Source organism: Nycticebus coucang, chromosome 11 (assembly GCF_027406575.1).
Source record: "Nycticebus coucang isolate mNycCou1 chromosome 11, mNycCou1.pri, whole genome shotgun sequence".
In the NCBI taxonomy this organism is placed as follows: domain Eukaryota; kingdom Metazoa; phylum Chordata; class Mammalia; order Primates; family Lorisidae; genus Nycticebus; species Nycticebus coucang.
This window is the reverse complement of record NC_069790.1, coordinates 71,072,397-71,144,485: the sequence shown is the minus strand read 5'-3', so window position 1 is coordinate 71,144,485 and position 72,089 is coordinate 71,072,397. Positions and strand designations below refer to the sequence as shown.

The following is a 72,089-nucleotide window of genomic DNA, read 5'->3' as shown; positions in this document are numbered from 1 at the left end:
TATAACATTTTTTCTAGGTTCAGTGATGTGGGTTAAATTGCCTGGAAAATAGCTAGGTTGAGGAAGCCATGTTAAGATTATTACAAAAGTATTTTAATGAAAAATTAGAGCATTGAGGAAGAATTTTGCTCAGATGAATAATCTCATATTGATCTTATACAAAGGGGAAATTAATTTGCTCAAGAAGAGAGAATCTTGTCTTCTGTTTGACATTTTATGATGTCAATAAATCAGAACAATAACATTGTAATGATTCTGATTTTAGAATTAAGATTTCTGCTAGTGTGGAATTTGGGTTTAAACCATACGATTTATCATATCTTAAATATAGCCATCTTTATGTTTTGTAACTTAAACATAGCCATCTTTACCTTATGCTCATTTCACCATATAGAGTCAGGGTGAAAGTCAAGTCCCTAGAGAACTCCAAGGGTCCCTCTTTACCCAGTGATTTTTTTTTTTCCTTAAAGAAAATTGTTGCACAAAATCTCTTCATACAGCGCATATCTTCCATTCAGAAAAGAACATTGCTGGCTGCTGGCACAGCCCCATTATACATAAGGTAGTCAGTCTCTCCAGGTCTAGGACAATACACATTCTTCTGGGAACAGGGCTTTGTTTATCATCAAAGCTTCCCTTTACTGTGAGAAAGTCTGTTTCCCATGTGTGTGGTCTATCGAAAGGAATACAAGTAGTGCTCATATTTCAGCGAAATGTAGTTTATGACCAAACTGCTTTATACCAAACAGAGGTGACAACCAGGAAGAAAGTAGAAAAACTCTTTGCTCAAAGGAGCAAAGTCCATGCAATGATGTTATTGCTGTTAACTTATCTGCACCCACCATTAATAGCTATTAATCTCTAACATGTACCAGACATTCTTCTAGGAGCTTCACACATGTTGCACCATTTATTTCTGTACTCTAGCTGCAGCTGTCAATATTTTCCTTGTTCTATACATGCAGACTGACTTCAGGCTACTAAGCTATGAAGTAAGCTGAGATATTGGCCTAGGTGTCTACTGAAGGACGCTTACTTGGCACTATTCTATTTATATTCTCTCCACACTAGTGAGGATCAATCTCTTGAGGATAAGTTTACTCACACTAACTCCTCACATGTATGAGTTCCTATAACAATGAATAAAATGAAACTCACGTAAATCAAAACTTGAGTGTCATTGTATTGCAATATATTAATTATTATTCATCATGATTATGAGACACTGAGAAAATGATACATTATGTTGGAAATATTTTACCTTAGAAGACATAATGGTCTATAATATAGCTGAACTATTCAGTTTGAGATACTGGGTTTGAAAAAGGAGCATATCCTTTCTAGGAGCATATTACCCTGGTTCCCGGAAAATAAGACAGTGTCTTATTTTAAGGTGTGCTCCCAAAGATGCGGTAGGTCTTATTTTCAGGGGACATCTTATCTTTCCTGTAAGTAGGTCTCATTTTCGGAGGATGTCTTATTTTTGGGGAAACAGGGTATTATGCATATTATCCTTTCTGAGAATGTATTATTTAGTAAAAATGCCTCATGTAGCCAGATGGTCAAAGATAAATAATATCCTTTGATTCGCAGATAGCACAGTTTCATCCTATTCAGCTTATATAACATGCATATCTAAACAGAGCTTTTTCCTATCAAACTTTATACTCAACTATGCTTTCCTTGCTTCATGACATCTCTTGTTCAAATCTTGAGTTATTTGATGAAGTAATGTAAAACTATGTTTTCCATGCAACTGTCCTTCATCAGCTGACATTTAGAGATTAATATCCACTTAGTATGTGGATTTCTAGTATGCCAACTTCCTTGTTTGAAGTACTCAGAAAATGTTCTGGGCTCAGCGGGGCATTTTGTTGTCACAGAACACAAAGGCAATATAAACAGACATCTGCTGGGCCTCAGCTGAGGTGGAGTTTGAAGATTGGTCTCTCGTGGAATAAGATTCTATTTAGGCTAAAAATTTAGCAGGAAAATATCACAGTGCATTTTTTAGACTATTATATGTTATCATCAGAAAGTCAAATTGTATACACTCACCACTGTATGAGTTTAGTAAATTGCAAGCTGGTTGTAATTTGATCTGCTCATGAAGCATGGAGAACATTTTGCCTCTTCAAATTTCTTTAAACATAGAAAACGATACTGTGTATATTTTTAGAATAGAAAACACAACCAAGAGATAGCACAAACTGAGTCTATGAATGTAGAAATTCATTGTATTTGCCACATGTTTTAGATTCAATTTTTTATTAAAGAAATCCCATGAATGGTGTATAAAACATTGCAACTTTCAACTGGCTACACTAAAATTTGTGAACTTAAAAAGGACTAAATAAATGGTAGGTTTCAATAGTTAATTAAAAAACACTTCTATAGCTATATTTAGATAATGTTAGAGGTTCATGAAGCATAAGCTAATATACTTTATTATATTTACTGGCTTGTCTTGATGATAGACCAAAACCCTTGAACATTGCTAGAAGTGATGAGTTTATAAGTTTAGGAATTGATAGTGGAAACAATTGGAACATTTGAAGATGATTTCCCTAAATTATATACATTCACATGTGCCTGCACATACACAGAGACACGTCTACATATATAATTTTATGATTAATAAAAATGATAATTCTCAGACATATAAATCTAAACAATAGGAGCACAATAAATTCGTATTGAACTCTTTTTTTATTTCTCTTAGCCTGAAGGCATGAATATTCATTCAGAATTTTAGTATTAAAGATCAAAATTACTAAACTTCCTTAAAAGTCTATTGATTTTTCAACTGAACTCTCTCAAAATTAGCTAAATAATCTTCTACATATCAATGAAGGAAACTTCTTTATATAAAGATATTTTAAAATGTGAAAAATTTAAAGGGAAACAAAATATGTCCATATGATAAGATACTAAAATAAGAGTTCCTCTAATATCTACTCATGTCTGTAGATGTTAAAGGTCATTCATCGGCTCATTAATTATCCAAGGTATATTGCACGTTTTGAAGTGTAAGCATTTTCTAAAACTCTATGACAGAACATTAATGAGATATATGGTTTGTAATCTCTTGGAATGTTATAGAGAGTGATTATTTATAGTTGAGGTTGCTACTAGATTTAAAAGGTGATATTTTGGGTGAAACCCTGTTTTAGGTATGTCAATTACCTGGACATGCAGTTCAGAATCTGCATTGTTACTAAAGAGACAAAAGCTGCTTTTTTTTTTTTTTTTTTTTTTTACAGTTTTTGACCAGGGCTGGGTTTGAACTTGCCACCTCCAGCGTATGGGGCTGGCACCATTTGAGCCGCAGGCACTACCCAAGCTGCTTTTGAAAGGTTCAGATAGTAGGAGGAAAATAGTATTAACAGTATAGTGGGGCATTTAAATAGGTTGTCCCTTAATTATTGTAAAATCAGTTAAAAGTTATGAAACAATGTTTAAGAATTTTAACGTTTCTCTCCTTCGTTATTGTGTTTTGTTTCTCTGTGGACAATGCTTCCTATGGCATAATTCTGCTTTTAAAAGCAGTTAGGCTAAAAAAATGCTCCTAAATGCATTTTAAGGTTCATGTTTCTTATGTAATAGACTGATGAATTGTTATAGGCCTTTCCAATGTGCTGTAGTTTGTTATCCAAAGCCTTAAAATCCATTTGACTTGCGTGTCTGTTTTGAGTTCAGCAATCTTACCTCAAGCCTCAGTCAGGTGGCAAAGGCAAGAGTTGTGTTGCTTTCTTGAACACGGCTTCCGGATTCTACTGTTATTTTGTTGAACAGTAAAGCGTTCGGTTTTCTTTCTACAAGCACGCATCTTACTGACACTAATGGAATGGGGTGAATGGGTATGGGAAAACAGACATTGCTGGCCTGTTTATGTAGCTTTATTTGAAATGTAAAGTAAGTATATAAGGATTACCAGTTGGAAATTTTACCAAATGATTCAAGATTTTTTTCAAGTCTGAATTGGGTAGAAACAACTGATGTCCTTTTACTCATGATACATTTTCTTTAAACAATTTTATGATTCCTCCCTTCCTCACCAAGAAGATCAAGAGAACTGGAAACATGCACACATATGCATACCTGCATGCACACGGAATAACAGAGCACACATGTAACTACATTTAGCCGTAAGACCATCTTCTAATTTTTTGTACTATTCACAAGAGCTAAAAAGGATTTGCTTGACTTTGCTATCATGATAAGGTTTATGTGAAGAAGGAACATAAGGTGGCTGGGGAGCTGGTGGGGTCGATAGGCAGACAATCCCTGGCAGGTAAGGGAGCATTACTGAAAAAACTAAAAACTTAAAGCATGAGCAAATTATTAAATGACAGGGAGAAGTCAGAAGAGCGATCTGAGACAGAGAGTGCCAGCAAATTTACATGTCAGAATGGAAAAGATTGGGTAAAAGAGGCAAAAAGGTAGGGGATCATGGAGAACATTTAAACATGGTGGCAGCTGAACCTTGTTCCGTAGCCACTGAAGAACCATGGATGCGTTGGGTCATGTAGTGTCATTGTTCTGTATTTTAGAGAGATCATCCTGGCTGTTGAGTGAAAACAGATTGAATGTGCCAAGACTGAAGGCAGTATGGACAGACTGAAAAGCTGTTTCAGGAATCTCTGTGTCTAGACAAGGAAGGGGCAGAGATGACAGAGAAAAGCAGATAATTAAATCAAGTTTTAGAATGAGACTGTAGAATCAACAGAATGTATTGAATGATTTGAATTGGATAACAGCTGAAAGAGAAGAAGGGTAGAACCTAATCCATCTAGAACAATGGAGGAAGAGCACAGGAGAAGGAATAGACTTGGTAGAACTCTAAAATAATGATTTTGATTTTGAAAATGTTGAGGATTATTTGCTATATATGATCCAAGAGGCAGCTATGATATGCATCTGGGGCTCAAGGTGATCTTGCCTAGAAAAAAAGAAGCTGTGGAAAATGTAATATTTCTAAGAATATGTAGAATAAAAAGATAATCTGGTAAATAGTTTTAATAATACTAACATTTACTGGATGATCAAGGAATTTTGAGACGGAAAAGCCTGAGAAATAGGAAAAAACAAAACAAAACAGAGAATTATGGCATTCTAGAAATCAAGAAAAGAGAAGCTTTCAAGGAGAACTTGCTAAACAATCATCACTTCATTGGTTTATGAATTCACAGGTCTTCAATAAGACCAATTGTGGAAAAGCTCAGGAAAAATAGTAAGATGGAGAAATAGATGATAAACAATTGTATGCATAAATATTTCTTTGGATACTTTAATAAGTTATAAAGAGTAAAATTATGAAGACCTATAAAAGTATATAGAGGTGACCTTCTGTTCTGTGACATTTGAGAGTGTATCGTGAGAGGTGGACTCTGACCTAGCACTTGAAGAATAGTAAGGAGCCACTGAGGCTTGGTGTGGCAGAGAGCAGTCGGCCAGATGAACTTGAAAGAGCAAAGGATGAAGCCTGTGAAACTCAGGCCTGAGTTTAGCCCTGAGTATTAGCACTCCTGAAACTTCATTGTACCATCAGACTGATCTCAGCTTTGGGGAATTTTAAAAAAGAAAACTAAATTGTTACTTTCAGGCAACCAACAATCCAGGGAGAGCGGACCCAGATAGACAGGGTATTGGAGTTTGGAACATTTGCTTTTCAGGCTGTGAAGTCACTATGGACCCACCATTTTTAAATTTATAATATTTTTAATAGATTTAAATATTTTTAATCTATCACACATGTGAGACACTATGGAGCAGAGTGTGTACAATATTACTTTTTAAAAACCACCTTTATTATTATTGTTGTTGTTTTTGAGGGCTTACTTACATATTAACCCATTTTATTTAAGCATGTAATTCAATGATTTCTGCCAACTTTACCAAGTTGTGACATTATTCTTTAACAAAATTGTTATACATTAATAAATACATTTTCCCTCCCTTACATGGGAAGGGATGATCTACCTGGCTAACAAGACAATGTTTGGCCCTCTCCCCTACTATCTTCTCTCTTTCCTTACTATCTTCCTTTCTCTCACTCCCTTTCCCTTTTCCTAAAATATAAAATAAACTTACAGTTTTACATAAAAAAGTACCATGTTTGCCTGGTAAAATCTTTACGAGGGGCAATGTTAGTTGCCTTGTCCTTTTTTTCCAGGAATAAATAAGTCTTTTAAGCCCTCAATTTGTACCTTTTAAAAAAAAAAAGAAAGAAATCGTGTTTTTTAAACCTTAAGTCACAATTTTAATATTCATTCAAAACCCTTTGCATTTCATTTCTCTTCATGTTTTTGCTTTCTTTTAATAACAATTTACACAAGGATTGGTGGTGCTCATGCCTGTAATCCTAGCACTTTGGGAGGCCTTGGTATAAGGATCACTTGTGGCCAGACCAGTCTGAGCAATACAGCAAGACTCCTGTCTCTACAAAAAAAAAAAATTGCCACAGACACAGTGGTGTGAGCCTCTGGTCCAAGCTTTATAAGGCTGAAGCAGAAGGATCACTTGAGACCAGGAATTTGAAGTTGCAATGAGCTACGATGATGACACTGCCATCCAGCTTCAGCAATAGAATAAGATCCTGTCCCTAAACAAAGAAGAAAATTTACTCAGGTATTATTTCAAAAGAAATTGCTGACTCAGAAGCTTAGTCTACATTGCTCTATGGTGGTTGTTTAATGTACTCTGGTCTGTTCATTGATGCATAAGAAAAATGACCACCTACTTGAAATAACAACTGATCTGGGTCCCACAGGGGATTGGTATTTAAACCAGGATTTAAAATCAAGTCCTCAAGCACTGTCCAGAGTTTCCTACAGTGACTATGTCACTTGTACCAGGAGAGAAAACATAGTTTAATAGAACTTTTTGCCACAGAGTTACAATGATATACCTTATTAGTAATTTTCTGTTGAAACGTGAGAGTTTAATGAAGACTTCTATGAGCACAGAGTTCACAGTGTAACTGCCCAGGTGCTTCCACTACTGTTGTAAGGTAAAAATCATCCTAGGGAGAGCACAGCAAAATAGCATGGCTATTGCTCATGAAACAGTTATAGGAGACAAAAGTATTATTTTTTTCCTCACCTATCACTGGGTTCATGGCTGAGACCACTATAACAATAGATAGGTTAATAAGAAAGAGGCTTGCAAATTCCAAACAAATTGTATGTGACACAATAGACCTAAGAGTGGAGATTGAAAGAAGCAGAGAAAACAGGTATGTTTATGCGTAGGTTTAATGAAGACTGGACAGCCTTGTGGAAGTATGGATGATGGTAATAAATTAGGGAAACTTTAGCAAAGCTCATTTGTTCATCTTCTTGGCATCGCTGTGTCTTCATTTCTTTCCTTGTGGTGTAGGAAGGACCCTTCTGGAATGAGGTCTAATGGTCTACCTTACAGGAAGGTCACAGTATTCTTTTATGGCTTGCTTTAGGGGATTGTGGGGAGAGGAGGTCAGAGAGGCCTTCCTATTTCTGCCGTGTTCTCAAATGCCAAGGTGCCGCATTTTGGAGTACATGTCCTGAACCCTATCACAGAATTGCTTTTTGTATTTACAAAATAACAGAATCATAAAAAAGAATAAACATGTGTGTCCATTTTTAGGTAACATAGTTTATATACATTTTTGGAATAAAAGTCTCTACATTTTTCTTCAAACAGAAATGCTAATATGATACTCTGCTATAGGAATTGTTGGCGTGCATGCCGTGTATAGGAATAGAAATGTTGAATGATCACTTCTTGAATCGGGTTCAGACGAGGCATCTGTGGACTTGTTGTGGACTGACAGACTCACTGCAGGGACTCTAACTCCTGAGGAAATCAAATGGCTTATTTTGCTGGTAAATTATCTCACATACCTTCTGCTTTATATAATTGTGCTCTTGTACACCAGAATAAGATAGTTGTAGCATGGATCATCTTCATCTTTGGTATTAGGATAAGGTGCTTTTTATGATGACCTTTCTTATGGCAACTCTACAATAATTTATTTCTTTTCTCCATTATGAGGTTTCTGATGTATTAGTGAGAAATATTCTCCATCGGTTTTAATATTGTGATAACATTTAATATTTGATCGTTTTTATTTTTGGAGGCGAAAACTCACAGCAACATATATGAAAAAATGATTTTCAATCCCACACAGGTGCTTGCTTTGCTCCAGTCGGACCACTTTAGAAAAGAGGAACATCACGTAATTATTTCCTTTAGATAAGAAATTATATATGAGACACAGAAGCCACATTTCACATAAAATGATGGCTTTGTGTATCTCATATATTATTTCTTATCTAAAAGGTGTAATAATTAGAGGACTATTACTGTCCCCGTGAAGTAAATTAAGGTCTTTTTATTTCCTTTATCTTTCATTTGACTATTTATTAATCACCTAGTGTGACAAATGTGGCTTAAAATAAAAGTGGTGTTATTACGAATGAAAAATGGGTTGTCAGCAGCAGCAGTGGTAAAGGAAAACGTCACCGAGCACTCATGTTCCTCGAGATTTGGTGGAGTGGTAGTAGAGAAAAAGTTGTGATAAACAGAATAATGGAATAGTTAATGTTTTAGCAGAATGGAATTTTACTTTGATTTGTTGAAAGGATACACATTAATAAGCAGCCATTTGGTTGCAACTCAACGAAACACAGCAGTTGTCAGGCATCCGATTATATTTCTTCTACTTTTCTCTGGGAGCTAATCAAGATTTTAAACACAATCGAGAATAATGGAAAGACACACTGTGCAAAATTAATGTTTACTTAGAATTAAACAGAAGATTGAAGATGACAAAAAAATTACAAGAGCGTGAGAAGGAAGTATATATCTGTGTAACATTCTATAAATTTGGAGTTGTTTCAATAGCTCTGTTAATCGCAAACTTGACTAAAATATTGCTTATTATAATGATCAGAAGATTATCATATGCCTCTGAGCTAGAAGCAAAAATAAATGAATTGTGATTCTTAATAGAATTTTATTATCCATTTCCTTAACGTTACTGATAATCCTAATGTATGCTTTTAACATTTAGTAGAAAAACACACGATGTAAGTGTGCCCCCATGTGGCTATAGGTTAGTTTGTAGGAAAGTCAGAAAAGGCATTAATGGAAAGAGGGCTTCAAGTGATTATATTACCTGGGCAGTATTTATTCTACCCCAAACAGAGAGTTGTCTCTTCTATTTTCAGTCGATCTAAGAGGGCTCTAAATTTCTTCCATAGTTCTTACCAATATTTTATTTTTCATAGTCAGACATTAGACATTTTAACCACTGTGTCTACCTTTACTTCTGAAGTGGTATAATATAGAAAAGATGTAAATCAACACAAAAGATTTATTTTTCTCCATGAGCATAGTGTTTGGTTAAGTCAAGCCTAAGTAATTCTCACCAAGTATTTAAAATACATTTGGTGATCAGATAGGATGATGTATCTACTAAAAAAAAAAATATTATTAAAACAGGCCTGTAATCTGAAAAAATTGTATGCCCATTTTTGTGATGTACAGGAAGAATATTTTTTATTCACAAATTTTGTTAATCAATAGGATAGTGGATATTTATAATAAATATTAGAGATGTGGCTCAGTGCCTGTAGCTCAGCGGCTTGGGGGCCAGTCACACACGTGGGAAGCTGGCGGGTTCAAACCCAGCCTGGGCCTGCCAAACAACAATGATAACTACAACGAAAAAATAGCCAGGCATTGTGGCGGACATATGTAGTCCCAGCTTGGGAGGCTGAGGCAAGAGAATCGCGTAAGCCCATAAGTTTGAGGTTGCTGTGAGTTGTGATGCCATAGCACTCTACCGAGGGGGACATAGTAAGACTCTATCTCAAAAATAAATAAATGAATTAATTAATAAATAAATATTAGAGATGCCACAGAATTTGAAACCCCTTTGTAGAGTTAAGCACTTTCATAACATTTGACAAAAGGTATCGCTTTCATTTAAGTCTCTAGTCACTAATCCTAGGATACAAAATCTGAACTGCTGACTGGTTCACGTTTTTGGAAAAGGTCCATGAGGAATAGTTGTTAATGACCTTGCTAGATATAAGCCTATATCTTATGTCTGAGGTAGTGCTATAATGAAATTGGACAAATCTCAGAAATAAATGAGTTGGAAGTCTTAAAAATTGAGGGCAAGTGGGATTGGAGAGCATTCTGAGTCAGGAAGAGAAACCTCAAATAGAAGAATAAAATATCAGTGTAATAAGTTTAAACATGCTTGAGTGGCATTCATTTATTTGAACATCCTTCATTTGTCTGAACACATGATTGAATGGCAAAGACAAACACCAACTCTTTGGGATATTGTAAAACAACAGTATTGACTATACACTTAGAAGCTTTTCCAGCTGAAACAGGGGTTCTAATTTTAACCCCCATTCCCTGGTATCATTGGGAGTTTCTTTAGGTTAAATGCAAATCTTTCCGTATTATCAGTATGTTACTTTATTGAACTAGGTGCAAAGGCTGTGCCTGTACTCCAACATTTAGGTTAAAATAAAAATTAAAATGAGAAACTGAATAACTTTGCTTATACTAACTCTCAGTATATCATCTAGTTCTTTTCTCCAGGTTAAGGCTTTTAATGGTAACCCTTTAAATTTTAAAGATTGCATTCACTAAAGAATTAATACCAATATCTATTTTATTTTTCTCTATACTAAAATTTTCCCCCTACATTAAAATGTATTGTTTAACACAGCAATATTTCTGATTGCAAAGAAAATATTTTAAAATTAAATCATAGTATCAGAAGAACTTTAATGGTTTTTTATAATCCAAACTAAGCTCCATGTTTAGTTTGGTGATTTAACATAGGTTTAAAAATCTCGCAGAACAGCATTTCATAAACAGATACTGATGCCTGTCGCTTTTTATGCAGGTCAAAATGACTTCTGTATTTCTAAAAGGCAAATTGAATCATTTCTTACACCACCCTTTCTACCGGCAGTACTACAGTGTCTAAACAAGGAACCCTGAAGTTAAGCTGGAGTGATAATTCAAATAATATCTTTTTCCTTTCTGAAAAAAATTCTTATAGAGAAAAACATATTCAAGTAGAATAGCAGGTTAAAAAAAAGATAAAGCAATGGATAAATGAAAGTAGTACAGTATTTGTAATCTTATTAATAACTTAAAATCTCTCACCATTGAATATCTCCTCACAAAATGTTTGGTTTTCTCATATGAATATTGGTTCTCAGCCAGAAAGCTTTATGGGATGCCTGAACTTAATGATTGCTCATGCTTTTTTTGTGCTTAATATCTAAGACTGTTAAATAATTTATGCTCTGAAAAAGAATGTCAAAATAAAGTTTTAATATAATTTATTTTTTATTTGACTATGTTTGCTGTAACTCCTTTGTGTCTCTAAAAAAAAAAAAAATCCACAGGCATTCAAGTCAAGGTTACTTACTAAGTTATAATCATTCTCATGTGTTCAGAATAGAAACTTGTTAGGGAACAATGAGGTAGTAACACTACAGACAGAGCTACCAAAATTCACCTGAATGACAATTGGAAATTGATTAACGTATGTTTCCTGCATCTGGTCTCTCTTATGAAAACAAAATTAAACCTCTCTTTTAAGAGTCATTATAAATCTTATGCACTGACCTAATATTCTGAGTGTGTATCACTTTCCAGAAGTATAGATGGATAATGATAGGGATGTGTGTTTAAGAGGATATTTTGGAAATGTTAGATACTTTTACAGAGAAAAAAAAAAAAAAACATGCTTTACAACATGATTTAATTTATAAAGCACCAACTTAGATTTTAAAAAGTATACGTTGACCATTAGAATACAACAGGCGAGGTCATGAGTAATATAGTACTAAGAAAGGAGCTCTACATTTGCCTTCTAAAAACCTAGCTGTTCATTCCTGCTTCTTATTCACAAACAGAAGACATCCGAATGCTGAAACATCACTTTTTTTTTCTCTTCTGAAATCTAGAATTTTTGTCCCAAAGCCCACTTCCTTATCAGTTGTGATAATGTCGCATGCCACTCTGGGGTAAACTTTTGGAAATAGGTGCTCTACACAAGACTATACTCCACTACGCTAACCCTCACCCTCACTCTAAGTGTGCACTTGGCCATTCACTTTCCCTTCTCTTCAACCAGGACAGTACAAAAAGATAGATTATTGAGATTTTCAACTCTAGAGCAAATTCAGCATTAATGATTTTTTAAGAAAAAATATAGCAGATAAAATTGCATATATTTATTTTGCCTATGTAATTTCCCATTAACAAGAACATTTATAGTACATATTTCAGCTGCAGTTGCCAAATACATACATAATTGACAAAAAAATGCCTTGTACTAAAATAGTCTGTATAGTACAGGCATAGTTACATTATCAGCAAAAATGAATAGCTCTCAAAATGTGGCCAGTAAAATGAATAGAAAAGTATCTCATATTTTTCATTACCCTATGATTCAAAATAGGTCACATGCAGAAGTTTATTTCTGAGAAAATTCAGTGTTACAGATATATACTGTTAGAGTTACCAAAATACAGTATATTGGTTTTTTTAGATGTGAGGACATCAAAGGCACCCTCGTTCTCCTGGTCCCAAAGACACTGAACCTTATCCAGATACAGATGACAACACAACATTTTTGTGGGAAAACTTTTTGGTTTATAATGCTAGCTTTATTTCTAGATAAGTTAGTCTATATTCAAACTAAATACATCACACAAGCACCATTTCTTTTGTATCTTGAAAAGTGATCGTGAACAAGAGTGAAAAAGAAAACGATTGATCAGAAAAGCCCACAGTCCTTCAGGTTCTCCTTGATTATTATGTCAGTAACTGCATCAAATACAAACTTGACGTTTTGCGTGTCAGTAGCACAGGTCATGTGGGAATAAATTTCCTTATCTTCTTTCTTTAAGTTCAGGTCTAGAAACTGGTTCTTGATGTAGTTCCCTGCATCTTCAAATGTATTTGGCCCTTGTAAAACAAAAAATTTGAGGTGGCAAACATTAATTGCATGTTACCAAGAATAAAACTAAATGTCAGTAAGTTTTAGAATTGTCCTGGGAATACTGTGTCTTCCAAAGTCAAAATGGCTAAGGACAATTATCAGTTTTACTCAGTATCTACTTGGTTCTGGAAACCATACTTGTCTGAATGAAGGCTTCTAGGGGCTGAAGTGGAATCTTTCCATAAAAGACCTCACAGGACATTATAAATACCACCACATTTATGCAAAAAAAAATGAGTAATACAATTTTTATTTATAAATAAATGTTTGTGTTTGTGGGTACATGCATATGTGTGTTTTAATATGAACTGAAACAGAATGGAAATCATAGATGACTACGATGCAGAAGGCAGTGATATTTGAGCTGGACCTTGAGAGAACCAGAGAGAGAAGAGAAAAAGTATGAGTGAAAGGAAGAAAGTGAAAGTATTTCCTAATCTACTACAATTGAGAATCAAGATTGAGCCTTGAAGGATGTGGTCAGATGAAAAGTCTAGTTTTTTTTTGTTGTTGTTGTTGTTTGTTTTTAAATATAAGGGAATTTTTAAAATGAAAACATTATGGGAAATAAGGTAGCATGTATATTACGAGTTGGATTGTGGACTACATTACTAACTAAAGGAGCTGAGATGAGGTAAGGAAGGCTGGAAAGAGCTATTCTTGACTAATATTGTGGTACGGTGGTCATGTGTTGAAGACTGTGCTTGAGAAAGTTTACTAGCTTGACGTACAGTAAATCAATTAGGAAAAGGCAGAAATAAAATAGGTAAGGTGAAAAATAGAGGAAAGCTAAAAATAACCTGTTGATTGGTTTTATGAGATAGTATGTTTTGTGGGGATTTGACACAGGATTGAATAGTAACATAAAGATTTTCAAAGGAGGTAAGATTTTGATTCCCACTTTATTGCAACTAGAAGCAAAATTCCATGACAACCATTAAAATCATATATGACGGCTAAAATCTAAAACATTGGCAACAGCAAATTCTGACAAGGATATGGAGTCAGAGGAGTTCATTGTGGAATGCAAATGGTACAGTGACTATTTTAGAAGAGTCTGACGGATTCTTACAAAGCTACAAATACTCTTACCATACAATTCACACGCCTAGATATTTGCCTTAAAAAAGTCCACACAAAAACTTGCACGTGGATGTTTATAATAGCTTTTTCCATCATTGCCCAAAATTGGGAGTAATCAAGATGTCCTTCAGTAAGTGAAAGGACAAACAAATTCCGTTTGTTTGTGAAATGGAATATTGTTTAGGAATTAAAAATATGAGTCATAAATCCACAAACAGACATGGAGGAAACTGAAATGCCTACTTCTCAGTGAAAGAAGACAGTCAGAAAATGCTACATATTGTATGATTCCAACTTTATGACATTTAGGAAAAGGCAAAATTATGGAAAAAGTAAAATGACCAGTGGTTACTGCTTGCAATATAGCTGGAGGGGAGGGAGGAGGTGTGAATTGCTAGAAGCCAGGGGACCCAGGGGACAGGGGTGGGGCCCTGAAAACACTCTGTATGATACTGTAGTGGTGGACTCATGACCTGCATTTGGCACTGTATGATGCAGAGCAAACCCTAATTAAACTACGGACTTTAGTTAACAGTGTATTGATATCAGTTCATTGAATGTAACAAATGTGTCACACGCTGGAGGATGTTAATAATAGGGGAACTATGGGAAGGGACCAGAGAGAAAGCACTGTGGGGACTCTCTGTACTCTACTCAGCTGTTAACATTTCTTTGTGAACTAAAACTTCCACTAAAGACAAAAACCCATTTCTTAAAAAATATGTACAGTCCTTAATTATAAGTCTATATTCAATTTGTAATATTCAATATAAGATCATGTTTACATTTAATCACATAATGTGTGAACATATTTTAAATATTTGTAATCATAGGAGAAAAATATAAGCAATAATTATAGATGAACTAGCACAAATATCTATTTTTGAGAGAATTCTGTGTTTCTTTAACATCTGGCTACCTCATGTACTGGAGTGGTGAAGCTGGATTTGTGGGGTTTTTTGAATACTAAATATGTCCATCATTTATAATTTCATTGATAGAAAAGCACCTATTTACCACACACACATGCACAAAGGAATTCTCACTAAAGGAAAATCAAACTTGCTATGGAACTTGACATTTATAGCCACCAAAAGAATTAGCGTTAAAACTCTGGAACCTAGGGAAATCATAAAAAGAAGATGGCTCTGCAAACAATTCAGACATTGAAGGGCAACTGAGATCTTACATAGAACTATTATATTTCATTAGGAAATACATTAGAAATGACAATTTGGAATAAAATTTGTGCGCCTATTATAATGTTGCATATAATACACCTTGCAGTGTCATTTGATATGTATAAGAGAGAATCAACCCTGGTCTGTCTAACCTCTTCTGGTTTACTCATTAGAGCTTTGCTTTAATGGAAACAGTATATAGTTTTTCTTTATCATATTCTTTCCAGTTTGGATCACACACATGACTCAAAAAGTGTTCATCAGCTTTATCCTCATACATGGTAAATTTTGAAATCCAGATAGGAAAATATATACCTATATAATAATTTATTATTATGGAACTTAATTATTATTAAGAAAAAGACTCTTACCAGTGTATTCTGGAAAGCAGATACTAAGATGCACCCTGGTTACTTTTTCTTGAAAGAGATCTTTTTTATTAAGGAACAGGACAATGGAGGTGGTTGCGAAATACTTGTGATTACAGATACTGTTGAACAGGTGAAGGCTTTCATGCATTCTGTTCTGTTAGGTATAAGAAATGAGAATGTGTAAGGTTATTTGTAAAATGTGAATGTTGGGCATCGTGAACGAATATCAAGAAATAACGTCCATTTTTGGCAGACCTTCATTGACTCGGGCAATGTGGTCATTCTATCGGAAAGCACAAGGTGTGTAACTTATCCTGGCCTTGTATTCCTTTCAGGCTTACCACTTCTTCGTCTTCCACTAGGACCATGTCATAGGCACTCAGTGCGGCACAAAAGATAATGCAGGTGACTCCTTCGAAGCAGTGAATCCATTTCTTTCTCTCGGATCTCTGTCCACCTACATCAAACATTCTTTAAGAAAACATTCAATGAATAGCAAATCTTACAAATATCCTCCAATATTAGCATGAGATTAATAGCGTTAATTTTATAATTGATTCTTAATTATAAAATAAATATTATTTGACCAATTTGCAACTTAAGGACTATAGTAAAAGGAAACATTAACTTTTTAAAACTATCTTCATGTAGACTAGGTTAAAATAATTTGCACACTCACTTTGAGAAATTGGGGGGTTTAAAGCAGTTTAGAAAGTTGGTTAAAAAAATCAGCCTAAAGAACAGAAAAATTAACCTTAAAAAACTATCTGCAAGAAGATTGGAAGCTTCTGTAGTTCTGATACTTTGGTTCTTTTCTGTTCTCAGGTCTTCCTATATTCATTTGTTTATTCAAACAAGTATTGTTTTCATTCTCTGTACTAGACACTGTGCTACAATAGTTTGTATTTGATGACCTAATAGATATACTGATACAAAGATGGAAAGATATGGTCATTATCTTCAAAGGACTTTCTGTCTGGTAGACAAAAAACAAACAAGTAAGTTTTTATAATATCATGTAATAAATATTTAAATATGTCCAGTAAAACATGAGCACAGGAAGATTTAAGTCAACCTGAGGGACCACAAAAGTTACTCAGCCAGATGCTCAAAAACTTTGCCTTCCCTTATTTTTGTATTTTGGTAAAAGTCACCAATGTGGATGGAATAACTTAAGCAAAAACTAGGAGCTATTCTTACCTCCTTTTCCCTTCTCCCCACATACTACACATCCAAAATGCAGTGTCTAACTCTTCTACGTCTTTACGATTCTTTTCCTTTTGTCCAAGCCCCCATTTCTCACTATGGCCACTGCAAAACTGTCCTAACTGGTCTCCTTGGTTTTACTTTTACAGCCCCCAAACTGATTCTTGGGGCACTCAGAATTTCATTTGAATGTAGTTAATTTAATGTTTTAATGAATTTAATAAAGTTCTTATGATACCATTTTTCTGCTTACAACCTTTTAGTGAATTCTGATTCTCTTAGAATAAAAGACACCTTTGTGACAACCTACAGGGTTTTGGTTCCTGCCCACTTTTCAAGCTTATTTCATACCATTTTCTTTTCTTTCTTTTTTTTTTTTTTAATTGCTGTAGTTTGGCCAGGGTTGGGTTTGAACTCACCACCCTCAGTATATGGGGCCATCATCCTACTCACTGAGCCACAGGCACCACCCCACACCATTTTCTTTTTAATACAGCCTCACACCACGGTCATTCTTTCAATTCCTTTGCTATAAACCTAACTTTTCTGCCACAGGACTTTTGCACAGGCTCTTTCATTTTCCTGCACCATGGATTTCTTTCTTCTTTACTATTTCTTGTTTAACTCACAGGTCTTAGCGGCCACACGTCCTCTACAAAGAAGGCTCCTCACTATTCATGTTGTTTCTTTCCATCCCCCATTTACCTTTTATGGCATCATCACTCTCTTTCTTTTCTTTATAGTAATCATTATAATCAACACTCAACTGGGTTTTTAGAATCTATCATCTTCCTACCAGACTAGCAACTTCCTGAGGGCAGGGATCCCCTGGGGCTGGCACCACGCCTGACGCATAACAGGCACGCAATAAATATTTACTAAATAAATGGAGAAATTCTGAGTTAACAGAATGGAGAGGTGAAGGTTTATGTAAAGAACATATGAAAGTCTTATGAGAGAACAGGCATGTTTGGGGGTGGACAAGTTACTTATATTTTTTTCAAAACATGAAGAATAAGGTAAAAATATTTAGATATATGGCCTAATAACAATGCATTACTCATTCATTCATTTATTCAACACATATTTATTAAGCACTTATTAGACATCTTTCACCAAAGATTCAGTCTCCATGAACTTCTAATTTGGTGATGGTGTGGCTGATGGGATTTGTAGGTTTGAAAGAAGACTTAAAAACATTCATTAGGATAGGGATTGTAAGAGTGGGCTATAATTTGAAATGAAGTGATCAGAAGCTGTAGAAGATGACAGATGAGTAAAAACTAAGGAGATGAGGGATGTCTGAGGTAGAGAATGTTCCAGACAAACACAATAGAGGAAACAGCAATAGCAAGGATTTGAGGAGGAAGCCTCAGGTGACTGGCCAACAATGAGTTTACTGGATCTTTCATGCTACATGAGAAATTTATCCTTTATATTGCAGAAAAATGGGAGATTTTTAGGTAGGAAATTGACATTCTTTGTGGTTTTTCTTGTTAAATTCCTTTGATCTGAGTCCAAAAGATAGATATAATTAGGAAGAGTTTAGAGCCATAAAAAGGATTATGGGGCTTATCATAATTTAAGCCTAAGATATTAAACCTAATAGTTTAAACCTAAAATATTAAGTACCAAAAAACATTCCAGCTGTACGGCCTTTAATGCTAATAACTATACTTGAAGCAATAAATGTCAGATGATCGTCAGTAAGTCTACTTATATGTTCATGGTGATGCTGAAATAAATTAGTTACTGTAAAGTGCTTTTATACCTGGCTTGTATACCACAAATTAGGTGTTGTAATTTAAGATCAATCCACTCTAATTGATGAGGTGGAAATTTAAGGAAGAAATAAAAATCATGATCTGAATTATTTCCACTCCACCCACATTTATAGTTTAGGTGACTTTAATAAAGGAATAGATAAAGCTCTACTGAGCTAAAATTGGTTCCCATATGAACCAAGTAGAGAAAAGATATATAGAACTACAATTCCTCAAATATGCACGTGTGTGTGTGTACACGTGTGTAGTACTAATCCAAATCACCCATTCAACAGTAGATGAAAAGAGAAGATGTCTACAATGTTGAAGACAATAGTTAAGAGCTCAGTCTTCAGTAGTTTGGAAATTTAATTCAGTGTCAGCAAACAATATTATACATGCTTCTAAATACAAAACCCTCTACAGTTTTAGACCTGGAAAATAAATGAAGGGGAAAGCATTTTGACTTTAAGGATATACTATGTGAAAATTAACCAACAATTTTAATTAAAAAAATCAGTTGACATTCATATGAAAGCAAGAATAGTAAATATATGCTCATTTAAAATTCTAGCCAACTATGTTGTTAACTCATAAAAGCAACTTTAGTTTTTTTGTTAGATTTTGAAAAATAGAGGTTTATCTATTCCTGTATTAAAATCATTTAAACATCCTAGAGTTAAGTGTTCTCTCTGAAAATTAAATTCAAATCTATAGTTTTATTTGCTCCTCTTAATTCTTAGTGTCACAAGGGAATATAGTACTATACTCATTTTACAAATGAAGAGACAGAAGCTACTCATTTTACAAATGAAGAGACAGAAGCTTTGAGAGGCCAAGTGGTTTGTTCCTAAACTCACGATTAGTAAGGGATGAAAATTATGCAATGTGACCCTTAGCTGCGTGTTCTTCCAGGATATCATAAAGCTTCCAAGAAACATGTTTTAATAAGCTTTGCTGTCTCCCAAGGAAGAGAGGACAAAGATTACTCAGTCTTAGCATTTTATTCATATCGATAAAATGGCTTCTGAAAGTCTATCTTGGATTGAATGGTTATAATCTTCTCATTTTATGACTCATTTGTTTTTCTGTACAGATTGGTGTAGGAGACGTAGGTCCAGGGAGCATTGAACATTTCTCTAATGCCATCTGCTATTGTTGAACTGCATGCTCATTAGCAAATCAGATCAAGGGCCAGAGTTTTGCTTTCATATCAGTTCTCCTCCTGGACATTATGTTAGCTCTAAGAATAGTTACATTTTGTTTTGCTATTAATGTAGTAATTTATTGTTCATACATCTCTTTTCAATTTTAGATTTGCCTCTAAATTTTTATTGAGGTCTTATTTTACAAAGGTATAAAGTGTGGCAACCTGTTAAAACAACTTGGAGATTCCCAAAGAGAAGTACTTATTTATGTTTTTGACTGCAGAAGTATTTTCCTTTATATATAAAAACAAAAAAGAACTCCATTGTGATCACTTGTGAAAAACACAGTTAAAATCAGAGAAAAATGTGCATGTGTGCTAACAGACAATTTGGACCAGTCAAATATAATGGACAATTAATAAGGAGAATGGGCATGCTCGAATACCTTTAATTCTCTAAATAAAATAATGGAAGACTTAATGATGTTGATTGGAACTTTCAGCCTTTATTCTGTATCGTTTGTCTTTTTAAAAATATTTTGGGAATGGTACTACATATTTATTTAGTCTGATATCTGAAATATCAGACTAAAGTTATCCTTAAAGTTAAAAAAGTTTTTAAATGACTGATATTTAAGATGTAGCTAAAAATTGGCAGGCCAGGATTTTAAGTGACAGCTGAAGATTGATTATTTGTTAAATTGCCCATGGTATTAAAATAGGACAGGCCACCAAAATTGTATGACTTTACATTAAACAACTGACTAAACAGTTGAGGTTTATAGTTGCATTTTAAGTATTTGGCAAAGCTTGAAGTTTTATGGATTTATGTTAAAAAGTGGGCTACGCACATTTCATATGAGAATAAATTATTATGGCATATTCTACCCTTTATAATGCTTGTAAAATGATCACGTAATCGAGGATAGCTAAAAATCAGTAATGCTACTGCAGCTTATGTATTTGTTAATTGTCTTTGTTCCTCCTATAAGCACATGACTATCTCTGAAAAATCAATGTTTCTGACATCTACCATATATTTGAAAACATAAAAATAAGATCTAATCTTACTAGGAGTTTACTTTAAACTATTCTGTTGAATGGGATTTATTCAAGATCTTTGGCTCTATCAGAATCAGTATAACTTCTTAAGATGGCCCATGTGAGAGGGTCAACAGGTGGATCTATGTCGTTACTACACAGTCCTTGCACGATGGTCTAACCAAATTTTTTCCTTGTGTCCAGTTCTGAAAAGAGAGAAGTGTAGGTAGCAGACACCAAGGATATGCACAGAGGTCTTTCTATGTCCCTTAATTGCTTATGATTTCAAATGAGAATCAAAAGGACTCGAAATACAAACAACAGGGTCTCCAAATCCGAAGAATTGTTAATACCATAATATACATTCTACTAAGAGTATATGTGTATTTGGAAATTGTAAATTCCCAGAAGATAATTCTCTGAGTATTGAACATAGGCAGTCCCCGAGTTACAAACATCTGATTGACATTTGACTTACAGATGGAAGCTGTTACAGGTAATAGGTAAATGTATATGTTTCAACTTACATACACAATCAACTTAAGAGCAAACTACAGAACGTATCTCATTCATAACCCAGGGACTGTCTGTAATGTAATTCAGAAAGCCACTAAAATAAATTCTGGGACTAGAGTCAATTAGGTGTCATATTACATAACATAGTTTGGGGAATATTAATCATAAATATGCTTGAAACATGTGAAAACAACCATGTTGAATTTGCAAAATCTGAAGCTCTATGTTACAATGCTTGCTAACCTTTTCTTTCCTTAGCCTACTTACCATTTTATTTTATTTTATTTATTTATTTATTTATTTATTTTGTAGAGACAGAGTCTCACTTTATGGCCCTCGGTAGAGTGCCACGGCATCACACAGCTCACAGCAACCTCCAACTCCTGGGCTTAAGCGATTCTCTTGCCTCAGCCTCCGAGCAGCTGGGACTACAGGCGCCCGCCACAACGCCCGGCTATTTTTTGGTTGCAGTTCAGCCGGTGCCGGGTTTGAACCCGCCATCCTCGGTATATGGGGCCGGCGCCTTACCGACTGAGCCACAGGTGCCGCCCCTACTTACCATTTTAAAGTCCTCTCAATTCCAATTTCTAATCCCCAGGGAGAACATTTCTTCTCTATAATCGTTTGATAAATTCTTATAAATCTATTTCTAAGTTACTTGTTCTGAGGACTTACTCTGTAACAATAGAAGGGCTCCCATTTGCTTTGCATTTCCCACTTACATACCACTTTAATGTCTGTAAAAATAATTTATCTCATCAGCTTGACAGTGGAGTTCTGGTTTGATAAAACCTCTAAGGTAATTTCCATTAAATTAGATGATATAGAAAGATAATACAGTGCACTGGCAGAGAGCTCTTTTCATTTTCGTGTTTCTATTTAAAATTCTAGAGTTCTCTAATTTAATATGTAAATTAAGTCTCTAGTTTGAAACAGTCATAAGATGATTTATGCTATGTGAATACAAATCAACGCTCATGTAATACATTTTAATACCTGGGTACTTGCTAAAATGGAGTTGGAAGGTACATTATTTTTATACTTCCTATTTTGATATACTACGGAACATTACACCATAAAAGTCTATAAGTGCTTGTTAGCGCTTGAAATAAAAGTGATTTAACTGTGAGAATTTATTAAAGGATTAATATATCTCAATTGCTGTGACGAAACTTAAAAAAATGCATTTAAATGATTTAAAGTAGATCCTTAAGAAAAAAATCTTTTAAAAATAATTTGTAGCAAAATTTGAATATTTTCAAAAATGTATTATTTAGCATCTGAGTAAGGAGCTACTGTAATTTCATCCTTTTCCTCACAGAAAACACCTTTAATAACACAACCTCTTTTTTTTTTTTTTTTCTTTGAGATAAAGTCTCACTGTTGCCCAGGTTAGAGTGCGGTGGCCTCAACTACCTGGGTTCAAGAGATCCTCCTGCCTTAGCCTTTGGAAACTACCACAACAGTTAATTTTCTTTCTTTCTTTCTTTCTTTCTTTCTTTTTTTTTTAGTAGAGATGGGTGTCACACTCTTGCCCAGGTTGGTTTTGAACCCCTGTGTCAAGGGATTCTCCCACCTCAGCCTCCCAGAGTGCTAGGAGCTAAGATGACAAGCATGAGCCACTCCCCTGGCTGATAACAAATCCTCTTCAGTCAGGGGGAAAACAAACAGCTCAAAACCTGTTTTAATGATAGCAAAGAAGTGGTAGTTGCATAGTACAAAGAATATCACGTCAAAATAATTCCTAACGGGCCTTCACAATCCAACTGACAAACACTCTACATTTCAGTATTGATACGTAATAGAGAATTAGCAAGCCAGTCCTCATTCCTTCAAAAGGGCCAGCAATAGATGAAAGCAGAATAGATCACCTTCCTATATGAATGTGTTTCACAAAATTAGCCACAGAACTATGAAAAGACTGAGAAAGATAATCATGTACCCATGACAATCTGGAGACTTAATCTGAAGAGGTCCAAGGCACATGTATTTTAAAGTAATATTTTGTTTTAAAAAATTAATGTAAATGCTTTATTCTACTAAAAATATATTTAAATTCAGAAGATTTGTAATTATTTATATTACTTCATATTCCAGGAAATACAGATACCTTTCTAAAGTTTTGTGTGCTCAATAACAATTGTCTGGTTCCCTGGTGTTAGAAGCATTGACTTGGGAAATACTACAAGACCCTGCAACTGAAAGATGTCTCCCCAGCAGACTGTCGTTTTAGGCTCCCTCTGGCTGTTCTCTCTAAAATAAATTATAAATGATCAACAACACTGGGGAAAAAACATTTTACAGAAGAATTGTTTTCACCCCAATTTATCTAACAACCTGTCAGTGACCTGTCATGTAAGGAGCATATGGTCTTTGAAGACAGAAAAATGTGAATTTCAATCCCATTTCTAGCACTTCTATGTAAGATCCTGGGGAAATATTTGATCTAGTTCAGCGTCATGTATCTTGCTTCTTTATCCTGCATCAGGACAGCCATACTTCGCTCATCATGTACCTGTGAAGGTGTAAAGATTGTGTACATGGAGGGCGTGGCATTCAGCAGCAATTGACTTTATTCTCATTCTGTGCTGGCCATTGTGATAAGCATAGGAGGTGGAGCTATAAATATATGTTCCCTGGCCTCCCTGGAGCTCAGGGACTGAGAAGCAGAAACAGAAAGAGCAAACCAATAAGCAAGGCAACCTCTTAGATTGGTAATTTTGAAAAAAGAAAGTAGTGTAATGTGTCAGTATTGCAATGGTTCACACTAGCATGGCTGGTAAAAAGCTGTTTATTTACATTTATCCCTAACTCTGCATTTAGTGGCATCATCTTGGTAGGTTGAAAGTAGCCATGGTGAAAATATTGACACCAGGGAAATCATCAAGAGCCACTCAGGAGCCCTCACTCCCACTCTCCTCCCTGCCCCCCAGAGCTTGTGAAGTTCCTGCAGAGACCAGGGACAGAGCACTTCAGGCAAAGAGAATGGCGAGTGCCAAAGCCTGAGGCTTGGAATGTCAGGGCACAGCTGTATGAACAAGACAAGTTATAAGAGGGACCATCTCTGAGGCAGTACTAAATTAGTACCATAGGGAGTGACCAGGGCTATGAGCTTTTAGATGGTCAATAGGTGACATTTAATTGACGAACTTGGCTTAGGATCCAGACTGTCTAGAACCCAGAAAATTCCTTTGGTTTAGAAAGGTAATCTACATCAAACTGCAGCTCTCTGCTAGGACTTCAGTTCATCTAATCTTTACAAATTTGTATTAGGCAAATAAAGAAGAGGTTACTGTGTTCCTTAACTTTCAGGCACAACCTGAAATTGGAACTTTGGAACTTAGTTCAGAGCAGCCCATACTCCTGTTCTTAACTGTGTTTGAGGGAGACACTGGGGGGGGGGGGAAGGAAAGGGAAGGGACTGTGTCGACAATGCTTTCACTGGAGCGGTGAGGGGGAAAGCAATTGAATTTAGGCTCCCCAAGGAAAAGTCCAGAAACTGTGTCAAAGAGTAGAGTCTGAAGAAAGCAGTTGCCAAAGAGGAACTGAGAAGCCAGGACTGACGGCAAGCTGACCTTCCATTTGCCAAGAGCGGATGCTGATCCCTTTTGAGGGTCCCTTTACCCTGATTTCATGTTTGGCTCAGTTTCCAGAAAATTAACTCTGTGACAGCCTGAAATTTTGAAGAGATTTCTTTTATATTAATTGAAAATATCTAAATAATAGCTATTCTATTTGGATACTGTACATAATCTATATTAAGAATTTAAAGCTTTTATTCCCTTAAAACAAATTTTGTGATATTGGCTAAGTACCATGCTCTTACTTTTTTCTCACAAATGGATACATATAATTCATGTCACCTTTCTGTAGCTTTTCTCCTCTTTAAGACTGTTCTCACTATCAGATGCATAATGACTTTATCATATTTTTATATAGTTATATTTTATGAATTTTTTATTAAAGAATATAGCAAGAACTTGGAATTAACGTTCACTATTTCACTAGGTATTTAAGTATCAAAATATTTTTTAACATTTTAGAATTGTGTTTTCATTTCTTGGTATAGTGACGGATAACAGAATTTTTAGGTAGGTCTTGATGATGGAACAGCAGTGAAAATAGTGATTCATTTTCATATTCAAAATATGCTTATAAAATGTTCCTTGTCATTGCAGTATATCGTATCACATTCAAATAATTCTCTTCTTAATTATTTGCATTTTTTTAAATTAAGAAAACAGATGTAACATGAATATTTCAAGCAAATTGGAGAGTAGGAAGGCAAGGGAAATAGGATTTCTGGCACCTGTGGTTCAAATGTTATTTAAATATATTTTCTTTATTTCCCTCCAAGATATAGTGTCATTTTTAAGTATGAGGAAAGTGAAAAATAATCCCCACCTGCTAAAGACAGAGGCACTTAAGCCTAGAAGGACGGATGAGACTCAGGAGGTGGTGAGAGGCTTCAGGAGGTCAGGGGGACTAGAGAATACCAGGCTTAGTGACCTTGCCTGGGGATCACTGCATCTGCCGGTGGTTGGAGCTTTTCTTCATAAAAAACAATAGAGCCTAGGGCATGTTTCTGTTCTTAGTAAGAAGAGACATTTGATCATACCTGAAGTGCAAGTCTTTAAAGGAGAATTGAGTTTCAATAATTCCAGTTGTTTTCACTCGAGAATGTAGAACGTCTTTCTCATTTGGCACATACCCAGGTGCTGTTATTCTATCTAAATCATTAAGGTAGCTAAGAAAAAGAAAACAAAATAAAAATTCATCTTTTGACTTTGCATTTGAAGTCATCACAATTCAATTCAAGTGAGTTTTGAGTGTAGGATCCATTAAAAATGTTAGACCATATTATAAGAGGGACTTTATCTAACAAATGCAATCAGTTTAATCTAATTCTTTGTACTCTCAATGAATCCAAAAAACTAATAAATAAAGAATAAAAATAAACTTCATACAGGTGCAATACCAACTCTGCAATCAGCATTAACAGTATAGTTCCTGTAGGGTGCAGAGACTGCTGCATGTGGTTCAGAGCGGACCCTTGGGCATGAAAAAAAATTATCTTTGTAGAGCCTGGATCATTATAATGAAGAACGAAGCTGCCTTGTAACGGTAGTCACCAGAGCATCCTCAAAATTCTGTAGTTTGAATTTAGGCACTTTGGATTTTAACTGAGTGGTTTTCATGTCATAATTTGAAAGTTTTTGGTTATTTTTACATGGATTGCCTAGTTAGAATCAGCCATTTCCATTACATGCCATGGTGATATCCGGTTATCTTAATAAAAGAAGCAGCCTTTGTCTCTTGCTGGTTCTGCATGCTGGAACTCACTCAGGAAATTGCAGACCTAGCCCTGAGTCAGCGCCCCAGAGCAGCAGGCTGAACTCACCCACTGTCCCCTCTCCCAGATCCTCTTCTCTTGGCACATAGTTGTGCCCTTTAATCAGGAAGCTTGATTAAAAAATCCTACTCTTATCAGGTTGAATATCATCTTCATTCTCTTCACAGGATCTGAGGTGGGGACTCACAGGAATGTACTTTTAGTCCAAAGATTCTGGTAGATTAGAGGGAAAACCTGCGCTTAGTGCCTTCATCCTTGAAACCTGATAATGTCTTTAGGCTAAAATGAAGTGTTTTATTGCTTAAAAAATTTTTAAAACCACTATTCTAGACTTTTTATTATAAAACTTTAGTAACTTAGCAATGTGTTTGTTTCTGTGAAAATTTTAAAGATGAAGAGTAGTAGCCCTGGTAATGTTATGACAAATTTCAGCATTACATTGAACCAAATTTCTCTCTCTCACCATATATATATTTGCATTTGAAGATGCCACAATTGAAGACAAGTGACTTTTGAGTTAGGATCCATTAAAAATAATAAACTCTATTATAAGAGGAACTTCAAATGCAATCAATATAACCCTATATATATATCTTACATATATAAGATATACACACACACACGCACAGAAGATATACATATATATATCCTCCATAGAGAGATAAAGATTGGAGTACTTTCATCAAGATAGAATTTGAGAAGTAGAATCCAGTTAAATGTTATTGTCCAAAAATTGAATCCATTCAGGGATTAAGTAACACTAACACAATGTCTTAGAAATCAAGTTATTTTGTGATTATAAAATAAATTCTATAGCAATGTAAATAATCAATTCATGGAAGAGCTTTTTACTTTTAAGCTAAAACAAACTAAGAATGTGCAAGTATCCTAAAAGGATCTTGGTCAAAGGCAAAAAGAAAAATCACATGTCAAAAACACACACAAATAAAGTGAAAATTTATCAAAATTGTTTTATCCTAACAAAGATTCAGTTCTCTTTAAAAAAAAAATAGTGATAATTGAAGATATAAATACATTAAAGAAAGTATTAATAGATTTTGGAAGTTTATTTTCTACACTGAGAAGCAATTTCTTTTGTGAATTTCTTATTGACTAAGTGGTAGGTACACTGTTGGTCAGCTGGTTCACACAGAAGTGAAAAAGTAAATAAATAAACCTACTTACCAAAATAGAGATTCAATTCATTTTAATGGTAGCTAAATGAAAGCCTGGTAAAGACAATTTTAATGCACTTTTATTTACATCCCAAGCAAAGCAGAAGCATTAGCAGGCTGAAATATTTGCATTTAAAAGGCTTATTTTAATAAGCAAATGTAAGATTTGTGTGTTGAAGCCTATAGCCTAATGTTTAGACTAAGCAGAGGCCTTTAATTCATATGGTTTAAAGTACTTAAAATACTGGATTGTTTTTCCAATCATGTAAAAATTGTATTTTTCCGGCTGAAGTCTGTGTTAATTCTTAAAGCACACGGAATTGAAATGGCCCACTAGATGGCCACCGTTGGTAAATCATGCAGTCCTATCCAAAATCTTTCCTCTGCCACGCCCTTTTTCTTTCAGGTGGCCAGACAGATGGGGGCTGGGGGTGGGGGTTATGTTACCAGCTGCAGCAGTCCTTCCTCTTAGTCGGATTAGATTCAGCCCCTCATTGTCCTCAACTCGAAGGATTTGAAAATTTGAGGGAAAAAAATCTTATTTTCACCAAAAAACAAAAAGAATGAAAACGAAAATAAAAATGTTAGAGACTTTGCTCTATATAGTGTATATAAAATAGACCTGAAATGTAATATCAGTTTGATTTTGTATTTAGTTTTACAATGTGATTATTTAAAAAGTATCTCTTAAATTCTGGGAGAAAGCAGTAGCCATTCAGCTATCTTTTTAAGCAAAGTTTTGTTTAACCATTTTTTTTTTTTTTTAAGGAAACCTAAGGGCAGAAAAAAAAATTAACATTTTCCTTGTTTTGGTTTATGTATGTGTGAATAATTTCTGGGATGCAGGGCATAGAAATATTCTTTCTTGTTGTTTTTCTACTGCCCTGCAAATTAATCTGGGCAAAAACTATTACAATATAGGCAACTTCACAAAATGAATGCATGCCAATGTTGCTTAATTGTATTTAACTTGAAAAACCAATACAAAATTTTAATATGAATCTACAGCAGGGTAAATAGTCCCAGGGTAAAACACATTTTAATTATTTAAACACAGGAAAAAGCTAAAATTAAAGATTAGCGAGTGCAATAAAATATTACTTTAATTGCCCATTTTAATCACATGATTTATAAATAGCTTTTTGCTATCAAAGAGCAAATAACTTGGTAAACACAATAATAATATAATTGCAAATAAATTTCTTTCATTATTCCAAGGGAAAAATGATGTTTATTAATGTCATGAATCAAAGACTAAATATTTTAGTGGCAACTCACTGTTAATCTTGTTTCTCCAGAATTTTACAAAGCATGTTTTATGGAAATATTCCATCATTTAGCTTCTTACTCATTATCAATGATTATTGATGATGCCTTTATCAATGATTATTGTAGAAAAGTAATGCTTTACTACACTCCTGAGAGATCCTTTTATTTTTAAAATGTGGTAGGCACTGAGAAACTTCTGAAAGCTGTTATTCAAGTTTATATAATCACAAAATGGTAACCATTCTCTTATCAGAGAGACATGAGTCGCTCTTTCCTCCAAAGGTAATGTGCCCATAGGCATTTGGGGTCTAAAGTGAAGATAAATGGGTAATCACAGAAGACTGGCTTTCCCCTCCTAGGATTTAAATGGTTTGTTTCTCTCATTGATCATTCTGTCCATCGCTGATTAAAAATCTGAAGTATCATGCAAGCTTCATTGTTCTGTCCTCAAATGATCTTTTATTTATTGTGCTTTTACATGACTGGTTTGTTTCTGTTTAATTAAGGATTTTTATGATGTTCTGTTGGGGGTTCAAGAAACAAAAGAACTATATTTATACTCCTTCATATCTTCATTTGCCCAGACATACATATAAAGTCTAAGTAGATGGCATTTACATGCATGTGCACACTTTTTTGCAGGCATATAAGAAGCACTGCTAAAAAGAAATTTTAAATCATTTTGGTAATGCAATTATAAGTTCACAATCTCCTAACTTCCTGATACTTAACAGACGATATTGACAGTGAAAATTATATAATCTTTCCTGAGATTCCAAAAGAGACCTACAGTATAAAAGTGTTTGGGAAATTAATATATTACTCTCTTCTAGAATTTTTTTTTATCATGTTCCTTTGTGAGCCAAAGCATGTGTCATTAATAAAATTATTTTAGGAGCATTTCAGTAACACGAAAATACATGATGGTATAGCTCAAAACCTCCACGTGCCTGTCACCAGTCTATGTTAACATATAGCACTACACACAATGCTAAAATCTTTTTAATCGAAGGAAGATATTTGCAACACATGGAACTTTACAGAACAAGCTTCAAAGTTATTTAAAATGTTCCCCCGTTATATTTTTGTACATCTCATTTACGTCACCTTATTTTTTTCATTTCATTTTCATTGTTTTTTATTTTGCCATAATAAAATGTAAAGCCATTTTTACCTCCCTCATTTGTGTTCAAAAATGGACAGTATGCAGAGTCATAATTCTCAATTTTAAATGTTTCAACCATAATTCCTGTCAAAATGGATTCACTTACTAAGCTGCCGAGTCATTGAGCTGATATTCAGAAGCCCTTTCAAAACAGGCCTGAATTCCTGGGTCTTTCCACAGTCGTTTTATTATGTCAGCCAGTTGAGGTGTCATGCCACCGTCTTCCAGGGTACTTGCCAATGAGTAAAGTTGTTGTTGGTCTTCCTAGAGCAATGTTTTGATGAAAAGGGTAAAAACTTGTTATCTGGATTCATACAGTCTATTTTTTTTAATAGAGAATTTTAACTTAAGGATTTGTATCTTATTTGTTTAGCTAATAATTATAGTGAACATCTTTTCAAAATGTATCAACATGAACAAAACTAATTCATTGTAATTAGTAACTAGTTCATTATAATAGCAGCCTTCTGTGTAAAAGAATTCTCCTTAGCACAAAGTATAAAATATTATGTGAAGAAATTATTATATTTTGGAGTACTCTGACTTCTGAATGTGTTATCAAAAAGGATAGCAATGTTTTTGTGTGTCTCCATTGAACTTGTAAAGGGTCAAAATGCTAGGGCAAAAGAATATTGAAAATACTCTAATACTACATCTTGTCTTTTGACGATAGCCCTATATTTTTCAAGAAAAATATACCAAGTACAAATTAGAGTAAAAATAAGAAATTTATTATTCTAAAATTATGTATTTTTAAAATCAATATATAATATTCTTTGCCATCAGGTGCATCTTTGTAATCATATAAATAAGCAATAATAAACATTTAGATCTCTACCAAGTTTTGGAACATCCCTGTAGTTGTTGATTGTATGCTTTTGGAAAAAATTAATAAGGAAGAATTTTTTTAAGCAAAGGAAAGCCAGGATATACTGTGTCATCCCTAACAGTAGTTGCAAATTTCCAAGTTGTTATAGGATGTATGTCTCCCAAATGTATTTGATCACAGAACTTTAATTGTATAATAGAACATCTTAAGGAACCCATGTTCTTTGTTTCATCTTGTAGACTTCCCATGTATATGTATATCTCACATTCGCTTTATCCACTTACGAATTGAAGTGCACATCTTTGCAATTGTGAGTTGTGCTGTGATAAACACGTGCATGCAGTTGTCTTTTTTATTAAATAACTTCATTTCCTTTGGGTAGACCCCCAGCAGTGGGACTGCAGGATCCAATGGTAGGGCTACATCAATGTACCACTAAGAGGCACTTGACCTTGCCCATAAAATTCACTTCCTTGGAATGGTACAATCCCATGCCAGTAACAATTAGATTTAGGTCTCTAACCAACCTATCTCCTTTGAGCTTCAAATGCACATTTGCAATCGCTTACATATGTAAATATCCCATGGAGCTTACAAATTCTACACATCCCAAACTAATTAGTTCTTCCCCATCTTCATTTTATCTTAGCATTCCTATTCTTTTTTTCCCCTTATAAACCAGCCTGTTAATTATTTTGTATTAAGATGTACACCTTTTACCATGCAAACTGAAATACCTGTCAGCATGAAAAGTGAATTTTCTTCCTAGACGTGGTTACATGAAAAACCAGGTTATTATCAGGTCATTTAGAGAGTCTGGAATCCAAACAAGGAGGTTAATCGTAAGACCTCATCCATGACAGCCTGGGATAATATCCTACCACTGGGTCAGCCCAGCCTCCAAAAGCTTGTTGACTCTTCTCTCCCCATCTTACGATTGCTGAGCACTGCCCTTGGTCACCTACTATTCTGTCCATATCTTAATGTTGCTGAGCACTGCCACTGGTCACCTCCTCCAGCCTTATAGTCAGCTAGGTTGGCCTAGGAGCTGTCCCACTGCTCACTGGTTTGTGCTGTTAACTCCATGGTTATTAGCAGTAAAGATTCTGAAGGGGGCACATCAACTGCTCCCATATACCAATGAGACACAATAATCCTGCTAGGTTGTTCTCCCAAACCCTCTCCACTCAAGCCTTTCAGATATTATGTTTTGTAAAGGTTTCCTCCCACCTCCTAATAGTTTCTTATAAATTTACCAGTTCTGCCTTCTACTGAGGATTGAGATTTCCAAGTTTTGTTTTTCCATTTTCTTGATTACTGATTCCCAACCATGTAGAAATTAATGAAACCAATTATGTCACCACTGCTACCAAGACAGAAATACTAAGAGAGACATGCTTTTCAGATTAAATTAATTGTTATTTTGGTCTCTATAATGTAAAAAAGGCAAAGATGCAGTCCTTATTCTTAGTAATTCTACACATAAGGATCTAGCTTCACATCTAGCTCTTTTAAATAGAAGATGCTTTGCAGTTACTTGTTCAGGGTCAAGCTTTCGTCTCCTAATGGCAAATATTATTTCCATCTCCGTAACTGCTGAACCCTCAGTGTATTCCAGCATCCAACCAAAATCTGCCATATAAATAACAGTTTGCTAAAAATGATTCTTTTCAAATGATGTATGATGTACAGATATCAAAACATAAATTTTGATGATCCTATATTCAAAATTGCTATTGAAAAATAATAATGTTTACTACAAATTTACATTCTGTAATAGTCTCTATTATAATAGATTACTTACTTTTGTGCTTCCCTTTTTAATAATTATAATTCAATGAGAATAGCACTAACATTTTTTGGATGAAGTAACTGAAACTTAGAGATGTTAAGTAAATTGTCTGAATTTATAGAACCAGTGACTAATAAAGCTCACATAAATTTTCTTTTTTTTCCTTTTTCTTTTTTTTATTTTTTGGCCAGGGCCGGGTTTGAACCTGCAAACTCTCATATATGGGGCTGGCGCCCTACTCCTTTGAGCCACAGGAGATTTTTTTCTCTTTAAATGGCAGTCTGGGCTCGGTGCCCATAGCTCAGTGAGTACGGTGCCGGCTGCATACACCAAGGCCCAGGCCTGGTAAACAACAATGACAACTGCAACCAAAAAATAGCCGGGCGTTGTGGCAGGTGACTGTAGTTCCAGCTATTCAGGAGGCTGAGGCAAGAGAATCACTTAAGCCCAAGAGTTGGAGGTTGCTGTGAGCTGTGACACCAAGCACTACGGCACTTTACCAAGGGTGACATAATGAGACTGTCTCAAAAAGAAAAAAAGAAAAGAAAAGAAAAGAAAACTAATAAATGGCAGACTATATGATGATGTGATAATGGTTATGGAAAAATAATTATACTTGTACAAATAAACACATTAAAAGCTAATCAGACCTCTGAAAGCCACACAGAGGTAGTGCTTAGCAATTAATCTGTTGAACAAATAGTTTAAACCAGATAGTCAGTGTTTTAATCTTAAAATCAAATACTAAAGCCTGTGGTCAAAACTTCTAGAGTTTACATCAGTTGAAATCAAAATATATAACATGTAGTGCCTGACAACCGTGAAGTTCTGATATTTGAGAAGGTAGGTACTTCTGTGGCGATTGCTTAATGCTGCTTAAGTTGTTGTGCTATACCGTTCCATATGCAGTCTGAATATACTGTACTTATTTTTAGTAAGTATAATGGTAGTAATATGTATATATATTATTTTCACTCCACTTATATGTCAATCATTAAGAATCTGACTCTCTTATCAATAGAGTTCAGGTCTTCAGTGATGATTGGCATCACTGTTTTAGAAACGCTACCCTGTATGAAGCACACAGTACATTTCAATGAGTAGCAGCAGGCAAAGATAGCATTTCCAATGACCGACACAAATACATAGAATACTATATTGCACATACAAATTTGAACAATGTTAAGTCATTCTAAAGGTAATTCACAAGGTACACCTATTTCAGTAACTATTATTTCCTAGAAGAAAAAAATGAATATTTGTAATCATTCAATCCTTGTATAGGGAAAAACATCATAATGGGAGCAGGTTTTGCCCTAACTCAACCTACTTAACATTAACTAATCCTCCGTGAGCCTTCTGTTTCTTATCTTTAAATTAAGGGGGTGATACTTGGTGGTCTCTTGAGGGCCTGTTTAAAATCCGAGGTTCTCAGGAGAAGCCAGGGACAGAGGGATAACTGAACCACCTTTTGATGACTATGTCATAGAATGATAAAGAATGAAAGGTTTTTGGAGTTCAGCTCCTCCTGGAGCCAAGTTGTGGAGAAAGTTAGAAATGGAGGGATGGTTAGCAGAACTCCGGATGCTGCCTTACAAACTATTTACACGAGGGCATACTTAACATTTAGTTGTCCTTTGGAGAAAAGTGATGAGTGGAGAGGGGATTTATCCTTTCCCTTAAAATTAATAGCAAGACAATGACAAAAGCATTGTTTCATCCCTATGATTTCCATTGGCCATTTACAAGGTCTAACCCAAAGCTGGGTGAACAGGAGTACAAATGTTACTCTCTTCTCTATATTTATTATACTATTCCTCTCTGTCTTTACTGTTCCAATGGCAGGGTGTTAAGAATTACACTGGGATAGCCGGGCGTTGTGGCGGGCGCCTGTAGTCCCAGCTACTCGGGAGGCTGAGGCAAGAGAATCGCTTAAGCCCAGGAGTTGGAGGTTGCTGTGAGCTGTGTGAGGCCACGGCACACTACCGAGGGCCATAAAGTGAGACTCTGTCTCTACCAAAAAAAAAAAAAAAAAAGAATTACACTGGGGAGAGTTCAGTTGACATCCTCTGTTGCTATCTAGCCTTCCAGTTGCTCCTGGATGAGACATATGGAAACGGGTGAGTTCTTCCTGTGGATTGTTTCTGGCTATTCTTTTTTATGTGTGGGGTCCACTATTGCACATACATTTTTAAACTAAGTATATTTCTAATGAATTTTAATGTGAAATAATTACATTACAAAATATAAAATAGAGAAAAAATGGAATTATTTGGATGCAGCCTTATAAGCAACTCTATGACTACTTGACTATATTTAATATCGAATATATAAGCATTTTGCTTATGCATTCAATTTGAAATCTTTTATAAATGTTAACAAGGTAAAATAAGCAATTACCTATTGTCACATAGTGTAATCTTCATCAAACATAAATCATAATCATATTTTATTATTAAAATTCTTTTAAAAGTATCCCTGAAATGACTCATAATTAAACCAAAAAATAATATAGAGATATTGTAAATTTGGCTCATGGAAGAAACCCTTTTGTATTTACTAATGATAAACAATATTTTTCTAAATTATAGTGTATTCTGTGACATTAAATTTGACTCTTAGGAAAACAGTTAATGTTAAATAAGATTATACTACCTCGTGAAAAAGAAAACTTTGACTTAAAGAAAAATAAATCTTATGCTAAACAAAATTAATGTTCATATGAAATGTGAAAATCTTATTTTATTTTTTTGAATTTTGGATATAGATTAGTACTACAAGCTTATTAAGTCCTAGTGGTTTTTTTTTTTTTTTTGTCTCAAACTCTATTGTAGTATACAATTGTCATTATTTGCATACTTACTGAACTTCCTGGATTTACATAATCAATTCCAAGGGTAGTCATGGCTTTCACAATAGCTAGGATGGATTGCAAAGCATTACTGTAAATTACTGCCTTGAACTCCATGCATTCCTGCTCACTGTAACCATTTTTATGGATGATCCTACAATGAAAAGTGAAAAGCTTTTGTGAGTTGAATAATTGATCATAACACCAAAATATATCAACAATAAATTGTTTGAATAAAATTTATTCAGATTTGGCATACAGATGTGGTCAAAATTCTTTGACCTTTTTAATGAATATGCCAAATCTGAATAAATTATGGCTTTGGATTGTTACTGTCATTGTCATTTAATAGAATATTTTCTTTCTGGGCTGCCCATGATAAATATGAAGACAACTTAGGTTGTGCTCTAAGCAAAACACTTTTTACAATGAGTAAATCATGGGCATTTACTTAGAAAGCTATTTCTTTTAAAGGGAAAAATTCCCATATTCCCAGGACAAAGATACACGCAGAGTTCTGAAACTTGGTGTTGTGTTTACAACCTGATGTCTGGAGGAAGTCAAGTCATTTAGTGGACATTCATGTCTTTTCCTATCATTTAAGACACACTGGAAAAAAGGGAGTGCCTACTTTCTATTTGTAGCATTAACAAAGACATTTTTTTTAATGCAGGTAATTGCACTATTAAATCCTTTGTCACTTCCCCATCTGTATACGTGCCACTGAGGTCTCAAAGTTGAAATGACGAGACATTTTATTTGGCTCAACTCTTCTCTTCCTTCCACTCATTCAGACAGAAGTCAAGGTTTTACTAGTAGTTTTGGAAGCATAGCTTAAAATAGATTTACCTATTAAAAGTTAAGATCTTTGCATGTGCTCTAATTACACATTTTTGCATCTTTATTGCATGATACGTTCTTGGTCCTTCCTTTTTTTTTTTTTTTTTTTCCTTGAGACAGGATGTCACTCTGTTGCCCAGGCTGGAGTGCAGTGGCTCAATCATAGCTCACTGCTGCCTCAAACTCCCTATCTGTTATCTTACCTCAGCCTCCTGAGTGATTGATACTATAGGCACATGCCACCAGGCCTGACAAAAATTTTTTTAATATTTTTATAAAGATGGGGTCTTCTATATTGCCCCATCTGGTATAGCATTCCTGGGCTCAAATAATTCTGCTGTCTAAGCCTACCTAAGTGCTGTGATTACAAGCATCAGCCACCACACACAGCTTATTTTTCTTACTGTTTTTGAAGCTCTTCGTGCTCATTTGACATCTTTTGGGATGTCATGTTACTGAAGGTTTATGTTGTGTCCATATACACAGAGGCTTTAGCATAAGGAAAAAAAGAGCAGAAAGCCCTTTTTAATATCTCTGATAATATTAACACCTATAAATACAGGATTCTGAACTTAAAGGAGTAAAAACAATTCCTGTATTTATTATTTATTGTTTTTTATATTTGATTGCTATTATTTGCTGCATTTCTACTTTAAATATGGCCATTTTCTTTGCATTAAACATTTAAATAATTTAAATAAGCAAAAAAATAGACAATTAAAGGCGGTAGAAAAAAATACGGTAAAATGTCTTGATGGATATAAAGGAAATAAGTTCATTAAAGAAATCCCAGTTGTCTGTCAAAATTGGAACTGAAAAAACTATTTTAGTTATTAAATTAAAATGGTTATTATGACTAAAGTTGGGGCACTTGGGTTTTTTTCATGGAACAAGTTCTGACGCTTATCCTTTCCTCAGAAGATGAGGAAATATTTATGACAAAGCAAGTGATAAAAGCAAACTTTAAAAAGTCCAGTTGAAGTAGGTCATTCAACAGCATAGTTTTTCTAGGAGCTGCATATGTAAGTTTCTGTTGAGATAGCGCTCCCTAGGTACAAGTTGGTTTCTAGGTCTGATTAAATTATTGAAGTCCATGAGCTTTTGCTGGGCATTTTCTGTAATGTACTGTGTTATGTGCTAAGGAGAGCAAACGAATTGTACAAATTCCTTCTTTTCAAACATACACAGATTAGAGTTCCCCTCTACAATGCAGTAGCCAGTGGCCAGTTGATTAAAATTAAGTTTTAATCACCTGTGTCCAATACCTACCATATTTGAAAGCACAGATAAAGAACTTTCCTAGCATCACACAATGTTCCATTGAAGAAATATTGGGTAAAAAGAGAGAAGAGCATATAATCAGATTTTTGAATGGTATGGTAATGTATAGCAACAATATTTGCATGTGGTAAGATGCACTGCAAAAAGAAAAAGTAATAAAGTCCATTTGGATGGTATAAGGTATCAGAGCAGACCTCCCAGGAGCAGTGATGATCAGATGATTTTTCAAGGTTAGTTATTCCTAGATGGTCAAAAGGAAGGAGAACATTCTAGGCAGAAGGATCAGTGTGAACAAATAGATGCCTACAATTACTAAGCGTTCAGTATGTGCCTACCTCAGTGTAAATACTTTCTGCTTTACCTTTTTATTTCTTACAAAGCCTTCTAAAGTGGAGAAAATTATGGTCAACATTTTATACATAAGAAATGTAGGTAAAGATAAATTAAGCAACGACCCCCAACTTAGTGTGAGGTACAATTGGGCAATAAGCACAATCTGATTTGATAGTTTACCATCGTCACCACTAAGCTTTACCACCTTTTGTAGCATAGCAGTGCATAGCCTTATGAAAGCTCAGCATTGTTGAAGCAGAAAGTAGGGGCAGTAGAATTTATGGAACAGGAGGATGAAGAGATAGACAAAGGCTGCATTCTGAAGTGTCTTACAGGCTATGGCAAGGGATTGATCTGGATAATGCAGCTAAAGAGTTCATTCAAGGAAAGAAATACAATTTTTAAAGGGATCAGTTGGTGGTAGTGTGGATAATGCAATGGAAGGAAGAGTAAAGACATATAAACTACTTAAGAAGATACTCAATTAATCTAGGCCAGCAAGGACAAGGTTTTAGACTAAAGCAGTGACAATGGAGATAAATGATGTGTTTGGAGATACACTGTGTAGATGTGGTATGACTTGGTAAGAAGGTGCGGGTTCAGCATAACTACACTGAGATCTATTGCTTTGGAGGCTGGTGTTTCTGTAATTAATTTTGGGGAAATAAAGGCCAGATGGAAGATAAATTTACTGCTGTTGGTTCTGATCTGGACCCAGCCATAGAATATAGAGGTAGATGTCTCTGCATTCCTTTTTAAGACAAATTATCTGAGTTTGAAAGAAATATTCTGGGAAAGTCAGCTTAAAGATGCTGGTGAAAATCATTGTCTTTTAGCAATTTATATTTGATAAATGTGCAGAGCAAGTAGAGAAGAGGATGCAGTACACGGGGATACCGACATTTAAGAAGTAATCCAGGATTTGAAAAATAAAGGAGGCAGAGAGGCAGAGAACTGAAAAAGAGTGTTCTGCTAGAAGCCACGGGAAAGTTTTGAGAGGGAAAAGTGGTATCACGTAGAATTAAGGACTTAAGCCTTCGTAAAAAATTATCTATGTATCAGTGATCATCAGTGATCTTCATAACAATTTCTGAGTGACACATCAGGGGCAAAAGTGTGATGGAAATGGCTGAAGATTAACAGGAAGTGGAAAGTAAAGAGAGCTAGAGTTAAGTATTCCTTACAGAAATTACATTGAAATAAAAAAAGGGGAGGTGGGATAAGGAAGAACCCAGATATTTATTCTTTTTAAATAATAAAAGTAATAAATGCTCATTGTAGAAAATCAGAAAAGCCTAGCAGTATGCAAAGCAAGGTTCTTTGAATGTTAAGCCCTGCTATCAAGAACAAATTTCTTTGAACACCGGTCTGTGTTCTTCCAATTTTTTAAAATGATCTGTTTTGTTGTAGTTAATAATAGAGGTTCAGGCGTGATTATTACCTGAAAGAAACGATCAGGTGGACGCTATGGTGTTATAAATAAATAACAGGTGACTTGGATGCAAAGATGGACTTGAGAACTCAAAAGGTTTTTGATGGGGAAATGGTATAAAAGATTTTAGTTCTTCGGAGGCAGCAGGATAAGTCAAACATTTTATCACACTTACGTGAGGCTAAAATATTGTTTGATATGAAGCTTACATGATGTTATCAAATGGAAGAAAAAAGACAGGAGTGTAGATTGAAACCAATTTCACCATTGACTAGAATCACTCCCTCATCTAATATTAATGTGTCTCTAAGAACAAGGTCCTTTAACACATAATTAACAAATAAGCTCAAACATTCTTCTTTCTCTATAACAACAATTATGCTTTAAAATTCTCTAGTTAGTGACATCACTCTTAAGGTTTCACCTATTCACCTCCATTTATCAATCACAATTTTATTCATTTAGACAATGAATTCTTGAATTATAGCATTTTTGTGTTCATTATTTCTTTATTAAGGAATCTAGGTCTAGTGATTTCATTAGAGAGAGAAATTTGAATTTGAATTAAGTAATATAGTAATTATAGTAATAATTTTAGATGTGTGTTTTATTCACAGGTAGGTAAAATGGTAATGATGTTAAAAGTATTATTTCCTCAAAAATTCCAATGGATCATTAATTAACATGTTTTGAAATGTTCATAAATTTGTCTTGTTGAGAGGCAAAATTTAAAAAAAAGTGGAAGTTACAAAATTACTCATATATTATTCTTTTAACTAAAGAGTAGAAGGTTATTTGTACAGGAATTGTGACTACTCTGCCACAACCTGTGATTTAGGAAAGATTATCAACCAGCATTCCAAAAGCACTTATTTTATGAGTAGTCAAATACATGGACAGGCATCCAGTATTAAATATTCGGAATAGTTGTTTACCTACTTCATTTGTTTAACAATAGTACTTTTCCCAGATTCTCCTGCTCCTGAAACAAAAAGAGAAGAATGTTATCAACTGATACAGGAAATTTGTATAGACATTATAACCTGACTATCATTTTCTTTTAACAGACCCCTCTTGGGGTATATCTGCTAAAGCAAGAGCTATTTGCTTTCAGGGAAAAAAATACATTTTTGCATTTGAATATAATTTGGGAAGCTATATCATCTAGCTTTGCAACTCAAGAAAATGATCCCCAACTTCATAGTCTCTGGATCACTCTCATTCTCCCAGAATGTCTCTTCATATATCTGATTTAATTAAATAGCAACAGAAAAGAAAAATAAAAAACAACTAGGTAATAAGCTTTTATTTCCAGAATTCTGATTGAAAAATAGGCTATGGTCTCCAGCACCGTATTTACCTTGGTATGCAGGTATAACGTCTTTTGTTTTAACAAAGGAGACCCGCTGATAACACGAAGCAATACTATGGAAACTGACATTATTCTTAGTAAAGCATCGCAAGAATGGAGAAGCATGAATCCTATGTACTCAATTTTGATATGAGGACAATTAATGACAATTAAGGTTATGGTGGGGAGGAAAAGCAGAAAGAGGGACGCAGGGAGGGGGTGGGGCCTTGGTGTGTGTCACACTTTATGGGGGCAAGACATGATTGCAAGAGGGACTTTACCTAACAATTGCAATCAGTGTAACCTGGCTTATTGTACCCTCAATGAATCCCCAACAATAAAAAAAAAAAAAAATCGATATTGGAGTCTCTCAAAATTGGCTACACTTTCCTAATGGAAGAGCTTGTTGTAAGAAAGGATGAGCTGGCAGTAAAACCATAGAGAAACCTGTTGCATTTATCTTGACCAACTATTTTAGCTGATGCATACACTGTAAAACTTTATTTTTGTGTCAAGTCAAGTCTGCAAACATCATATAGAGGAATACAAAATACGTATAACTTTTTATAACAAAGTTTGGATCTCTTTTAATTATTATATTATTTATATAAATTTAAGGGGTATAAGTGCAATTTTGATACAGGGATATATTGAATAGTGGTGAAATCTGGGCTTATGGTATATCCATCACCTGAATAATACATTGTACTCATCCACCCCCTACACCTCCATCTTTTCTTTTCTTTTTTCTCATTTTCTTTTTCTTTTCTTTTTTTCTTTTTTTTGAGACAGAGTCTCACTTTTGTTTCCCTCTGTAGAGTGTTGTGACGTCAGAGCTCTCAGCAACATCAGACTCTTTGGCTTATGTGATCCTCTTACCTCAGCCTCCCGAGTAGCTGGGACTACAGGTGCCCACCACAACGCCCTGCTATTTTTTTGAGATGTGGTCTCACTCCAAAATCATTCCACACTCTATGTCCAAACACATACATTATTTAGCTCTCACTTATGAGAAAGAATATAAGGTTTACTTTCTGTTTCTGAGTTATTTTGCTTAAGATATGGCTTCCATTTCTATTCATGTTGCTGCAAAAGAATGACTTCATTCTTTCCCTGTGGCTGAATAATATTCTATCATATGTCTATGTATCACTTGTTCTTTATCTAGTCATTCACTGATAGACACTTACGTTGATTTCATATCTTTGCTCTTATGAATAGTGCTATGATAAACATAAGGGTGTAGGTATCTTTTTGGTATAATGATTTATTTTTCTCTGGGTTGATACCCAAAAGTGGAATTGTTAATTGAATGGCAGTTCTGTTTTTAATTTTTTGAGAAATCTTCATACTGATTTTCATAGAAGTTCACATTTCCATCAGCAGTGTATAAGCATTCCTTTTTCTCCACATCCTTGCCAAAATCTGTAATTGTTTATCTTTTTAGAAATAGTCTTTCTGACTTGTATAACGTATCTCATGGGGTTTTACTTTGCATTTTTCTGATGATTAGAGATGTTGCACATTTTTTTATATGCCCTTTAGCCATTTGTATGTCTTCTATGGAAAATTTCATGTCCTTTGCCCACTTTTTATGGGTTGTTTGCTTTTCTTTGTTATTGTTGAGCTATTTGAGTTCCTTGTAAATTCTGGATATCAGTCCCCTGTTGGATGCATAGTTTGCAGATATTTTCTCTCCTTCATCAATTTATCTGTTTACTGTCTTGATTATTTCTTTTGGTGAGCAGAAACTTTTTAGTTTAATTAAGTCCCATTTGTCTATGTTTGGTTTTGTCACTTGTGCTATTGAAGTCTTAGTCATGAATTCTTTGCCTAGACTGGTGTCCAGAAAAGATTTTCCTAAGTTTTCTTCTAGTAATTTTATAGTTCTAGGTCTTAGATTTAAGTCCTTAACCCATTTTGACTTGATTTTTGTATATGATGAGAGATAAAGAGGTCCTTCTGCATATGGTGATCCAATATTCCCAGGACCATTTATTGAAAAGGGTATCCTTTCCTCAGTGTGCATCCTGTTGAGTTGCTCAAAGATCAGTTAGGTATAGATATGTTTCTTTATTTCTAGGTCTCTATTCCATTACATTGATTTATGTGTCTACTGTTTGTGTGTGTGTGAGATAAAGTGTCATGGTGTCACAGCTCATAGCAATCTCTAACTCTTAGGCTCAAGCGATTCTCTTGCCTCAGCCTCCCAAGGAGCTGGGACTACAGGCACCCACCACAATGCCCAGCTATTTTTTTGTTGCAGTTGTCATTGTTGTTTAGCAGGCCTGGGCCGGGTTCGAACCTGCCAGCATCATTGTATGTGGCCAGCGCCCTAACCACTGAGCTAAGGGCACCAAGCCTATGTGTCTACTTTTATACCAGTCCCATGCTGTTTTTGTTACTAAAACCCTATAACCTTGTAGTCTAATTAAAACCATGTAGTGCGATGCCTCCATTTTTTTCTTCCTCAGAGTTGCTTTGGCTATTTGGGCTTCTTTTTGCTTTCATATGAATTTTAGGATTTTTTTCCTAATGTTGTAAAAATGATATTGGTATTTCGATAGGAATTACATTGACTCTGTAGATCACTTTGGACAGCATGTTCATTTGAATAATATTAATTCTTCCAATACATGAGCATAGATGTTTTTCTATTTGTTTGCATCATATACGATTTCTTATATCAGTGTTTAGTAGTTTTTGCCTTCTTGGTTAAATATATTGCTAGCTGATCTCTGCTTATTTGTTGTTGGTGGATAGACATGCTACTGATTTTTGTATATTGATTTTGTATCCTGAAACTTCACTGAATGCATTTATCAAATCTAGAAGTTTTTTGGTGTTGTCTTTAGAGTTTTCTAAAGATAAGATCAGATCATTAACAAACGGAGAGAATTCACTTTCTCTTTTTCAATTTGGGTGCCTTTTATTTCTTTCTCTGATTTGATTTTTCTGGCTAGGATCTTCAGTACTATGTTAAATAGGAGTGGTGACAATGAACATCATTGTATGATTCAGTTTTTAGAGGGAACACTTTCCATTTTCCCCCATTCAGTATGATGTGGGCTGTGGATTTGTCATATGCGGTTTTTATTATTTTGATATATATTCCTTTTATGTCTAATTTATTTAAAATTTTTTACCATGAAAAGGGTGCTAAATTTGATCAAATGCTTTTTCTGTATCTACTGAGATGATGACATGGTTTTTAGTGTTCATTGTGTTTATATGATGAATCATATTTGTTGCCTTGTGTTTATTAAACCATCCTTGCATCCCTGTTATAAAAATCACTGGATTATAGGGTATTATCTTTTTGATGTGCTGTTGAATTTTGTTTGCTATTACTTTGTTGAGGGTTTTATGAAAAATCAGTGGTTATTTCAGGCTATGTATCAAGTTCTTTTGAGAATATATCTTGACAATTATTTTCCATTAAGAAATAATTATTTTGAAAATCAGAAGTAAGTAGTACTGAAATAAAGTGTAATGACCTAGGTTTCAGGTTTTCCCTGACCCACTGTGTGTGTGTGTGTGTGTGTATAATATCTTCAATAAATCCTCTAACCCAGGCAATTTCTTCATTTGTACAGTAAGAGTACTTAACTTATAAGATTATTATAAGATTCTAATAGCATAATAAGTATGAAATGGTTTGCAGACTATAGCACAAAATTAAATATAAAGCAATGTTTTCTGAGAATTAAAGTATCTAATAAACTTTGCAGTGCTTTCTAAAGAGAAGTCTAATATCCCATTGTATGATAGATAACCTATCATGTTCAGCAAATAATGAGCAATTAGGCAGCTATATTGAAAAAGAACATTGACTCACATCATAATATGCCAAAAATTAATTTCAAATGGCTTATAGACTTACCTATAAAACTAAAACTATAACATTTCTAAAGACTACACATTTGAAAAAATATTTGCAACCTTCAATTAGCCAAGATTTTGTTAGATAAGATATTAAAGAATGAACCAAAATTTAACAAATTGGCATTGATCAAAGTTAAAAAAAATATAGCTAGATATTTTCTGGGAAGGCTGAGCCAAGAGGCTTAGCCCAGGAGTTTGAGGTTGCTGTGAGCTATGGCATTCTACCTAGGGCAACAGAGTGAGACTCTGTCTCAAAAAAAAAAAAAAAAGAGTTAATAATACTAAAGGGGCAGGCAAGCCAGTGACTAGGAAAAAGCCTCCATAACATAACAACATGCATGCATAGCAGACATAAGATTGATATCCAGTAGCATAAATGCACTGGGCTGTATTAATATAAGGATGCTCAAATAATTGAAGCATACAGAGCTTCCTAGGAAAAGGCACTTTACTCTTGAGTTGTGATCATTTTTAGTGTCTTTTCCTAGGAAGAGCTGTATTTGTCAATTATAAGAGAATTTGATTACAAATTATTGTAATATGTCGGGTATATTTTCAATCAAGAACAAACTTTAAACTTTTGACATATCTATAAATCTTAGACTTGTGAGGGATGGAGGAGGGGAAGGGGTTAATTTAGTCAACTTTTTGAAGTTTGAAAGTTCTGTTTTTTTTTTTTCTAAAAAAAGAAAGTTCTGGTTTTATAGACAGGAGAAAAGGAAGAAATCACCAAAAGTTGGTAAAGTCTGGTAATACAAATTAGTTCATAAAATTTTAACAAATCTATGTGTCTTCCTTGTCCAGGGGCCGTGCTGATATTCTCTGTACTATTCCCATATTAGTTCATGCGCCAAAGTGAGGAGCAGTTCATAAAATTTTTAGATAAAATCACAAATAAATCTCCAAAGCATTGTTGAGGAAAACTCAACATTTTGTAATTGTTATGAAACTGTATCTTTTAGAATGTATCCTCAGGCTACAAATGACATCTATCATTAGAAATACAATCTTGAACTACGTGGACCATTACTGATCTAAAATGCCAAGGAGAGGATTTTTAGTCTTAACACACTAATTTTTGTGTCTTTAAAGAAAGGAAAGTCCACGATATATTCCTGGAAGTTCCAGAAATTGGTTCATAGGATATCTTTAAAGTATCAGGGTGCCTGTTAATTTTGGACAAATTTCAAAGTAGTACACTTAAGGCAATTCTCAGATTTCCCAGGAAAAATCCATATTCAGAAAAAACTGATAGACATTAGCATGCCTCTACCAGCGGGAAAGTCAAATGTCTTGCTTCACTAGAACTAGTATGATTTTATGTAAGCAAAAGTAATGTGGCTTTTGCTAAGCCCAAATCTCAAAGTTTTATTTGAAGTATATTAACATATGTATTGAGTCAGCGGACACTGACCATATTATTTAAATTTCTAACCCAACTCTGGCATGTCTAATCTCCACTTCTCTACTTTACCTTCACTTTATTCTTAGTGGTTATCTTTTTCTGCATGCTTGCAAATTATTTATGTATCATTTCAAATGTTTTCTGTCTGTCTTCCATCACATAAGCTAAATTTCAAATTGATAAGGGTCTTTGTTTTGTTCACTGATTTATCCAAAATAGGCAGACTAGTTCCTAACTCAGTAGAATGAGTTAGATTCTAACTCATTAGTTAGATTCACCAAGTGAATTTTTTAGATTCATGCTTCAGAAAAAAAAAAAAAAGTCCTTTGTATTATGTTTTTTTTTTCATTTATTGTGTGGTTTACAATATTTTCTTAAGCACTGATGAACAAATATAGCTACACCTAAATGTTATTCTATTGCATGACAAAATTTTCTTTGGCCTAGACATACCTAAATGCACCTTTTTTTTCTGCAGGTACATGAAGCAGCTGACCATCTCCTATGGAGAAATGTTAACAAATTACTTTGGTTGATTTTGCATTTATCAGCTGTGTTGTCCTATTTCCCTACCTGTGGTGTAGAGTACAATAAGGCTGGGTACAACCATCCTATTGAATAGAGGCTGGCTGTAGTGCCCAAGAATAAAACAGTTGAAAGTGAAGTAAAATCACGTTTGAATACCACCTCTCCACTTTTCAGAAGAGAACTGATGATATTGTTTTGTGTGGATGAAGGTTATTTGTGGGAATAGCAGAAGCAGATGAAGCTTTGCACAATATTCTGGTTTGCTGGTGTTAGATAATTTACTATTTTGTTGTAGGGTGTGTATCACTTTAAATAAGAAATCATCTAATAAGACTATAAAACTGTCCTTAACAGGTTTTGTTTTAAAATCTCTTAACAACAGAAGTGGATGTTAGAAATTGTGGCGTCATTCTACGCAAGTGACAGATTTTGGGGAATATCTCAGTTCTCCGAATACATTTATTTTGTTGTCATGAAAGTTATAGTTGTGGGACTCTATGAGAAAAATTGATGAGCCCAGTAGGAAACCCAGTACTTGTTTGTTCATGCAGGTGTATTTAGTGTTGGATCTTGTTCAACTGGAGTGAAATTACTGGGGAAAAGCAGAGATGGTAAAAAGAATGCCTTATTTCTGGTTATCAATTAAATTCTCTTATATAATGCTATGATATCTATGATTTCTACAGTGAAGTGAAAATAATTTAGACTATTTTATTTTAATGAATTATCTACCTTGAGAATGAGGAAAAGTATCTCAAGAGTTTTCCATAATTTTACCAGCATTTGTATTATGGACAACTACTTTATCAGTTGTCATCAGAACCACTGTCATACAGTTAAAAAATAATAACAACCAAATTTCATTTCATTCATTCTGTTATTATTGACTAGTCAAGATTATATCATAAATTTGCTGAAAAAGTGACTTTTAGACTGTGCAAGAGAGTCAATGTACATTTAGAACGGTCTTCATACTGATGACACTAAGATGCGGCTTTCCAAGGCTAGTGGCTACCAGGCTAGATGGTATGTTATTATATAATGTAAAAATTCTTTGTAATTTAGCTTCAAATTCCAGATAATCTAAGGTAAGCAGACTATCAATCACCTTTGAAAATAGCATGTACTTTATAACCGTACATTGAAAAGTAGCATTTTCCCTTAGAAGTCTTTTTAAATGTTTCTATCCTTTCTGTATGTAGTAACTTCATTCTTCTTCGTGAAGGTCCGGTGCAGTCAACTACGGCATTAACAGGAAAATCCCTGAAGGAAAGCCAATCTATTAAAATCTCATTTATTTTTTGTAAGTCCATTGCTAAGTTATTTCAGAAATAAATTATTGACTCCCATTCTCACACTGATTCTAGGTCTTAGTTCACAATAACCAATCCATTCTTGTGAGATTAGATCATTTTACAAAGCCATATATAGACAATCTAACAGCACGTTCGCATACGCCGAGGGAGTTCTGAAATAATCTCTTCTTTCCAAATTGAGTCATCACTAAAATGCTTTTCTGGGGCAAAGGGTACCAAGGGAATTTCAACAAGATATGCATTTGTTTCTTTGAAACAGATAATGTTTCAAATGATCAAGTACTTCTACTTCTACTTAATGTTTACTTTGATATTCACAAATTATTTAATTTTTAATAAGAATAAATCAGATTCTATTTTATAGTTTTTATTTGCAAATATCAAAATGATATTAAAGCTACCTATACCTATAACTAAACTTCAACTGAACATATGCAGATTTCTGTTTTTAATCTGGTATAATTTGTTAAAGCAGGCAAAATGAGATTAAATACTTTTTTAAAAAATTATTCAGATTAATCTGAGGATAATATGAGCTCCATGTCCTGGGGCCTCTGGAGATTAAACACTTTAATACATAAGCCTTTTTGTAGGTAGTTTTAAATATCACATAATTTTATGTCAAAAAGAACATTAGAAATCAACCAGTTATAAGCGTATCTTCATTCTATGTATGAGAAAAAAGAGCCCAGTAGAAATTGTGATAATTATCCTAAGTCCCAGATCTGTTTTAAAGCAAAACAAACAAACAAACAAAATGAAACAAAACAAACAAACAAAAAAAAAAACTGTCTCCTGACTCTTATATTAAGGTTTTTAGGGTAGTCTTTTTGGAACCAATTTAATTTTGTTCCACTAATTATTCTTCTTTACACGGAGCAACATCACAATTCTCTCTTTTCCATACATCAGCCTTTCAAAGAGTCCAGGCGTGGTGGGGAAGAAGCATGGTCATAGTTTGGAATTAGATATGGGCTTGCACTCAATTCTGACTCTAAATTGGTGTCTTGATCAAATTTAATCAGAGAGTCAGTTTCCTCTTTGATAGAATTGTATTATTAATATCTACCCTTTAAGTCTTAGAAGGATTAAATTATAGCTATAAATTACCTAGCACATACTCTAACCTCTAGTGACCTCTTAACATTTTCTCATATTTGAAGAATGTGCTCGCATAAAAGGTATGTTTCAAGTGTAATATGTTTCATTCCTTTAATCCTTTCTTGTGGAACATGATTTTTAGACCTGTTATCATCTGAACTATGCTCTGTGCAAGAGCAAAAGTCCTTCTGAAATCTCTGTACTGAAAATTGTGCCGTAGACACAGGATTTTTGAACAACACTGACATTCTGATGTCTCAGGATAGGATACAACCTAGATCTGTCTCACTCCTGCTGATTATTTTTAGATGGAATATTTTTCTTAATAGGAACAGTGACTAGTTTGCCTCCTTTTTTTTTTTTCTGTAGCCTTATTTACCTATACTGAGCTTGTAGCAAAGTTTTTGTAGTTTTTTTATTCACATCAACTATTACCAAATAGATTCTTTCACAAATCACATCTATAGAATTGATTTTGAACCTCACTAAAGATTCTATTAAATATCATTTTGCTTATTTGAGGCAAGCATTTATGCTCCTTGAGATCATTTGGAATTCTAACTTTTTTTGTTTACTATATCCTTCCAAACTGAATCTTACTCAAGTTTGAAACACCTGCCTACCCACCTTCACCCAAATCCCTGACAGTAGTATTGAAGAGAAGGTCAAGGGCAGGAAACTGTGTCATACCCTAGAGTCCATTCTGTTGACAGGAAGTCTATTAATCATCATAAATCCTTCTTTAGTATGGGTAGCTAACAATCCTAAATGTTTGCCTTTAAGTATAATAATTACTAAAGGATTTTATATGCAGTGTTTATTTGACCCAGGAAATTCTCATCTATTCCTAGTTCAATGAGTGCTTTTATCAGGAATTGATGAGAAATTTTATTGAATTAACTTATTTTTTGCCTCCGCTGACATTAGTATGGTTTTCCCCTCTTCATATGATATTGTAGTGACCCTTCTCCATCCTCTGCTTTTTTAACATTTGGTACATCATTGGCATTAATTTGCTATAAAGAATTTGATAATTCTTTATAATTAATTTGCTATTATGCTTAGATTTTCATATTCATGTTTATGAGAATGATTGACCTGTGATTGCCATTGTCAAGCTCATCAAATGATGAATTGAAAAGAACTTCCTAAAAATATTTATGTAATTTTAAAATAATCTGCCCATGGTCTGTTTGTTAGAATTCATTAGTAAAGCAATATGAATGAATTCACAGATAAATTTGTTCATTTTTTTTGCCAGAAAATAAATAATAGCACAATTTTTGCTTGATTTAATTTTTTTAATTTTTCTAGGTTATACTTCTTTTTTTTTTTTTTTTTTCCAGAGGCAGGGTTTTTCTCTGTCTCCCAGGTCTACGTGCAGTGGCACAGGCATAGCTGCCTACGGCCTCTAACCTTTGGGCACAGGTGATTTTCCACCTCAGCCTGTTGAGCAGCTGGAACAACAGGTGGTGCCTCACGCCCAGCTAATTTTTAAAATTTTTGTAAAGATAGTGTCTTTCTTGTTTCCCAGGCTAGTCTCAAACTCCTCGCTTCAAGTGATCCTCCTGCCCTGGCATTTCAGAGTGCTGGGATTTGAGGCATGAGCTACCACACCTGGTCCAAAATTGATTATTTTCATAATTAAAAAACCTAATGAAGTTTGAGAAAACAGTACTTTAAAAGCCTCTATTTTATACACTTTGACTTTACGTTTATTGATGCTTTAGCATGTTTGCTTTATTTCTTGTATATTAATGTATACATACATAATTTTATATATACATATACACATATTTTTATATGTTTTTTTTTTGCTGATCTTTATCAGAAACATCACCCATTAATACTTTAGAATGCATCGTCTATGAATAAGCCCATTTTTGCTAAGGGACCAGAGTACTATTTTCAAGCTTAAGAAAATTTATATTACCTCATTATCTAACACTATATACTCCATATCTAAATTTATGATTATTATCAAAATGTTTTTCATATGTTTAATATTTCTGAAATTCAATATATAATCAAGTTTCACACACTTTTGTTACATTATTTAAACTCTTTTAATTTAGAACATTTCTCTTGTAATACTGCTATTTTGTTTTTCTTACACTGGCAATTTTTCTAAAGTCTAGGACAACTTTCTTTTTCCTTTTTTTCTTTTCTTTTCTTCTTTCTTTTTTTTTTTTGACACAAAGTCTCAAGCTATCACCCTGGGTAGCGTGCCATGGCATCACAGCTCACAGCAACCTCAAACTGTTGGGCTTAAGCCTCCCAAATAGCTGGGACTACAGGTACCGACATAACACCCAGCTATTTTTTGGTTGTAGTCGTCATTGTTTCTTGGCAGGCCTGGGCTGGATTTGATCCTACCAGCTCTGGTGTATGTGGCTGGTGTCCTAGCCACTTGAGCTACAGGCGCCGAGCCTAGGACAATTTTCTTATAAGTCCAATATTACATATTGTATCATGGTCAGACTTAATGTACATATTTCAGCCTAAATATTATGTAGTAATATTGTGGTTTTTTCAGTTCATTGTATCATTATGTATATGGTGTCAAATATATTCCTATGTCTACTAGTATGCCCAAGCACTTATTTCTGTGATATAGAAATAATAAGCATCATTAATCTATAAAATTCCTTGTCAAACTAAGCATGATTTTATTTATGAAAAAGCACATAGCCACAATGTTCTATCTTTCTTTTTAATAATCTTTTATTTGAATATTCCAACATCTAATTTTGTACTTGTTTTATAAATATCTGATAATATTGTACAGATAGTTAATAATAGTGTGCTGTATACTTCAAAGTTCCTGAGAAGATAAATCTTATGCTGTGTTATAGTAAAATAACCATAATCATAATGAATGAAAGGACAGGAAGAAACTTTTAGAGGCAATGGAAATGTTTGCCACGTGGATTGTTTCCCAGACGTATGCCTATCTCCAAACCCAGTTGCAAGCATTACATATGTTTAAAGATATGATATGAGGTTTTTGTTTTGATTTTGAGAAGTATTTTAACATACATATCATCTTTCTTATCTTAATATACCTTTTAGGCTAAAATATGAAGACACTAAATTATAAAATTATGTAAATTTTCCTACACAGGCTTATTTTGGACTGATAGTTACTTGTTTAAGTGTTCCTTAATTGTGAGAATAGTTGTGTATACGATCTTTTAAAATAAATTAATATTTCGACAACCAAAACAAAGCCTTGTTTAATCACATAGTTGGTCTATCTACACTGGATATCTGGAAAAGGGAAAATATAAATAATGAAAATGAGGAACTGAACGTATCAAATGCACAGCTCTAACTAGAGTTATCTTCTTCATTTCCAGATCCATATATTGACTTAATAAGGTATGTCATCATTTGGTCACACTAAAAAAAGCAAATTTGAATGTGCCAAAGGATTGTTCCTTTTTCCCTTTTCCCAGCTTCATGCTCGTCCTACATTTCACATGATGATGAATCATATAATCTCCATGCCCAATTCCACCCCACCACTCCCATTTACTATCCACATTCAGTCAGCCACCAAGTTCTTTTATCTCCTGTAGTCTCTCAAAACTTACTTCCAAATGTGTCATTTGTCTCTTAATTCAGAATCAGATCAAGTATTTGCACAGTAGGAATAATTTCCTAAACGGCCTACCTGCTTCTACCCTCCTCATGCAATCTTTATGCTATCGTATAGCCAGGACAATGTCTAATAAATTAAAAAAGTACATATATTATTATTTCACTTACAAATTAAAAGCCTATCAATATCTTCCCATTCACTTAAGATAAAAAACAAACTCCTCATGTGATAATGTATATGGTTCTTTTCCAGCTCTTTCCCCCACGTACTGAAAGTCTAACTAGTCTGTAGCCAGTGTGAAAAACTCAGAGGAATATTTTAGTTTCCAAATCTGTCATTCTTACATTTATCATACATGATTCTTTCTTGTGCTAAGTTAAAAAAGTCGATCAAGAGCAAAAGCCGACAGTTTCTCTGTTCTCACAGAACTTAGAACATAGGCACTCATTTAAAACTGACACATATACAAATAAAAACCTTGCATTACTGCAAACTAATTTTTGACCACAGAAAACAAAATTACCTTTTTAAACTCTCATTTTCTCTTTACCACTGTGATGAAAATAATACTATTTTATAAGATTTTCTTGTATTTTAAGCAATAAGAGAAGCTATACAAAAAGAGAGAAATATGGCATTTATTTCTTCCGAGGCAGAGCTTAAAACTAAATCTATGACAAAACTGACCTCTGGACAATGTGCAGGAATAGCCACTGAAGGAACAGCTAATTATGACCGAAATATCAAGTGGGTGTAATGAGAAAGTGCACAAGTGACTTCATGGAAAACATAAAGTTTGGAGAGTGTTCAACAAAATAAACTGGGAATTAATTTTGAGGTCTCCCAAAGTGTGATCAGGTTATTGATAAATGCTAGAAATTTGCAAAAATGGAACAACAGATTAGGCAAAAGAAAGAACTGTGGTCATACATGTATCAGGTAAGACCTGGTAAGATGTCCCTGAGTCTGCTAGAGAGCAGACTAAAGCCTCACAAAGCATCGAGGGCAAGCCTTGGGGTGTGAATCCACTGTAGAACAAGATTCAGTGTGGGGAGAAAGGACAGTTTCTAACAAATGAGATGTTATGGCGTCACAGAAGTGAGAAAGAAGAGTGATTCTAAATTACTGAGGTGTGAGTTTGAGGAGTTGGGCATCATTAGGGCTCTGCGAGAGAGAAAACTGTTAGTAGGAATGAAAGTTAGATTACAATACATCAGAGGGAAAGTAGAGGGTAAGAAAACAAATAGTTAGCATAGACTACTTGGAAAAGTATTTCAATTGTAAAAACATTTTAAGATATATCCATGTAAGGTGAAATCAGGGGATCACGAAGTCAAAACCAGATTTCCTTTCCTTAGGCTGAGGAAGAGGAACAAGAGGAAGAGGAAGGAATCAGTGAAAAAGTTTGAAGATAGCACAGACAAAATAATTGATGAATTATTTTGTGATATCAAAGGAGATGGGATTTGTGGCACAAAGGCTGAAATTAAACTAAACTGAAAATGGAATATCACTTCCTTAAAACTAGTAGAAATAGGAGGGGATAAATGAATGTCCAAGACGATATGGAGATAATGACTGATGACTATTTGGTCACACTGGTGGTCATCTAGGGTGAGATGAGACAAGAGGAGATTTGAGGTGAAAGTGCCGACGTGAATGTGGGAACTGCCTTTTGGAGTATTTTATTCAAAAATTAGGGATAAGTAAAATGATTATTGGTTCGGTTAAAGTTACAAACATAAATTTGTCAGCTGTGAAACTCAAAATGATACATCGTTTTATTCTACAATACCAGAGAAGGAAGAAAATGAAGAGTTTTCTGTGCGCATATTGCAGTCGCTCTTGTTCAGAGCCCCAGAACTTTCTCTGAAGTGTGAGGGAAAGTATAGTTCCTGGTGTCATTAGCACTTATTGCAACAGCTTTGTAAGTTATCTTGGACGTGGATATTAGCAAGTGCTCGTGCACATGTGTGTAACCACAGAACTAGTGTGTAAAATGAAAGGATATATATATATTTTTTTCCTTTGAGAAATTCCCGGCAAATGCTGGGAACCACACATTGGCCCCTGAAATACTCTTGCCCCTGGGAGCAAATTAGACCCAGTAAGGGAACACTAAGAGAATGAGGAAATGTGCTGTGTGAGAAAGTCACAACTCTGAAATGCCACCAAGTCCTTTTGAGTATAGTCAAGATGAGGCAGAGCATACCCCTCTGATTAAAATAAAGCTCTTGTTTTATATTTTACTTTAGTTTTTACCTCAAAAACATATGTCTGTTTTAGTGATCACCACATGTTACATATTTTATGTTTTGTGGAAAATGTGTGGTGAAAATTCTTTTTTCTTTTTTTGAGACAGTCTCACTGTTGCCCTTGGTAGAGTGCTGTGGTATCACAGCTCACAGCAACCTCAAACTCTTGGGCTTAAGCGATTCTGTTGCTTCAGCCTCCCAAGTAGCTGGGACTACAGATACCTGCCACAATGCCCGGCTATTTTTCGGCTGCAGTTGTCATTGTTGTTTAGCAGGCCTGGGCTTGGCTGGAACCTGCCAGCTTTGGTGTGTGTGGCTGGAGCCCTACTTCCTGAGCTACAGGCACCAAGCCATGAAAATTATTTTCATTTTTTTAATTAATTAAACATGTGCTGAAAATATAGTCATGGTAAAATATTTTGCTGAGATTGAAGGAACAAAAAAAGTAGAAGAGATGTAATTCCTGACCTGAATGAATATATAAATGTTCTAAAAGGATATAGATGAAGTATTTCTCAAGTATACAGACAATAGCACAGGTGGCATTAGAAGTCTGAATGATATTAATACAGAGTACTTTATTATTCTCTTTATAACTTGAGACAAATTGATTTTAAAAGCACAAGTAAATACATAACATATTAAATTCAATTTTAGACAACCCACCATGCTTCTGTTCAAACAAAATAATGTAGAACTTTATAACATGTAATTAAAGGATTGTTTTCAGGATGAGAAGCTGACATTCAGAAAATGGTTAGGGTGTAATAAAATAATATATGAATATGATTTTTCTTTTAAATTATATTATTGACAGAGAAATTGAATTGTCTAATAAATAGTTACTTCTTTACTTAACAGGAACATACGTAATAAAATGCCAAATAGAAGAAAAATTAAATATTTATAGAACTGATGTGAAGTCTGCTTAAGTTTCCAAATATATTTTCATAGCAAATCTCCCATAGGTTAATACATTTGAAATTAAAGTTTGAGAAAATAAATACATCACAATGAAAGAACAATCAAGTTTTTGAAAGCAACAGGGAAAAACTATTACCTAAGAGAAGCAACTTTACGGTTCTTGCGTCTCGCTCAGCATCTTCCTGAAGCTTTTTCTCCAGTTCTTTTGATCTTTTGGCCGACTCCTTGTTCTCTGAACTAATTCTACTTCCCATCTTGTGGTGTTAGATAGGCTTTGGTTTCTTAGCTCACACTTTTTCAGATAGAGAGCGTAGCTGTGGTTTGGACATAGGACGAAGGAGCACTGCTCTGCTGAAGTCCCCAGCAGCCCATTCCCGCAAGCTTCAAGATTCTGCTTTGACTAAGGGGAGGCTTAATCATCTGTCACCTGATCACGGGGTAAAAACCACACAGACCTGATCGAAGCTAAAGAGGAAATTCATTATGCTTTCAAATTAGATGGCCACTTTTGGCACATCTTCAAAAACATACTTGTCTGTCTTAAAAAGTAGCATAAAATGACATTGAAAGTTGTCATAGATGATCTGCAGTGACAATTGAAATGGAATGTTTCTCATTAATAGGCAATCTTTATTATTGTGATTGAAAATTATTATAACTGATCAACCGTGCTTGTACCTTATCTTCAGATATTTGGCTTGTCAAATTTGTCCTGATCTTTTTTGCATCACAATCAGAATATGTATACTAAGCCCATTAATTAAAATTATTGGCATCTATTTGTATCTGCTAGTGAACTAAAAACATCTTGCTTTAAACAATTGAAACAGATACATATAGTTTCTATATTTATACATATTGTATGGCTACAAACATAGAATTCAACACACAATTTTCTTAAATTATTGATTTTGATCTCTTGGCTCCATCTCTATAAATTGAGCTTTTACTGACTATGAAAAAGTCAGTTAACGCTAATCGAGGGCCACTTAGTGTAGACACTGACCCGGGTTCAATTTAGGCAGCACATTAACTCTTTAGTGCCGTTAGCAACAGCTGCTGTGCTGGAGGGACTTTTATTGACTTGGTGCCAAGGGAATAAAAAACAGTGTTCTTTGAAACAGTAGGTAGTTTAGCTTTTCCTGAAAAGTAAAAACAGAAATTATATCTAAATATGTTCCATACCTTTCAACTGCCCCAACAGATGCTATGTACTTCTTAAAAATCTGCAGGCTTGAGTGCAGAGATTATGTTGCTAATTTTTGATTTATATGAAACATAAAGCACTTGCTAGATAGTCAATCAATATTTTCCTTATCAACAGAGTTGGCTGCCTGTGGCAGTAGGCGAGTCTGTCAATGCGTGTTCTGAGATTTGTGAGTGTGCTTAACCAGAAAATGCCGGAGTTCATCCGGTCCATCAGCCTATCGGTGCTGCTTTTCTTTTGGGATCATGTGCAAAGTTTGAACAGGTGGGTTTTTGCATATTCATATGACAAGAAAATAAAGTACCAGATTAAATAAACATCCCTGCTTTGTTTACTTTTTCACTTTAAAAACATTAGGCTGAAAATGACATAAATATAGTCATCGTCAAAATTTCCTGGATTTCATTCCTCCAAAGCCATGTTCTGATATATAAAGAAGTAGAATAGCTATGCAAGGATTTGTGCAAATCATGTGGTATTGCTTTTACAATGCAAAGGGCCTCTCCCAAAGGAAGGAGATTCCCACTGCCAAATGCTCACTCGTGAACACAAAGTCCACTCTGAAAGCAGCACTTAGCACAACATTTACTCTCTTTCTAACTATTACTTTTATAGGAGTTGATTCTACACAGTACCCTCAATATACAGGATTCCTATAGGTTCTGTGGCAGCAGCTAACAGAGGGTCCATCACATAGTTGGCATTCAAACATAGATATCCCCCATAGCTTTTTGACAGGACAGACTCTGGCTTTCGAGTATATGTATTTTACTAAGGCGTTCTAACTGGATTGTTAACTACAACTAACCAACTCTTTTAGGAGTAGAATCATACATCTTCTTCCGTGTATAAAATGACTTTCACTTTTCTGTTGTAATCGCTAATCTTCAGTTATCATCTTTCATGTGTTTTTTATCATTGATAATTGATATATTCTTGAAATAAAATTCCAGTATATCTGTGTTATAGATGACGGTGTTAGGGAGAGCCAGAGACAAAAGGAGTCTTTTTTCTCAGCCTTTTCCCCTGGGTGCCTGGGACACAGTATCACTAATGAGTTGGAGTTGTTACTATGGCTATTCATGTTATGCCATTTAAGGTTATAATTTTCTATACCAAAAGAAATGATGAAAGTCTAAATAGTGAATTCCACTATAATGGTGATAATATCTTCTGCAGTACTTGGCACAGTATAAGGCATAGGGAATGCTCAAAAGTTACTTCTTCCTGATAAATTGCAGAGATCTGGAGCCCTCTCCTTTCTTGCACTATGTGACAGTGTGGTTAGATTTTCTCTCCTCAAAGTTTTAGAGTGACAAAAATAAAATCAATGAAAAGCCAAATTCTTGTTCCAAATAGTAGCAGTATATTCATTCACAACTATTAGCACAACATTCACACATTTTTTTTTTGTTTTCACCCTTAAAAATGATGGCCATATGCTCTCTTTCAATCGTTAAACCCTGCTTCACAGTAAGATAAAATTGATAGATAATGGTAACAGAAAAAGGAAACTAAATTTGATGCTATGTGCATGAATTTTGTTTCTTCTTCTTCTTCTTCTTTTTTTTTTTTTGTAGAGACAGAGTCTTACTTTATCGCCCTCAGTAGAGTGCTGTGGCATCACACATCCAAATCCTGGCTTAGGTGATTCTCTTGCCTCAGCCTCCCAAGTAGCTGGGATCACAGGCACCTGCCACAACACCCGGCTATTTTTTGTTGCAGTTTGGCTGAGGCGGGGTTTGAACCCACCACCCTCGGTCTATGGGTCCGGTGCTCTACCCACTGAGCCACAGGTGCCGCCCAATTTTGTTTATTCTTGAAAACAAGAAACATAAAGCTATCAAAAGCACCCGCATCATGTTATATTCATACTGGCCAACTAAGAGAGACATATTGTTCTACATATACACACATGCACCCACAGACACACACATGTGCATGCACAAACCCAAGCACATCTACAAAAATCTCGAGTTTGTGTTGGAGTGGCGTGGCCTTTTAGAATAATCATTGAGAATGACTTTTCAAAACTTTTCTGTCTTTTCCTTTTTTTGACTTTGAACAAAATTGAGATTGAATATAGAGAGTGAACCCTTCAGTTGCAAAAGTAAGTGAAATACCCAAAACCTGGACAATGTGAACAATTATTTCCTTGATATTTGTGGCTAAGGTTTATGTGGAATATTTAGAAGAGGACCTGAGCCTTTAAAATGTTTGCGTTATCACTATTACATATTTATAATTAAACATATAGCTTGAGATGGCATGCAATTATTTGCCACCTGCCTTTAATAACCAGATTTCCACCTTTGTTTTAGGAGATGTTTTTCTGTCAACACTGTGTATTACAGTCATACTTTATTTCTGCAGTCATAAAGCAGGATTTCTTTTGGGGATGTTACATGTGGCTGACTTCAATGATTGGATTCAGTGGCTCATTGAATAATAACTATGTTACTAAATAACAAAATAATCTCATAAATTTGATGTCTGAACATTATTGGTTACAACAAAGAAGGAGAAGTTCATTTTATACAGTAGAAACTGTTAAATGACTCTGACAATTCAATTGTCAAAAGAGGGTGTTATCTGTACAATTATTTTGTTTCTTCATTTTGTAGGAGGTGTTGATTTCAGGCATTGAGTCCCTGGGTGGTTTAAATCTTAGCTGCCTTAGCAATGGCCTTTATCCCTGTATATTCCCATGAAATTTGAGACAAACCATCCCTTCTTTGCTAATGGTACTCAAATGTGCACTTCTGGGAGCTCCAAGCATAGTATTTCCTCCAGAGTTCATGCCTTTTGGGGCTTACTAAGAGCAATCTTTTGATCTTGAGGGAATAAGGCACAACTTGCTGTTTGAAGTTAGTTATGGTGCAATAAGTTTACATTGCCAGGATGAAGCAGCTCTTACGTCTTCTCAGGTAATACAAATTATGTATTTTTATTCATTAGAGTTGATTTACACCTTTGTTTGTTGTGTAACAAAGAGATTTTATTTAGGAAGAACAAACTGTAAGTTTAGATCACTTTCAAAGAGAGTTGGAAGCGCATCCCTCTCATAGAGGAGCTAAGATGAGTGAGAGGAGGGAGAACAGGTCTACAGGGTATAAATAGTTTCTCCATTTGAAATTGGCTGCGAGTCTTTCATTGGCCTCTCTGCACCTCCAGGCAGTATTACCCCTTTTTATCAGTCATTGCATGTTTCTTTCTATTGGTCATTGGTTACCTAGGTTACTTCTTATCCCCATTCTTATGGACCCTCCAGACTTCCTTGTTCAGCAGGACAGATTTTCCTCCCTCCTCCTTAAAGCCACTTTGTTAGTGTCCCTTCTCATTTTCCCAAGGAGATACGGTCCTAAAATCTTGAAAGGAAGGTGGAAGAAAACTGTTCTTAACTACTTCCTGCTGTCAAAATGGGGTGTTGGACCTGTCAGGGACCCATCTTAGTTTTCCTACTCTAAAGGGGTTTCAGGGGTCAGAAGTTTCTGGCTACTTGGTCAAAATGTTCCATCAGTATTAGCTGGAATTCCTGTGTCACCATCATCTCAACATGGAACAACTGGAGGCTGGAAGACACAAGCTTAATCATGAGGCTGAACACGCAGGGTGCAAACATTAAGAAACAGATGATTATAATTGTAGGTCCAGTGAAAAGATATTGAAAGAAAATTTCTTTTCATCAAGTATTCTCAAGTTGGGTGCATTTAGAAGAGCTTGTTTGAAGGTTTGGAAGGCTTTTTCTTGTTCTCGACACCATGGTAGCTCCTGTGTCTTCCCTCTTTAAAACCTCAGAGGCTTAACCAGCAGGTAATTGCGGGAAATCTATATTCAATGGTACCCTGTCATTTCTGGAAACGTCGTTTTTTTTATTGTTAAATCATAGCTGTGTACATTAGTGTAATCAAGGGGTAAAATGTGCTGGTTTCATATACAATCTGAAATATTCTCATCAAACTGTTCAACGTAGCCTTCATGGCATTTTCGTAGTTATTGTACAAAGACATTTGTATTCTGCCTTTACTAAGTTTCGCCTGTACCCATTCTAGGATGCACTGTAGGTGTAGCCCCACCCATTACCCTCTGTCCACCCTAACCTCCCCCTTCTCTTCCCCTTCCTTGGCCCTTTCCCCATAGTCTTGTGCTATAGTTAGGTTATAGCCTTCATGTGAAAGCTATAATTTAGCTTCCTAGTAGGGCTGAGTACATTGGATAATTTTTCTTCCATTCCTGAGATACTTTGCAAAGAAGAATATGTTCCAGCTCCATCCATGTAAACATGAAAGAGGTAAAGTCTCCATTTTTCTTTAAGGCTGCATAATATTCCATGGTATACATGTACCATAATTTGCTAGTCCATTCGTGGGTCAATGGGCACTTGGGCTTCTTCCATGACTTACTAATTATGAATTGGGCTCCAATAAACATTCTGGTACAGATGTCTTTGTTATATTGTGATTTTTGGTCTTCTGGGTACATACCAAGTAAAGGAATTATAGGATCGAATGGCAGGTCTATTTTTAGGTCTCTAAGTATTCTCCAAACATCCTTCCAGAAGGAACGTATTAGTATGCATTCCCACCAGCAGTGTAGAAGTGTGCCCTTTTCTCCACATCCACGCCAACATCTCTGGTTATGGGATTTTGTTCTGTGGGCTACTCTTGTTGGGGTTTGGTGATATCTCAAAGTAGTTTTGATTTGCATTTCCCTGATGGTTAAGGATGATGAGCTTTTTTCCATGTGTTTGTAGATCGTATGTCTGTCTTCTTTAGAGAATTTTCTCTTCAAGTCCCTTGCCCACGCTGAGATGGGATCATGTGTTCTTTTCTTGCTAATACATTTGAGTTCTCTGTGGATTCTAGTTATTAGACCTTTATCAGAGGTATAACCTGCAAATATTTTCTCCCATTCTGAGGGCCGTCTGCTGGCTTTACTTACTATGTTCTTGGCTGTGCAGAAGCTTTTTATTTTGATCAGGTCCCAGTAATGTATTTTTGATAGTTTCGATTGTGTGGGGGGGGTCCTCCTCATAAAATATTCACCCAGGCCGATTCCTTCAAGAGTTTTCCCTGCACTTTCTTCAAGTATGTTTATAGTTTCATGTCTTAAGTTTAAATCTTTTATCCAGTGAGAGTCCATCTTAGTTAATGGTGAAAGATGTGGGTCCAATTTCAATCTTCTACAGGTTTCCAGCCAGTTTACCCAGCACCATTTGTTAAATAGGGAGTCTTTTCCCCACTGAAGGTTTTTAATTGGCCTGTCAAATATCAAATAACGGTAAGTAGCTGGATTCATCTCATGGTTCTCTATTCTGTTCCAGACATCTACTCCTCTGTTTTTGTGCCAATACCATGCTGTTTTGATCACTATTGATTTATAGTACAGTCTCAGGTCTGGTAGCATGAATCCTCCTGCTATATTTTTATTGCTGAGTAATGTTTTGGCTATTTGAGGTTTTTTCTGATTCCATATAAAACGAAGTATTATTTCTTTGAGATCTTTAAAATATGACAATAGAGCTTTAATAGGAATTGCATTAAAATTATATATTGCTTTGGGTAGTATAGACATTTTAACAATGTTGATTCTTCCCAGCCATGAGCATGGTATGCTTTTCCATTTATTAACAACTTCAGCTATTTCTTTTCTTAAAGTTTCATAGTTCTCTTTGTAGAGATCTTTCACGTCCTTTGTTAGGTATACTCCCAAATATTTCATCTTCTTTGGCACTACTGTGAAAGGAATAGAGTCCTTGACTGTTTTTTTGGCTTGGTTATTGTTGGTATATATATATATATATGGGTGTTGATTTTGTAGCCTGAGACATTGCTGTTATTCCTTGATCACTTCTAAACGTTTTGTAGTAGAATCCCTAGTGTTTTCCAGATACACGATCATATCATCTGCAAAGAGTGAAAGTTTGATCTCTTCTGACCCTATATGGATACCCTCAATCACCTTTTCTTCCCTAATTGCAATGGCTAAAACTTCCATTACAATGTTAAAGAGCAATGGAGACAATGGGCAACCTTGCCTGGTTCCTGATCTAAGTGGAAATGATTTCAATTTAACTCCATTCAATACGATATTGGCTGTGGGTTTGCTGTAGATGGCCTCTATTAGTTTAAGAAATGTCCCTTCTATACCAATTTTCTTAAGTGTTCTGATCATGAAGGGATGCTGGATATTATCAAAAGTTTTTTTTGCATCAACTGAAAGAATCATATGGTCCTTATTTTTTGGTTTGTTTATGTGCTGAATTACATTTATAGATTTATGTATATTGAACCAGCCTTGAGAACCTGGGATAAATCCCACTTGGTCATGGTGTATAATTTTTTGATGTGTTCTTGGATTTTGTTTGTTAGGATCTTATTGAGTATTTTTGCATCAATATTCATTAGTGATATTGGTCTATAATTTTCTTTTCTTTTGGGGTCTTTCCCTGGTTTGGGGATCAAGGTGATACTTGATTTGTAGATTGTGTTGGGTAGTCTTCCTTCTTTTTCATATTTTGGAAGATGTTTAGTAATATTTGTACTAATTCTTCTTTAAAGGTTTGGTAGAATTCTGACATAAAGCCATCTTGTCCTGGGCTTTTCTTTTTAGGGAGATATTGTATAGTTGATGCTATTTCAGAACTTGATATAGGCCTGTTCAACATTTCCACTTCGTTCTGGCTAAGTCTTGGTAAGCAGCGTACTTCCAAGTATTGGTTGATTTCTTTCAGATTTTCGTATTTCTGAGAGTACAGTTTCTTGTAGTATTCGTTAAGGATTTTTTGAATTTCTGAGGGGTCTGTTGTTATTTCGTCATTACCATTTCTGATTGAGGAAATTAGAGATTTTACTCTTTTTTTCCTGGTTAGGTTAGCCAAAAGTTTATCTATTTTATTGATCTTTTCAAAAAAACAACATTTGGAATATTGATCTGTTGTATAATTCTTTTGTTTTCAATTTCATTTAATTCTGCTCTGATTTTGATTATTTCTTTTCTTCTGCTGGGTTAGGGGTTGGAGTATTCTTCCTTCTCCAGTTGTGTGAGATGTCCCATTAAGTTATTAACTTCCTCTCTTTCTGTTTTCTTGAGGAAGGCTTGCAGTGCTATAAATTTCCCTCTTAGGACTGCCTTTGCAGTATCCCAGAGGTTCTGGTAATTCATGTCTTGATTGTTATTTTGTTCCAAAAATTTGGCGATTTCCTTCTTAATCGCATCTATAACCCATCTATCCTTCAGCATAAGGTTGTTAGCGTCTATGTTTCTGTATGGGTATGCAGGTGCCTGTTGTTTTTGAGTTCAACTTTTATTCCATGATGGTCTGAGAAAATGCAAGGAATAATTTCTATTTTTTTAAATTTGCTGGGGTTAGATTTGTATCCTAGGATGTGGTCAATTTGGAGTATGTTCTGTGGGCTGATGAGAAGAATGTTTATTCAGTTTTGTTGGGGTGAAATGTTCTGTAGATGTCTGTTGAGTCCTGATGTTGAATGGTTAAGTTTAACTCTAAAATTTCTTTGCTTAGCTTCTTTTTGGAGGATCTATCCAGCACTGTTAAAGGGGTGTTAAAATCTCCAACTACTATGGAACTGGAGGAAATCAAGTTGCTCATGTCTGTTACAGTTTCTCTTATAAATGGAGGTGCATTCTGGTTGGGTGCATAAGTATTAATAATTGAAATCTCGTCATATTGAGTATTACCTTTAACAAATATGAAGTGTCCATCCTTATCCTTCCTTATTCTGGTTGGTTTAAAGCCTATTGCATCTGTGAACAGGATTGTAACGCCTGCTTTTTTCTGCTTTCCATTTGCCTGGAGTATAGATGACCATCCCTGCATTTTGAGTCTATATTTGTCTTTTAATGTAAGATGAGATTCTTGTATAAGCAGATATCTGGCTTGAGTTTTTGTATCCAGTCAGCCAACCTGTGCCTCTTTAGAGGACAATTGAAACCATTCACATTAATTGAGAATATTGATAAGCCTTTTGAGAGTCCGGTGGACATTTTTAATACTTTTGCAGCTTTGGAAGTTGGAATTTGATCAACATTTTCTGAGTGGGTTTACTTTTGTGATGGAGGATTACACTGGTCTTTGTGGAGGATAAGTCTGAGAATATCCTGGAGAGCTTGTTTAGTTTAGTTATGGCAAATTTCTTCAACATGTGAATGTCATTGAAGTATTTAATTTCTCCTTCATAAATGAAACTCAGTTTAGCTGAGTACAGGATCCTGGGCTGAAAGTTATTTTGTTTTAGGAGATTAAAAGTCGATGACCATCCTCTTCTAGCTTGAAAGGTTTTAGCAGAGAGATCTGCAGTTATTCTAATATTCTTGCCCTTGTAGGTGATGGTTTTCTTTCGTCTGGCTGCTTTCAGAATTTTCTCCTTCATATTAACTTCAGTGACATTGATTATGATGTGTCTGGGGAATGTCTTATTTGGGTTGAGTCGTGCTGGAGTTCTGAAACTGTCTGCTATCTGAATTTCAGAATCTCTTGGCATGTCTGGAAAGTTCTCATTCATAATCTCATGGAAAAGAGACTCTGTGCCTTGTGAAGCCACTTTGTCACTTTCTGGGATCCCTATAAGAAGAACATTGTTTTTCTTAGAATTTCCCAGAGCTCTCTGAGAGAGTGATCTGTTTTTGCCCTCCATTTATCTTCCTCTTTAAGAGTTCGGGAGTGTTCAAAAGCTTTGTCTTCACTGTCAGAAATCCTTTCTTCTGCTTGCTCCATTCTGTTACTGAGGGATTCTACTGTGTTTCTCAGATCTTTGAAGGCTGCAACTTCTTGTCTCAATGTGTCAAAATCTTTGGTCCTTTGGCCTTTGAATTTTTTGAATTTTTGAGATATCTTTGGGTTACTGCTTGGAATTCTAATTCAATCTTACTTGCTATTCAGATTCTGAATTCAATTTCTGACATCTCAGCTATTTGTTTGTGCATGGGATCTTGTGCTGTGTTTGCCCCATTGATCCTTGTTGGGGGGGGGGTTGATCTAATCTGATTATTCATATTTCCAGAATTTTTCTGTTGATTTTGCCTCATGATTGTTTGTCACCATTGCCTCTGGCCATCCTCTGAGTTGGGGAGGTGTCTCTCCAAAATTAAACACCAGGAGGATTACTCTATTGTTGCTGGATCTTTGTAGGGAGTGACCCTGTGTAGTTCCTCTGGTGCTGCCCCATCCAGGGAGTTCTGGTTGTGGAAGCAGTTCCAGAGTGTGACAAACCCGGATCCAGGGTGGGAGGTGGTGCGCACAGTTCTGTGAGTGCCTGGCGCCCAGTGACTTTGGCACAGAGAGCCCAAGGCTCGAGCAGTCTCTGGCTAGGAGAAGGGCTCTGCACAGAGGCAGGGAGGGCTCCGGAGGGCACGCGGCTAGATGAGTGCCCTGGCCAGATGAGCGTGCCAGTGTGGATGCAGGGATGGTACAGGAGGGAGGACACAGGGTTGCGCAGCTCCCGCAGTTCCTGGTCAGCGCATGTGGAGGCCCGGCAGGCGTGGGTCATGGGTCACGGGTTATGGCACAGTTCTTATGGAAGTCTGGGCAGCACCAAGCCCAGGAGTTTGAGGTTGCTATGAGCTGTGACACCAGGGCACTCTACCCAGGTCTACAGCCCGAGGCTCCAGTGTGCCAAAACCGGTCTCACTCTTCCCCTGATGGTTAAGGCTGTAAGGAAGCTCAGTCCCTGCCTTTAGGCTGCTCAGTCACTAGGTTACTAGCTCCTGCCCGATCTTTGCTCTGCAACCCTGAGTGCGGAGCTTTCTGGGGCAGTTCTCTCACAATGGCTCCCTGCGGCCCACAGTCAAGCTCTATTAGCTCTGTCCAGTGCAGCGGCTCAGTCTGGGGCCCTAGACAATGCCCAAAGTTCTCTGCACTCCTGCTCAAGCTCTCCCCAAGGCAGTTCAACTGAGTGCCAAGTCCAAAAACACCAAAACAGTTCACAGGTAAGGCCTTTCCAGTTTGCAGTCTCACTGCTGCTTGTACTTATGGCTGTCGGCGGGATTAGGTCAATAGAACACATGCAACCACTTGCCAGTTTTCCACTGTTTTTGTCCTTCTCTTGGGGTCCAGAAATCCCTTGTTGACTCCCTGTATCCTCAGAGGGATGATTATAGGCAGATCCCACCAGCCAGAGAAGCCTGGAGTCTTATCTCCCTAGACTCACCATGCCCTGTTGCAGGGAAGCTGTTACTCGGCCGCCATCTTGCATTGTTCTCCCTGGAAATTTCTTGAGTTGTTTTTTTTTTGTAGAGGGGCTAGTTAAGGAGTAAATTATGTTGACTCTCATGTAAGAGCCTCCATTCACCAGGGGAAAGAACAAAGAACTAGTAAGTAACTTCTGCTTTGCACAATTGAGCTTTCGCTCTGACACCTTAAATACTTCCTCTTTAAGAAAATTTAATACTTGCTTAATGTCCTCAACAGAAGAATTGTATGAGGGGCTACAGATGAGTAAATAAGAGCACTCAGAGGAGCCAAGTTCAGCTCTCTGGGAAGTTTACTCATAGCATTCCTCAAAATTCCAGGACTGTCTCGGCCCTGGGGTTGAGTGCAATCCATATTAATGGGGTGGAATCCCCAGTGTTTTACTGCCAAGCAAAGGACAGGTTAAATAATTGTGTTGCCCATTGACAGTAACAACAAAGCAAGAGGAGGAGGACTGGAAACAAAGGTTTTCAAAACTGAAAAAGTTGCTCTTGTGTTCAAAGTGACAAGCTTACTGGGGACTCCACTGTGACCACAGCCCTCTTCCTGAAGAGTCTGGGTCCCATGAATCCAAAGGTAGATATTTGTTTGCAGTCATCTCCTTGGCTGCTTTCTTGGGATTTGGTATCCTGGGGCACCACAGCAGAAGCAGATGGGCTGGGGTAATTCCCTATCTCTTTTGCCATCATGTTAAGCCCCTTCTGATGACACTCTCTACTCAGACGGCCCAGTTTGCCACAGTTGAAACACGTTTGGTCAGACTTCACACCACTGTCAAAGGACTGTCTCCCTTTCCCATCTCATATTGGACCACAGGGATTGGCTGCAATAACAGCTCCTGAAAATTTAGTATTTTGGCATTCTTTACTTGCCTCCTTCACTTTGCAGTTGTTGAATGCCAAGGTAGCCAAGTTTAGTAGCTCATTTGAGTCACTTTGGGGTCCCAGTGTCTTCCACAAGAATTTTCTGAAGATATCAGGGGCCAATTGATTAATAAAATTGGTATTAAGCATAATTATCCCTTCTGCTGATTCAGGGTCCAAGTTGGTATTCTTTTCGACTGCTTCTACTAGTCTTCTCCTAGAGGAGACTGGATTTTCATCTTCACGTTGGGGCAGCTCAGCTAACTTGGAAAGAGTTTATTTGCTTTATTTGCATTTCCCTCATGCATTCTGTAAGACAGGTCATCCCTGGTCACTCCCCACATGTCACTCTGTGGGGAGTAGACTCTTCTCCTTGTCTCTTGCTGTGATTACCTCCCAGCCCACGTGGACCTGTCTACAAAGAAAGTACCTTTAATTTTCAAAAAAATGGGGGCTGTCCTGGGAACATAGCTTTTCCCTTAAAGTGAAGCGGTCTCTAAACAAAATACATTGCTTGAGGGAAAAAGTAAAAAAACAGAAAGGGGAAGCTCCTCTGTGGTGACACAAAAGGGAAACAGTGGCTTGTGCTTTAGAGTTCCATCTACATGTAAAGGGTGCAGGGAGAGGATAGTGATTTAAAGCATTGAACGTAAGACACACTTCCATTGACTTCTTATTCTCTTCTCTTCTAATTAATGCCGTGTTTGAAATATTAATCATACTTTTTGTGGGGGCTGATTAATATTTACAGTAAAATAGAGACATTAGTAACCTACAATTTTCAATAAAGACTTTAAAAGAAATCAATCACCAGAGGAAAAGTGGACACATCAGCTCTACAGCCATTCTATGAACTCCACATGGATCTTCCATGTTAGCACCTCTCCAGGAAGCCACGTGGGACTTGCCATGTTGGATCCTCCTTGCTAGTGCCTCTCCCTTCCCTCTCTGTAAAGCCATGTTGGATTAGCCAGGCTGCATCCTCCACATTTCCCTTATAGGAAGCCATGTGGGACCTGCTATGTTGGATCCTCCATGCTAGCACCTCTCCCTTTCCTCTCTTGGAATTCATGTTGGATCAGCCAGGCTGCATCCTCCATGTTTCCTTTCCAGGAAGCCATGAGGGACCTGCCATGTTGAATCCTCCATGCTAGTACCTCCTCCCTCCCTCTCTGGGAAGCCATTTGGATCTGCCAGGCTGGATCTTCTACATTTCTCTTCCAGAAAGCCATGTGGCTTCTCTGCTCCCTTTCCAGGAAACTATGTGATCTCAAGGAGCGATGTGGCCTCCTTGCCCCCCTTTTGGGAAGCAAAAGGAAAACACTATGCTTTCATATTCCAAAATTGATCTAGAGAAATTCTTTTCTTTTAGTGGGAGCACCTACTGACTAACCTTTTCACCCTAACACTTCTGTGAGCACACCTGAGGTAGGGTATGAACAAAATGCTGGTTAGCCAGTAGATACAGGGCTCCATCATCTTACATGCAATTCCATGAGGAATGTGGGAATGCAGGGGTCCTCTTGGAGTCTTTTGTCCTGGGGCTTCTGTGCCAAGAAAAATGTTGAGTTTTTTTTTCCTAGGTTTCATGGCACCAAAAACATGTTGGGAGTCAGGGGTCCTGGTTCTTCGAAACCATTTGACCTGGTTCACTTACTCAGCTGAGCTAGGAAGTTCAACTGAGGCACAGAGATAGTTGAAAGTAAAAGTCAGTGGAAACCAAAAATAAAACAGGAGTTGCTCAAGCAGTGTGCTTAGAAAGTAAAAGTACCTGCACAAGTTTCAGGGTGACAAAGAGAGATTTTATTTAGAAAGAATAAACAAAGTTTAGAGCACTTCCGAAGAGAGATGCAGTGGGTCCCTCTCATACAGGAGAAAAGGTGAGAGAGACCTTTTATACCTTTCTTGTTGGTTTAGGATATAATTATGAATACTGGTCATTGGATGAGAGTCACAATTGTTTCCCTTGGCACCTTTTCCTGTTCTAAATTCTGTGTCTTTTAAGATGTTTTATACCATCTTTTTTTGATTTGTGATTTATTTCTTTTTAATTTTAGATTAACATCTGGGTACAAATAATTAGGTTACATTGTTTCTGTTAGGTAAAGTCCAAGTTTTAGTTGTGCCCCAGGAAGTGTGCCATATACCCTTCATTGTGCCCATTAGGTGAGAGCTTACCAAACCCCTCCCTTTTCCCCCTCCTCCACTTGAATTTAATTGTTTTTTTCTTATGTAGTTATTATTTTACTAATTTCATATTAGTATTCAGTACATTTATTTTCCATTCTTGTGACACTTGATTTAGGAAGATCTTCTCCAAATCCATCCAGGTAAATACAAAAGATATGAAGTTTCCATCTTTTTTAATATACGAATAATACTCCATGGTATACATTTTCCACAGTTTTGTAATGCATTCCTGGGTTGTTGGGCACTTAGGTTGTTTCCATATCTTGGCAATTGTAAGTTGAGTTGCAATAAACAATCTAATGTAAGTGTTCTTACATTAAAATGATTTTGTTCTTCTGGGTAGATGTCTAGTAATGGGATTGTGGGATCAAATGGAAGGTTTACTTTAAGCTCTTTCAGGATTCTCTATACTTCTTCTGAAAAGGGCTGTATTAGTTGGCAATGCCACCATCGGTATGTAAGTGTTCCCTTCTCTCCACAGCCATACTAGCATGTGCAGCTTTGAGACTTTGTGATATGGTTATTCTCATGGGGGGTAAGTGATATCTCATGGTGGTTTTAATTTGTATTTCTCTGATGATTAGGGATGATGAGCATTTTTTCATCTGTTTGATGGCCATTCATCTGTCTTTCTGGGAGCCCGTTGCCCAGTGATAAATGGGGTTGTTTACTCTTTTCTTGTTAGATTGAGTTCTCTGTAGATTCTGTTTTAGGTTTTTGTCAGATTTATAGGGTGCAAATATCTTTTTCCACTCTGACAATTGTCTGTTTGCATTAGTTGTTGTGCCCTTAATTGTGTAGAACCCTTTTAAAAGATGTGTCTTGAATACATATGTAACCATTACTAACAGCTGCAATCTTATTTCTAAGTAACTTCAGTCTTGATTTTTGCAAACCTTCTTAATTTGTTTCCTGATTGTAGTCTCTTCCCTATTCCAGTCCAATCTGTCTGATTGTGCCAGGCTAAATTCCTTCAAATGCAAGTTTTATTATTATTCTTTTCTTATTGAAAAAAAAAAACAAGTGGATTTGTATTTATTACTGCCTTCTGTCTTACTGCTGCTTCCATGTGCTCAATAACCAATTTAGCACTACCCAACAACCTAAATACTTTTCTCAACGTAGGCATATCCCACAGATATTGTGGGTTTTGTTCTAGACCATAGCAATCAAGTAAATATCACAATTAAGTAGTCACATAAATGTTGTGATTTCCAAAGCATACAAAAGTTATATTTACACTATACTACAGTCTCAAGAATTTTATCTAAAAGAGCAATACACATAACTTAATTAAAAAGTAGTTTATTCATAAAGATGCCAACAATCATCTGAATCTTCAGTGACTTGTAATGATTTTGCTGGTGAGAGTCGTACCTTGATATTGGTGGCTAATAATTGGTGAGGTCACTGAAGGTTGGGTGTCTGCACTAATTTCTTAAAATAAGACATCAATTAAGTCTGTCACATTCACTCTTCTTTTTACAAAAGATTTCTCTTTAGGGTGTGATACTGTTTGATAGCATTTCACTTATAGCAGAACTTCTTTCAAAATTGGAGTCAGTTCCTTCAAACTGTGCTGTTGTTTTATC

General features: G+C 35.5%; 1 protein-coding gene and 1 pseudogene across 1 annotated transcript; both read right to left on the bottom strand.

Annotated features, from left to right (window-relative positions):
- Positions 1 to 12,506: 12,506 nt before the first annotated feature.
- Positions 12,507 to 56,420, bottom strand: GNAT3 (G protein subunit alpha transducin 3). Its single transcript, XM_053609626.1, has 8 exons — positions 56,164 to 56,420; positions 40,598 to 40,640; positions 35,785 to 35,926; positions 30,407 to 30,564; positions 25,957 to 26,085; positions 16,007 to 16,136; positions 15,666 to 15,819; positions 12,507 to 12,996 (listed from the first exon to the last, which is right to left on the bottom strand). Exons 1-8 carry the CDS (start codon positions 56,279 to 56,281, stop codon positions 12,806 to 12,808), a joined length of 1,065 nt encoding a protein of 354 aa, XP_053465601.1. The 5' UTR covers positions 56,282 to 56,420; the 3' UTR covers positions 12,507 to 12,805.
- LOC128560569 (uncharacterized) lies at positions 45,661 to 45,758 on the bottom strand (annotated as a pseudogene).
- Positions 56,421 to 72,089: the final 15,669 nt, after the last annotated feature.

Bases quoted from the DNA above. Each gene is read 5' to 3' on its own strand.
- GNAT3 (XM_053609626.1), bottom strand. From the start codon at position 56,281: ATGGGAAGTAGAATTAGTTCAGAGAACAAGGAGTCGGCCAAAAGATCA. The intron at 16,137-25,956 runs GTATGATCAAAT...GTTTTCTTAAAG, and splicing joins TTTAAAGACTTGCACTTCAG to AATGTTTGATGTAGGTGGAC. The intron at 12,997-15,665 runs GTAAGAGTCTTT...TTGTTTTACAAG, and splicing joins CTGCTTTCCAGAATACACTG to GGCCAAATACATTTGAAGAT.